This window comes from Triticum aestivum, chromosome 2B (assembly GCF_018294505.1).
Source record: "Triticum aestivum cultivar Chinese Spring chromosome 2B, IWGSC CS RefSeq v2.1, whole genome shotgun sequence".
Classification (NCBI taxonomy): domain Eukaryota; kingdom Viridiplantae; phylum Streptophyta; class Magnoliopsida; order Poales; family Poaceae; genus Triticum; species Triticum aestivum.
Genome location: NC_057798.1, coordinates 388,461,336 through 388,533,424, shown reverse-complemented (window position 1 = coordinate 388,533,424; position 72,089 = coordinate 388,461,336). Strand labels below are relative to the sequence as shown.

Here is a 72,089-nt window from a genome sequence, read left to right as displayed (position 1 = left end):
TTTGTGTCTTAAGGTGTTATTCTAGTACGAACTCTTGAATAGATTGATCCGAAAGAATAACTTTGAGGTGGTTTCGTACCCTACCATAATCTCTTTGTTTGTTCTCCACTATTAGTGGCTTTGGAGTGACTCTTTGTTGCATGTTGAGGGATAGTTATATGATCCAATTATGTTATTATTGTTGAGAGAACTTGCACTAGTGAAAGTATGAACCTTAGGCCTTGTTTCCTACCATTGCAATACCGTTTACGCTCACTTTTATCATTAGTTACCTTGTTGTTTTTATAATTCGAGATTACAAAAACCTATATCTACCATCCATATTGCACTTGTATCACAATCTCTTCGCCGAACTAGTGCACCTATACAATTTACCATTCTATTGGGTGTGTTGGGGACACAAGAGACTCTTTGTTATTTGGTTGCAGGATTGCTTGAGAGAGACCATCTTCATCCTACGCCTCCCACGGATTGATAAACCTTAGGTCATCCACTTGAGGGAAATTTGCTAGTGTCCTACAAACCTCTGCACTTGGAGGCCCAACAACGTCTACAAGAAGAAGGTTGTGTATGTCACGCCCAATATGCGACCCTATCCAAAAAGGAACTCGAAGGTCCCACCAAGGATAGACCCGCATATTGAAACGCTTTTGCAAGGTGGATATCATACATCAACATTACATAATAGATGGGGATACATACAAGAGGCATACAATGCCACACGAATACAACAATACATCATACACAAGATCATCATCCGACTACAGATGAAGCACAAACAGAAACTCAAATGACATCCACCCTGCTAGCCCAGGCTGCCGACCTGGAACCTATCCCCTGATCGAAGAAGAAGCAGAAGAAGAACTCCAAGACAAACAAACATCGCTCTCGCGTCATGATCATCGCAAAACCTGTACCTGCAACTGTTGTTGTAGTAATCTGTGAGCCACGAGGACTCAGCAATCCTATTACCATGGGTATCAAGACTAGCAAAGCTTAATGGGAAAGGAAGGGGTAAAGTGGTCAGGTTGCAGCAGCGACTAAGCATATATGGTGGCTAACATACGCAAATATGAGCGAGAAGAGAGCAAGCAGAACGGTCGTGAAGCTAACAATGATCAAGAGGTGATCATGAACTCCTACTTATGTCAAACATAACCCATAAACCGTGCTCACTTCCCGGACTCCACCGAGAAGAGACCATCACGGCTACACACACGGTTGATGCGTTTTAATTCGGATCTGGTGTCAAGTTATCTACAACCGGACATTAACAAATTCCCATCTGCCTATAACCGCAGGCACGGCTTTCAAAAGATTAAACCCTGCAGGGGTGTCCCAACTTAGCCCATGATAAGCTCTCGCGATCAACGAAGGATATACCTTCTCCCCGGAAGACCCGATCAGACTCGGAATCCCGGTTTACAAGACATTTCGACAATGGTAAAACAAGACCAGCAAAGCCGATCGATGCGCCGACAATCCCGATAGGAGCTGCACATATCTCATTCTCAGGGCAACACCGGATGAGACATCCTACGAGTAAAGCCAAACCTCGAGTTTCCCCGAGGGGGCCCCGCAGTCTACTCAGTTCGGACCAACACTTAGACAAGCACTGGCCCGGGGGGGCTAAAATAAAGATGACCCTCGGGTTGGCCGACCAAGGGAAAGGTATAGGTGGTGGTGAGGCAAATGGTAAAACCAAGGTTGGGTCTTGCTGGAGGAGTTTTATTCAAAGCAAACTGTCAAGGGGGTCCCATAAATCACCCGACCGCGTAAGGAACACAAAATCCGGGAACATAACACCGGTATGACGGAAACTAGGGCGGCAAGAGTGGAACAAAACACCAGGCATAAGGCCGAGTCTTCCACCCTTTACCAAGTATATAGATGCATTAATAATATAAGAGATATTGTGATATCCCAACCAAAATCCTGTCCACCATGGAGAAATCTTCAACTTCACCTGCAACTAGCAACGCTATGAGAGGGGCTGAGCAAAAGCGGTAACATAGCCAAACAACGGTTTGCATAGGAAAGGTATCAAAGGTTAGAGGTTCATGGCAATTTGGGATGGCTTGATGAGAAAAATATAGTTAACACAGCAAAGCGATAGAACGAAGCAACTAGCATAGCAATGATAGTAGTGAGATCCAGGGTAGCATTCATCTTGCCTGAAATCCTGCAAGGAAGAAGAACGAGTCCATGAAGAAGATGAACGGATGAAGCCGAACCAAGCGTAGACGAACGAATCCTCACGATCGCAACGAAACGGGAACTATCGATAAGAAGCACACAACATGGTAAACACACCACACATAAACAAGACATGATGCACAACAAGCATGATGCATGACAAGGCTACATGAAGCTACTCATGGCAAGAGATGATGCAAACAAGAACAACACATCAAGGCAAGTTTAAATGAGGCCGGGAACAACATATAACAATTCCGGTAAGTCCTCATATGCAAATTTCGAAATTGGTCCAGATCTGAATAAACATTATGTTCAAGTTGTTAAATAGCAAGTTAAGATGCACCAAGATGATCTACACGAGATTCTAGTCAAGTTACATATAAAGTTCATTTAGTTCGGAGCTACGGCCTAGAAGATATGAGCAAAACAAGTTAAACATGGCATTGATGCAAAATGCATACAAACATCAAGCAAACACCTCAAAACAAGGATGCAAGATGATAATATGAAACTACATGCAAAACTAAGCAAGTTTCATATAGAGCACACTCAAAACGGAGCAACGGTTCAACACACACACACTACAAGTTATAGCAACAATCTGTCCAAAACAGCAACTAGGCATATTGCAAGCATCAAAACAGTATGCTACAGGACCTCAACAAGAAAACAAAAGGCATGGACATGATGTACAGGTAAATCATAACAAAACATGAACACTGAGCTATCTCCAGAAATCACTAGAACATGCTCAAACACACATGGCAAGATTGCAAATAATAACAATTCAGACTTTGCAGAAAATAACATCAGGTTGCAATGTTTAGAGCTATCAAACAACATGTTACAGGAACTTATCATGGCAAACAAAGGCATGGCATGAATCTACTAAATTCATAGATCAAAAGTCCTTTACTGACCATGAGCCAAAAAGGATCAGAAAATATAATGGCACCCACGTAAACATAGCAAGTTATATTACAGATTCATACATGGCAGGAACAAAATTATGAAGGCAAGTTGGTGAGCTTGTACCACTCACCATAGGGCAATACATGGCATGGCAAGGAAACCAACAGTAAGAAGGAATGTTTATGAAGCTAAGCATGGCAAGAGCAAGTTCATAGCATGCAAGGATCAACTATAACAACCTTGGCAAAATTGAATAACATGTAAACAATCTGCCAGGAAACATTTTGAAGCAAAAGTAGAGCATGAAAATGACATGCTAGACTACTCCATAATTGCAAACAAGGGCAGGAATGGATAGAGGACAACCATATGTTCAAAACATCTTTACTGAAGTATCTCAAAAATATGCATGGATCTCTCTGTAGCAACATGTTTACATGGCATCAAATAACAGCACAATAGGGACTAAAATCAGCTATCACGAAGCCTAGTTTGCATGCTTGTGCTAGTCACCACATTGATCACAAAAATACATGGTAAACACCTCTGTAAAGAAGACATAGCATAGATAAAAACACATGTAGACATCAACCTCATAGGATGCACACATCAATCATGGCAAAAATGACAAAAGAGCATGTTCTGTTAACAGACAGCAGACAACATCATGAAGCACTCTTGCAACGATGATTCAGGCATCTAGATGGCCTCAAATGAATATGATGCAATGGAACAAAATGAAGTACTCGTTGAGACGAATAATTTGACATATCACACGCACGAAACGGAGCTACGGATGCAGAGATATGATGCATTGAACATGGCATGATAATGCAAAATATTTCGGGACTTAGCAGAATTCGGGGTCAACCTCGGGTCCGCACGGATTTCGATGTTGGCCGGAGATCTCGCCGGAGTGAGCTCGGGGATGGCCGGAGAAGAGGGAGAACGGCGGCCGGAGGTCGGAGAGGGGGCGGAGGAGGCCGGGCGGAGCGAGATCCGGCCGGATCCCACCGGATCCGGTTCGGAGGGGACCGGCGCGAGGAGGAGGAGGCCGGGCGGCGCCGGAGCTCCGGGGCGGCGCGGAGATGCGCCACGGAGGCGGGGCACGCCGGCAGGGAGCGGGCGGCGGCGGGAGGCGGTAGGGCGAGGCCCCACGGGCTCGGGTCGACGGCAGGGCGAGGCGCGGGGCGGCACCCGCGGCGGCGGCCGGCGGCGGGCGGCCGGGCAGCGGGGACGCCTAGGCGGCGGCGGGGCAGGCTCGGGGAGCGGGGCGCCTGCGGGCACGCGGCGGCGGCGGCCGGGCCTGGCGGGCCCGCGATGGGCCGCGGCGGGCTTCGGCGGCGCGCGGAGGAGAGAGAGGGAGGCGCGGGCTGAGGGACACGTGGCGCGAAGCCAGTGGCTGCGGGGCGGCGGCGCGGACGTGTCCGGCCGGGGCGGACGCGTCCGGCGGCGGAGAGGGAAAAGCTAGGGTTTCGGGGGGAGAATTCATCCGCGAATTTCGGGGGGAGGGGCTTATTTATAGATTCTGGGAGCTAGGAGAGTCCAAATGGGGAGCGGTTTTCGCTCACACGATCGTGATCGAACGACCGAGAGCATGGAGGGGAGTTAGATGGGTTTTTGGGCCACTTTGGAGGGGTGTTGGGCTGCAAAGAGAAAGGGGGTTTAACGGTTACCCGGTTAACCGTTGGAGTATCAAACGACCTCCAAATGGCACGGAACTTGACAGGCGATCTACCAGTGCTATACCAAGGCCGCTTGGAAAACCTTGGGCCATTCCGAGAAAGTTTAATACCCGCTCACAACAGAAGACAAAAGGGGAACGCTGGATAACATAGGAGCGCCGGATCGTAGAACGGACAACGGGGAAAAGGCTCGGATGCATGAGACGAACACGTATGCAAAATGAAATGCACATGATGACACAATGCGAATGATGACATGGCAAAATACAACACGCAAGCAAATGACATGGCAACGACGGCGAAAAACTGGCAGACACCTGGCGCAACGAATCCGGGGTGTTACAGTGTAGTAGACATCAAGCACCAAATCACCTTCCTGAAAGGATCTGGACTTGACCCGGCGGCTGTGATAGCGGCACAGGTCTTGTTGTTAAATCGCCGATCGAGCTGCTGCCAGGTCTCGCTTTTCATCTAACAGGTCAAGTGCATCCTGACGCGCTTGTTCATTGTTAGCCTCAACATAAGTTGTCATGCAGGGCGAGTCATGACGGATGTCACTAGGGAGAACCGCCTCGGCTCTATAAACCATGAAGAAAGGCGTATAACCCGTCGACCTGTTAGGAGTAGTGTTGATGCTCCATATCACAGAGGGTAACTCCTCAACCCAACAACCCGGCGTCTGTTGCAAGGGGACCAAAAGTCAGGGCTTGATGCCTTTCTAGATTTCATGATTGGCTCTCTCAGCTTGACCATTGGACTAGGGATGAGCCAATGATGAAACATCAAGCTGAATATGCTCACGTTGACAAAACTCTTCCATGGCACCCTTAGACAGATTAGTGCCATTGTCACTTATAATGTTGTGCGGAAAACCAAAACGAAAAATCACCTTTTTCATGAATTGCACCGCCGTGGCTGCATCACACTTACTAACTGGCTCTGCCTCAACCCACTTTGTAAATTTGTCAACCGCCACCAAGAGGTGGGTCTTTTTATCTTTGGACCTTTTGAAAGGCCCAACTATGTCAAGCCCCCAGACTACAAACGTCCAAGTAATTGGAATCATCCTCAACTCTTGAGCTGGCACGTGAGCACGTCCCGAGAACTTCTGACAGCCGTCACATTTACTGACCAGATCCTCTGCATCAGCATGAGCCGTCAGCCAATAAAATCCATGAAAGCCTTGGCCACAAGGGATTTTGACCCGGCATGAGGGCCACAATCTCCTTCATGAATCTCACAAAGAATTTCTTGACCTTCCTCAGGAGAAACACAACGCTGGAACGCCCCAGAGACATTGCGATGATGTAACTCGTCATTGGCAATTGTTATTGACTTAGACCGTCGGGTTATCTGCCTGGCCAAGGTTTCATCCTCAGGCAACTCGCCCCGAGTCATGTAAGCCAAGTATGGCACTGTCCAATCTAGGATGACGTGAAGAGCCGCCACCAATTGTGCTTCCGGGTAAGGAACAGCCAAGTCTTCCTCTGTAGGCAACTTGACAGAAGGGTTATGCAGAATATCCAAGAAAGTAGTAGGCGGCACCGGCTTACATTGAGACCCCAACCGGCTTAAGGCATCAGTCGCCTCGTTCTTTCTGCGGTCGATGTGCTCCACTTGGTAACCCTTGAGATGTCCGGCAATGGCATCAACTTCACGGCAATAAGCCGCCATGAGAGGATCCTTGGAATCCCACTTGCCTGAGACTTGTTGAGCCACCAAATCTGAGTCGTCAAAGCACCTTACCCGGCTTAAATTCATCTCCTTAGCCATCCGAAGACCATGGAGCAAGGCCTCATACTCAGCTGCATTGTTAGTACAGGGAAACATCAAACATAGCACATAACAGAATTTGTCACCTCGAGGGGAAGCTAAAACAACTCCAGCCCTCGAGCCCTCCAGTTGCCTAGACCCATCAAAGTGAATAGTCCAATATGTATTGTATGGCTTCTCTTCAGGCATCTGCAGTTCTGTCCAGTCATTGATGAAGTCCACCAGTGCTTGAGACTTGATAGCAGTACATGGCACGTACTTTAAACCATGAGGCCCAAGCTCAATGGCCCACTTGGCGACTCGTCTTGTGGCTTCTCTGTTTTGAATGATATCTCCTAAAGGAGCAGAACTGACCACAATGATGGGATGACCCTGGAAATATTCCTTAAGCTTCCGGCTTGCCATGAACACCCCATAAACAAGCTTCAACCAATGTGGATACCTTTGCTTGGACTCAATAAGCACCTCACTGATGTAGTAAACTGGCCATTGAACCGGATGTTTCTTGCCAGCCTCCTTGCGTTACACCACGATGGCCACACTGACAGCCCGTGTGTTAGCAGCCACATATAACAATAACGGATCCTTATCAATGGAAGCAGCAAGGACCGGCGGCTTAGCTAGCTGTCTCTTCAAATCTTCAAAGGCAGTGTTGGCAGCATCACTCCAGACGAAGTCATCTGTCTTCTTCATCATTTGATAAAGTGGTATGGCCTTCTCACCTAACCGGCTTATGAACTGGCTTAAAGCAGTGATATGACCCGCCAAACGCTGAACATCATTGATGGATGCTGGCTTAGCCAGAGAGGTGATTGCCTTGATCTTCTCCGGGTTAGCCTCAATGCCTCTGTTGGAAACCAGAAAACCCAAAAGCTTGCCTGCTGGTACACCAAAAATGCACTTGGTCGGGTTAAGCATCATCTTGTAGACCCGGAGATTATCAAAGGTCTCTTTCAGATCATCTATCAAGGTCTCTTTCTCTCTGGATTTTACCACAATGTCGTCCACATAAGCATGAACATTGCGCCCAATCTGATTGTGAAGGCAATTCTGTACACACCGCTGATAAGTCGCCTGGGCACTCTTAAGCCCAAAAGGCATAGATACATAGCAGAAGGCTCTAGACAGAGTAACGAAAGCCGTCTTCTCCTAGTCCTTAACTGCCATCTTGATCTGATGATAACCAGAATAAGCATCCAAAAAGCTTAAATGCTCACAACCCGCCGTAGCATCAATGATTTGATCAATGCGAGGGAGGGCGAAGGGATCAGCCAGACAACCTTTGTTTAAATCCGTGTAATCCACACACATATGCCAAGTGCCATTCTTCTTAAGCACCAGCACCGGGTTAGCCAACCACTCTGGATGAAAAACTTCAATAATGAACCCGGCCATAAAGAGCTGGGCCACTTCCTCGCCAATGGCCTTGCGCCTCTCTTCATTGAATCACCGCAGAAACTGCTTGACCGGCTTAAACTTTGGATCAATATTAAGAGTGTGCTCAGCGAGTTCTCTCGGTACACCCGGCATGTCAGAAGGTTTCCATGCAGAGATGTCCCAGTTCTCACATATGAACTCGATGAGCGTGCTTTCCTATTTGGGATCCAGATTAGCACTGATACTAAACTGCTTAGATGAATCGCCTGGAACAAAATCAACAAGCTTGGTATCATCGGCCGACTTAAACTTCATTACCATCTCATGCTCTGTGGTCAGTTTCTTTAAAGATGGCATGTCTACCGTGCATCTTGAGATGCAAATAAACATAACATTGCCGTGCCATGAACTTAGCATAAGCCGGTCGTCCAAATAGGGCATGATACGGGCTCTTGATTTTGACCACCTCAAAGGTTAACTTCTCAGCCCTAGAATCAAGCTCATCTCCAAAGGCTACTGATGACCCACAAGTTTAGGGGATCTATCATAGTCCTTTCAATAAGTAAGAGTGTCGAACCCAACGAGGAGCAGAAGGAAATGACAAGCGGTTTTCATTAAGGTATTCTCTGCAAGCACTGAAGTTGTAGGTAACAGATAGTTTTGTGATAAGATAATTTGTAACGGGTAACAAGCAATGAAAGTAAATAAGGTGCAGCAAGGTGGCCCAATCCTTTTTGTAGCAAAGGACAAGCCTGGACAAATTCTTATAATGAAAAAAGCGCTCCCGAGGACACATGGGAATTGTCGTCAAGCTAGTTTTCATCACGCTCATATGATTCGCGTTCGTTACTTTGATAATTTGATATGTCGGTGGACCGGTGCTTGGGTACTGCCCTTTCTTGGACAAGCATCCCACTTATGATTAACCCCTATTGCAAGCATCCGCAACTACAAAAGAAGTATTAAGGTAAACCTAACCATAGCATGAAACAAGTGGATCCAAATCGGCCCCTTACGAAGCAACTCATAAACTAGGGTTTAAGCTTCTGTCACTCTAGCAACCCATCATCTACTTATTACTTCCCAATGCCTTCCTCTAGGCCCAAACAATGGTGAAGTGTCATGTAGTCGATGTTCACATAACACCACTAGAGGAGAGACAACATACATCTCATAAAAATATCGAACGAATACCAAATTCACATGACTACTAATAGCAAGACTTCACCCATGTCCTCAGGAACAAATGTAACTACTCACAAAGCATATTCATGTTCATAATCAAAGGGGTATTAATATGCATTAAGGATCTGAACATATGATCTTCCACCAAATAAACCAACTAGCATCAACTACAAGGAGTAAGCAACACTACTAGCAACCCACAGGTACCAATCTGAGGTTTTGGTACAAAGATTGGATACAAGAGATGAACTAGGGTTTGAGAGGAGATGGTGCTGGTGAAGATGTTGATGGAGATTGACCCCCTCCCGGTGAGAGGATCATTGATGACGATGATGGTGATGATTTCCCCCTCCCGGAGGGAAGTTTCCCCGGCAGAACAGCTCCGCCGGAGCCCTAGATTGGTTCCGCCAAGGTTCCGCCTCGTGGCTTCGTCTCGTAAGCTTGCTTATGATTTTTTTCCAGGGTAAAAGACTTCATATAGCGGAAGATGGGCACCAGAGGGCTGCCAGGTGGCCCACGAGGCAGGGGGCACGCCCAGGGGGTAGGGCGCGCCCCCACCCTCGTGGGTGGTGGGTGCCCCCCCCCCCCTCAGGTGTTTCTTCTGCTGGATATTTTTTATTAATTCCCAAAATGACTTTCATGGAGTTTCAGGACTTTTGGAGCTATGCAGAATAGGTCTCCAATATTTGCTCCTTTTCCAGCTCAGAATCCTAGCTGCCGGCATTCTCCCTCTTCATGTAAATCTTGTAAAATAAGATAGAATAGCTATAAGTATTGTGACATAACATGTAATAATAGCCCATAATGCAATAAATATCGATATAAAAGCATGATGCAAAATGGATGTATCAACTCCCCCAAGCTTAGACCTCGCTTGTCCTCAAGCAGAAGCCGATATTGAAAAATATGTCCACATGTTTAGAGATAGAGGTGTCGATAAAAATAAAATACGGACATGAGGGCATCATGATCATTCTTATAACAGCAACATATATATATATATATATATTGTCATATGATTTCTTATGCTCAAGTAACAATCTATTCACAATGTCAAGTATGAATCAGAAACTTCATTGAGAACTAACAAACTATAATCTCAGTCATTGAAGCAATTGCAATTTATCGTAACATAGGAAAGAGTCAACATAAGAGCTTTTTAGCAAGTCCACATACTCAACTATCATTTAGTCTTTCACAATTGCTAACACTCACGCAGTACTTAGGTTATGGAGTTTTAATCGGACACAGAGAAAGATAGAGGCTTATAGTGTTGGCTCCCAATGTTTTACCTCAAGGGTAATGTCAACAATAATAGTTCATGCTAACTCACATCCAATTGGATATATATATCAGGATCTTTCCAACACGAGGTGCTTGCCAAAGGATAAAATAAAAAGGGAAAGGTGAAGATCACCTTGACTCTTGCAAAAAGTAAAAGTAAAAGATAGGCCCTTCGCAGAGGGAAGCAGAGGTTGTCATGTGCTTTTAGGGTTGGATGCACGAAATCTTAATGCAAAAGAACGTCACTTTATATTGCCACTTGTGATATGAACCTTTATTATGCAGTCCGTCGCTTTTATTACTTCCATATCACAAGATCGTATAAAGCTTATTTTCTCCACATTAATAAGTCGTACATATTTAGAGAGAAATTTTTATTGCATGCAGCATGACAACTTACTTGAAGGATCTTACTCAATCCATAGGTAGATATGGTGGATTCTCATGTCAAAACTGGGTCTAAGGATGTTTGGAAGCACAAATAGTATCTCTACTTGGTGCAAGGAATTTGGCTAGCATGAGGGGGAAAGGCAAACTCAACATGTTTGGATGGTCCATGACAATATACTTTAAGTGAGATGTGAGAAAACATAACCCATTACGTTGTCTTCCTTGTCCAACATCAACTCTTTAGCATGTCATACTTTAATGAGTGCTCACAATCATAAAAGATGTCCAAGATAGTATATTTATATGTGAGAACCTCTCTTTCTTTATTACTTCCTATTAATTGCAATGATGACCAAAACTATGTTTGCCAACTCTCAACAACTTTTATGCCTCATACTCTTTATGTGTGAAGTCATTACTATCCATAAGATCAATATGGTCTCTCTTATTTCTTTTTGTTCTTTCTATTTTCTCAAGATCATAGCAAAATAGCAAAGCCCTTGACTCAACACTAATCTTTATTATATATAGCTCATGGACTCAATTACATAGATGGATCACAAAGCAAAACTCAAAAATAAGTCATACCAAAACTTTATTCTACTAGATCAAGATATTACCAAAAGGATCAAGTAAAACGGTAAAGATAGGAGTGTGATGGTGATACGATACCAGGGCACCTCCCCCAAGCTTGGCAATTGCCATGGGGAGTGCCCATACCCATGCAATTATGTCCTTGGAGGTGATGAAGGTGGTGATGATGATGGTGGATAGTCGCACATCGAGCGTAAAAGCTCCTCCAATTTGCGGATAATGCCCTTGAGTGCGACGATATGATCCTTCAACAAAATATTTTCCTGTGTGAGATACTTGTTTTGTATGCGAGCTAACTCAATCATCTTGAAAGCCTCAATCTCAGTTGGGGTAAAGAGGTTAGGAAGAGGTTGAAGGATGTTTTCTTCTTCTGCCGCCGGAGCTTGATCCACCATGGCCTTCTTGATCCCATCATCCTTGTTGATCTCCCCGGGTTCTTCTCTCTTCAGCTCTATCTTCAATAGCCAAGCATCCTTGTATTCATTGTTGGAGGAGGGTGACGTCATGATGCTCTAGATCTGTCAGAAAAATAGCTCAAAACAAAGACAGAGGATTTTTGCGTGATACTGTGGTCAAAACTTTCGGGAGATTATATAATGAATTTTTACCAACCAAAAGAAGTATCGTGCAAGAAAACGGAGTCCGGAGAGCACACGAGGTGCCCACGAGGCAGGGGGCGTGCCCAGTGGGGTAGGGCGCGCCCTCCACCCTCGTGGACGCCTCGTGTCCTTCCTGGACTACTTCTTATTTTCCTATTTCCTTAAATATTCCAAAACAGAGAAAAATTGCTATTAGAACTGCTTTGGAGTCGGTTTACTTACCGTACCACATACTATTCCTTTTCGGAGTCTAAAACATTCTAGAAAGTGTCCCTTATGCATTCCTCCGGGGTTATTGTTTCAATAACATTAGTTTCAACATTTCTAGGATTACCTGAGATACAATGTTTGATTCTTTGATCGTTCACCACCTTCGGATTTGTGCCTTCGAAGTTGTTGATTTTTATGGCATCGAAACAATAGACCTCCTCGATAACGTAAGGACCTTTCCATTTAGAGAGAAGTTTTCCTGCAAAAAATCTTAAACAAGAGTTGAATAGCAACACATAATCACCTACGTTAAACTCACGCTTTTGTATCCTTTTGTCATGCCATCTTTTAACGTCCTCTTTAAACAGCTTGGCATTCTCGTAGGCTTGGGTTCTCCATTCATCAAGTGAGCTAATGTCAAATAACCTCTTCTCACCGGCAAGTTTGAAATCATAATTGAGCTCTTTCATAGCCCAATATGCCTTATGTTCAAGTTCGAGAGGTAAGTGACATGCTTTTCCATAAACCATTTTATATGGAGACATACCTATAGGATTCTTATATGCAGTTCTATAAGCCCATAATGCATCATCAAGTTTCTTGGACCAATTCTTTCTAGATCTACTAACAGTCTTTTGCAAAATTAATTTAAGCTCTCTGTTACTCAATTCTACTTGACCACTAGACTGTGGGTGGTATGGAGATGCAATTCTATAATTAACATCATACTTAGCAAGCATTTTACGGAAAGCACCATGAATAAAATGTGAACCACCATCAGTCATTAAGTATCTAGGGACTCCAAACCTCGGAAAAATAACTTCTTTAAGCATCTTAATAGAGGTGTTATGATCAGCACTACTAGTTGGAATAGCTTCTACCCACTTAGTAACGTAATCAACAGCAACTAAAATATGTGTATATCCATTAGAGGCAGGAAAAGGTCCCATATAATCAAAGCCCCAAACATCACATGGTTCAATAACAAGAGAATAGTTCATAGGCATTTCTTGACGTCTACTAATATTACCAATTCTTTGACATTCATCACAAGACAAGACAAACTTACGGGCATCCTTGAAGAGAGTAGGCCAATAAAAACCGGATTGCAATACCTTATGTGCAGTTCTGTCTCCAGCGTGGTGTCCTCCATATGCCTCGGAGTGACACTCACGTAGGATCTGTTCCTGTTCATGCTCAGGTACACAACGTCTAATAACACCATCTACTCCTTCTTTATAAAGGTGTGGGTCATCCCAAAAGTAATGTATTAAATCATAAAAGAACTTTTTCTTTTGCTGGTATGTGAAACTAGGTGGTATAAACTTAGCAACAATGTAATTAGCATAATCAGCATACCATGGAGCAGTACGAGAAGCATTTATGACCGTTAATTGTTCATCAGGGAAGCTATCATCAATAGGTAGTGGGTCATCAAGAACATTATCTAACCTAGACAAGTTGTCTGCAACGGGGTTCTCAGCTCCCATTCTATCAATAATATGCAAATCGAATTCTTGTAGCAAGAGAACCCATCTAATAAGTCTAGGTTTAGCATCTTTATTTTCCATAAGATATTTAATAGCAGCATGATCAGTGTGAATAGTTACTTTAGAATCAACAATATAAGTTCTGAACTTATCACAAGCAAATACAACTGCTAAGAACTCTTTTTCAGTGGTAGCATAATTTCTCTGAGCAGTGTCTAGAGTTTTACTAGCATATTGAATAACATTTAGTTGCTTATCGACTCTTTGTCCTAGAACAACACCTACAGCATAATCACTAGCATCACGCATAATTTCAAAGGGTAAATTCCAATCAGGTGGCTGAACAATAGGTGCAGAAACCAAAGCCTTCTTAAGTATTTCAAATGCTTCTACACAATCATCATCGAAGACAAAAGGATTATCTTTTTGCAATAAATTAGTCAGAGGCCTAGATATTTTAGAAAATTCCTTAATGAACCTTCTATAAAAACTGGCATGACCAAGGAAACTTCATATACCTTTAATGTCCTTGGGACACGACATCTTTTCAATTGCATCAACTTTAGCTTTATCGACTTCAATACCTCTTTCAGAAATCTTATGCCCCAAGACAATGCCTTCATTAACCATAAAATGGCACTTCTCCCAATTCAAAACAAGACTAGTATCTTCGCATCTCTGCAAAACTCGTTCAAGGTTGCTCAAACAATCATCAAAGGAGGATCCATAAACGGAAAAATCATCCATGAATACCTCACAAATCTTTTCACAAAAGTGAGAGAATATAGCCATCATGCATCTTTGAAAGGTAGCAGGTGCATTACATAAACCAAAAGGCATACGTCTATAAGCAAAAGTACCGAAAGGGCAAGTAAAAGTAGTCTTTGCTTGATCATCCGTTGACACAGGTATTTGAGAGAAACCAGAGTAACCATCTAGAAAGCAAAAATGTGTATGTTTGGATAGTCTTTCTAGCATTTAATCAATAAAAGGTAAAGGGTAATGATCTTTTTTAGTAGCTTTATTTAATTTATAGAAATCAATTACCATCCTATAACCTATAATAATTCTTTGCGGGATCAATTCATCTTTATCATTAGGAACGACTGTAATACCTCCCTTCTTAGGGACACAATGGACAGGACTTACCCACTGACTATCAGCAACGGGATAAATTATACCTGCCTCGAGGAGCTTTAGTATTTCCTTTCTTACCACTTCTTTCATCTTAGGATTTAAACGCCGTTGGTGATCAATAACTGGTTTGGCGTCTTCTTCCAAATTTATTTTGTGTTGGCATAAAGTGGGACTAATGCCCTTAAGATCATCAAGAGTATATCCAATAGCAGCATGGTGCTTCTTCAGAGTTTTCAATAATCTTTCCTCTTCCTGCTCTGAAAGGTTAGCACTAATAATAACATGATATATCTTTTTTTCATCAAGATAAGCATATTTAAGAGTATCAAGTAATGGTTTAAGCTCAAACACGAGATCACCCTTGGGTGAAGGAGGATCCCCTAGGATTTCAACAGGTAAGTTGTGTTTCAAAATAGGACCCTGTTTAAAGAATACTTCATCTATCTCCCTTCTTTCATTCATAAACATATCATTTTCATGGTCTAGCAAATATTGTTCTAAAGGATCAGTAGGAGGCACGGCAATAGAAGCAAGACCAATAATCTCATCCTTACTAGGCAATTCTTTATCATGGGGTTGTCTACGAAACTTAGCAAAATTAAACTCATGAGACATATACCCTAAGCCAATTGTAACAACATCCTTTTCACAATCAATCTTAGCATTAACAGTATTCAAGAAGGGTCTACCAAATATAATGGGACAGAAGCTATCTTGTGGGGAACCAAGAACAAGAAAATTAGCAGGATATTTAACTTTCCCACACAGGACTTCAACATCTCTAACAATCCCAATTGCTGAAATAGTATCTCTATTGGCAAGCTTAATTGTGGCATCAATATCTTCTATTTTAGCAGGTGCGATATCATGCATAATTTCTTCATATAAGGAATGAGGTATTGCACTAGCACTAGCACCCATATCACATAAGCCATGATAACAATGATCTCCTATTTTAACAGAAATAACAGGCATGCCTACAACAGGTCTATGTTTCTTAGCATCGGGTCTAGCAATTCTAGCAGCTTCATCACAGAAATAAATAACATGCCCATCAGTATTATCAGCCAAGAGATCTTTAACCATAGCAATACTAGGTTCAACTTTAATTTGCTCAGGAGGTGTATATGTTCTAGTATTACTCTTACAAACCACAGTTGAAGCTTTAGCATGATCCTTTATCCTAACAGGGAAAGGTGGTTTCTCAACATAAGTAGTAGGAACAATAGGATCATTATAAGTGATAATCTTTTCTTCAACTGTAACAGGTGCAACTACTTTTACTTCAGTGGCAGGATTATATTTAAACCACTTCTCCTTAGGGAGATCAACATGAGTAGCAAATGATTCACAGAAAGAAGCTACTATCTCAGAGTCAAGTCCATATTTAGTGCTAAATCCACGAAAAGCATCGGTATCCATAAAAGATTTAACACAATCGAACTTAGGTGTCATACCTGACTCCTTACCATCATCAGAATCCCAATCTTCAGAGTTGCATTTAATTCTTTTCAATAAATCCCACTTGAATTCAATAGTCTTCATCATATATGAACCAACACAAGAAGTATCGAGCATGGTGCAATTGTTGAGAGAAAGTCGAGCATAAAAATTTTGAATAATCATTTCTCTTGAGAGCTCATGGCTGGGGCATGAATATAACATTGACTTAAGCCTCCCCCAAGCTTGAGCGATGCTTTCTCCTTCGCGAGGCCAACAATTATATATATAACTGCAATCATGATGAACAAGATGCATAGGATAAAACTTCTGGTGAAATTCCAATTGATCCCGTATCATCATATAGCCTATACCATGTCAATGCGTCCCCCTTCAAAGATAAAGGGAAGACCTTCTTCTTAACAACATCATCGGGCATACCTGCAAGCTTAAATAATCCACAAACTTCATCCACATAGATAAGGTGTAAATCGGGATGCAATGTTCCATTTCCTACAAAGGGATTAGCTAGCAGTTTCTCTACTATACCCGAAGGGATTTCAAAGTAAACATTTTCAGTAGGTTCAGTAGGTTGAGGAGCAACTATTTGCTCTACTGGTCGGGGTGAAGATACCCCGAACAAGCCCCTCAAAGGATTAGTTTCCATAGTAACAAGTGACAGTAAATTTCAGCACACTATATAAATGTTTCCTTACCAAGTTCCACTCACAAAAGGCACTTCACTCCCCGGAAACGGCGCTAGAAAAGAGTCTTGATGACCCACAAGTGTAGGGGATCTATCATAGTCCTTTCGATAAGTAAGAGTGTCGAACCCAACAGGGAGCAGAAAGAAATGACAAGCGATTTTCAGTGAGGTATTCTCTGCAAGCACTGAAATTGTAGGTAACAGATAGTTTTGTGATAAAATAATTTGTAACGGGCAACAAGCAATGAAAGTAAATAAAGTGCAGCAAGGTGTCCCAATCCTTTTTGTAGCAAAGGACAAGCCTGGACAAATTCTTATAATGAGAAAAGCGCTCCCGAGGACACATGGGAATTATCGTCAAGCTAGTTTTCATCACGCTCATATGATTCGCGTTCGTTACTTTGATAATTTGATATGTGGGTGGGCCGGTGCTTGGGTAATGCCCTTTCTTGGATAAGCATCCCACTTATGATTAACCCCTATTGCAAGCATCCGCAACTACAAAAGAAGTATTAAGGTAAACCTAACCATAGCATGAAACAAGTGGATCCAAATCAGCCCCTTACGAAGCAACTCATAAACTAGGGTTTAAGCTTCTGTCACTCTAGCAACCCATCATCTACTTATTACTTCCCAATGCCTTCCTCTAGGCCCAAACAATGGTGAAGTGTCATGTAGTCGATGTTCACATAACACCACTAGAGGAGAGACAACATACATCTCATAAAAATATCGAACGAATACCAAATTCACATGACTACTAATAGCAAGACTTCACCCATGTCCTCAGGAACAAATGTAACTACTCACAAAGCATATTCATGTTCATAATCATAGGGGTATTAATATGCATTAAGGATCTGAACATATGATCTTCCACCAAATAAACCAACTAGCATCAACTGCAAGGAGTAATCAACACTACTGGCAACCCACAGGTACCAATCTGAGGTTTTGGTACAAAGATTGGATACAAGAGATGAACTAGGGTTTGAGAGGAGATGGTGTTGGTGAAGATGTTGATGGAGATTAACCTCCTCCCGATGATAGGATCATTGGTGACAACGATGGTGATGATTTCCCCCTCCCGGAGGGAAGTTTCCCCGGCAGAACAGCTCCCCCGGAGCCCTAGATTGGTTCCGAAGGTTCCGCCTCATGGTGGCGGAGTTTCGTACCGTAAGCTTGCTTATGATTTTTTCCAGGGTAAAAGACTTCATATAGCAGAAGATGGGCACCGGAGGGCTGCCAGGTGGCCCGCGAGGCAGGGGGCGCTCCCAGGGGGTAGGGCGCGCCCCCACCCTCGTGGGTGGTAGGTGCCTCCCCCCTCAGGTGTTTCTTCCGCTGGATATTTTTTATTAATTCCCAAAATGACTTTCATGGAGTTTCAGGACTTTTGGAGCTATGCAGAATAGGTCTCCAATATTTGCTCCTTTTCCAGCTCAGAATCCCAGCTGCCGGCATTCTCCCTCTTCAAGTAAATCTTGTAAAATAAGGGAGAATAGCCATAAGTATTGTGACATAACGTGTAATAACAGCCCATAATGCAATAAATATCGATATAAAAGCATGATGCAAAATGAACGTATCAGCTACCTCCAGCGCAATCTTACCCACTGGGTACGCCAACTTACCAGGGACCACTCCATGAAAAACATTGTTGGAAGTCTTGAGATTTTTATCAGTCAAACCCATTCGGCGAAAAGTCTCATAATACAGGATATTAATGCTACTGCCTCCATCCATGAGCACCTTAGTGAATTTGTATCCACCAACCTGAGGTGCCACAACAAAGGCCAAGTGACCCGGATTGTCAACCCGGGGAGGGTGATCTTCCCTACTCCATAGAATAGGCTGCTTAGACCATCTCAAATAACGAGGAACTGCCGGCTCAACAGCGTTCACAACCCTCTTATGAAGCTTTTGGTCCCGTTTGCACAAACTAGTGGTAAACACATGATATTGTCCACTATTCAGCTGCTTTGGATTACTCTGATATCCACCCTGCTGCTCCTGCTGACCTCCCTGGCCAGATTGTTGATTATAACCACCTTGATTACCCTGAGAGTTTTGAAAATTGGAATTTGAACCGCCGCTCGGGCCATGAAAACCGCCGCCACCTAAGTCGCCGCCCTGCCCATGATTACCGCCAAACATGTTGGAATTCTTGAAAGCCTTCATGATCATACAGTCCTTCCATAGGTGAGTGGCCGGCTTCTGCTGAGTGCCATGCCTTGGACAGGGCTCATTCAGTAACTGCTCAAGCGTGGGGCTTGACCCGCCGGACCAAGGAGGTGGTCTCCCCTTATGCCGCTGATTGTTGTCATGCGCATTGGTGTTAGCCACAAACTCCATGCTACCATCAGCCTTACGTTTATTATTACCTCCTTGATTTGCCGAGTTATGCTGAGGACCCTTGGCATTGTCGTTCTTCTTTCCCTTCCCTGTCTTCTCATCATCAGACTCGGTATCCTTGGTACTATCGGAATCGGCGTATTTGACTAGAGCCGCCATCAGCTGGCCCATGTCATTGCAATCGCGCTTGAGCCGCCCCAGCTTCATCTTTAGAGGCGCTGTCGGTGTCAAAACCGGCGAATCTCGGGTAGGGGGTCCCGAACTGTGCGTCTAGGCGGATGGTAACAGGAGACAAGGGACACGATGTTTTTACCCAGGTTCGGGCCCTCTCGATGGAGGTAAAACCCTACTCCTGCTTGATTAATATTGATGATATGGGTAGTACAAGAGTAGATCTACCACGAGATCAGAGAGGCTAAACCCTAGAAGCTAACCTATGGTATGATTGTTGTTCGTCCTACGGACTAAAACCCTCTGGTTTATATAGGCACCGAAGAGGGTTAGGGTTACACAGAGTCGGTTACAATGGTAGGAGATCTACATATCCGTATCGCCAAGCTTGCCTTCCACGCCAAGGAAAGTCCCATCCAGACACGGGACGAAGTCTTCAATCTTGTATCTTCATAGTCCAGGAGTCCGGCCAATGGTCATAGTCCGGCTATCCGGACACCCCCTAATCCGGAACTCCCTCAGTAGCCCCTGAACCAGGCTTCAATGACGACGAGTCTGGCGCGCATATTGTCTTCGGCATTGCAAGGCGGGTTCCTCCTCCGAATACTTCATAGAAGATTTTGAACACAAGGATAGTGTCTGACTCTGCAAAATAAGTTCCACATACCACCGTAGAGAGAATAATATTTACACAAATTCAATCTGCTGACGTATTCTGTGACATGACACCACACCATGGCCAAGCCTTTATTTGAATCATTTTTACTGTCCTACCTCAGCGCGTTTAGCGAGGCGGTTTCCTAGGCACGTCTTGTCGAAGCAGAGATCGTGTCCCCTGATTCCGGGATTCTCATCAATACGGGCGTGGGTAACCCAACCGCGCCTTTGATTATGGCGCTTGGGAGATAAGCGAGTTTTACCAGGCTGGTGGGGACGCATAGCTTCGTCCGTCCATATAAGGGGATAAGGATCCACTTTTTCACACATGCCTTCTTCCTCCTTTGCTCATCCATTTCCATGCACTTGAGCTCCAGCGCCCAAGTCTGCACATCTCGCCTCAACCTTCCCCAGCCATGTCCGGAGGGGGAGGCAAGTGGATGGTCTCCTCCGTCACGGAGGGGCACATCAAAAAGCTGCGGAAGGCCGGATACTTGTCCAGCGACATTGCGCATCGGCTCCCCGACAAGGGGCAGCTTATCCCCACCCCAGGCCCCATGAGAGGGTGGTGTTCCTCACCCACTTCCTCCACGGACTAGGTTTTCCACTTCACCCATTTGTCCGGGGGCTCATGTTCTACTACGGCCTAGATTTCCACGATTTGGCCCCGAATTTCATCCTCAACATCTCGGCGTTCATCGTCATGTGCGAGGCCTTCCTCTGCATCCAGCCCCACTTCTGCTTATGGCTGAAGACCTTCAATGTCAAGCCGAAGGTAGTGGGAGGCCGCCAGGCGGAGTGCGGAGGTGCCATGGTGAGAAGGATGCCCAACGTCTTATGGCTCGAGGGATCCTTCGTGGAGACCATAAAGGGGTGGCAATCGGGGTGGTTCTACATCACTGAGCCGCGTGACCGTAAATGGGTGGCGGCCCCCGAATTCCGATCTGGCTTCCCTACATGGCTCACCTCTTGGAAAGAGACGGGCCTGACATGGGGTAATTCGGAAGAGATGACCGGACTCCAAACCTGCATCCAAAACCTGGTGAACAAGAAGCTCAAGCTTGTCAACGTAGTCCAGGTCATGCTCATCCGCCGGATCCTCCTGTGCCAACAACGGGCCTTCAACTTGTGGGAGTTTGATCTGGCACAGCACCAAACCTTGAGCAGGCTCTTCGACACTATGTACGAAGATGCCTGGAAGGTGCTGTTCAAGGGCGCCGAGGCTCCAGCATCCGCTACCGAAGATCGCGGATTCAGCTCGCAGCGTCAAGCCAGCGAGGTAAGCTATTTTACCCTTTACAAGACACTTGTTTTTCATAGTTTGACTCTATGCGGGATCTAAACTCCCTTACCTTTGACAGGCCTGGCGGAAGACGTCTGGGCAGGTTGACTGTCCGGCTCCCTTGCCAGAAGACCCAGCGGACGCCCGATTGACGGGGCTGCTGGTTCCGGCACCTCACATGGTGCCGGAGAAGAAGGCCAAGAAGAAGGCCACAGGAACTCGAAGGAGTTCCCGGCACCAGGTGTTGTCGGACTCATCGTCCGATGACTCCGAGGCGGACTCCTCCCACGAAGACGAGGAGGAGGAAAAAGAGGCCTCTCCCCCAGTGGGGGGAGAGAATAAAAGGAAGGCCGCCCCAACTGGGGAGGCCGGAGGGTCCAAGAAGGGAAGGACCCTTCCTCCGGACTACTCCACCAACGCCGACGACGGCAAAGAGGAGTGGCCACCGAGGGCTAAGCCCCCGGCGACATCGTAAGTATCCGAATACCAGAATAACTCATGGCATTTCGTTTGTCGTATAGAATCTCCTAACGCCGAATATAACCCTGCAACCCGCCCAAGGACGGGCTCGATGTTTCAACGAGTGGCTCCTTGGCTTCGTCGGACATGAGTAGCACTTCACTTCCGGCTGCCTCCTCTCCTCGCGTTGCGGATGATGCCAAGGTGGGGTCCCAAAAGGGGCCCAGCCAGGAGGAGGAGGTCCAGGAGGCGCCGCAAGGCAACCTCCCGGACTCCAGGCACAAGGGGGATCAAACCCCAAAGGGCTCTAAGTCTGTCCCTGGGCCGGACTCCGTACCGGAACCTTCAGTGGTTCCGGAGTCCGGCAGGCGGCCCCTTCGTAAGAAGGGCGAGACTGCGACACCGGTGACCTCCATCCAACCGGAGGCACCGGATAATTTGCTGGAGGCGCTTAATGGCGCCTCCATCGACGAGGAGCACCACACTGTTATGAGTGTGGTGATCCAGAAAGTTCAGTCCGCCAAGAGCGGGCTAACTGAAGCCTGTGCCAGCCTTCTAACAGGCTTTGAGGTATGTATTTAAGATATGTAAAAATATTACCGCATAGACAGTAGCCCCTGATGCTCAGTTTGGTGTTCGGAAAGAAAAGCCGAACCGAGGATCTAAAAAGATGTACGCAGGAGTCTAACATAAGTATGTCAATATGGGGAATGCAGGCTGCGCTGCTGACCTCTGCCACACTGACTGCGGAGGTTAATGCATTGAAGCAGAGCCTCGAGCGGTCCGAGAACGAGCTCGGCCTTGCCAAAAAGCAGCTCGAGGACAAGGAAGGTAAGTAAGACCTTATGGAAGTATATAAAAGATGTGGTTGCAAAAAATAACAGGAATAACGTGAGAATTGCAGGGGCCATGAACGAGGTGGCGACCCTGAAGGAAGCGGTGTCCAAGGCCGAAAGCAATGCAGCCACGGAGCACACCGAGCGAGAGAAGCAGGAGACGCGGGTGGCGGAGGTGCGGCAAGAGCTCCAGGCTCTCGTGGAAAAACACGAGAGTTTGGAGCATGACTCAAAGACTCGAGAGTCCGAGCTTGCCTCGGCTCTTGAGAGCGCCAAAGCCGCTAAGGCCGAAGCCCAAAAAGCCCTCCAGGAAATTGAGGCAATGAAGAAGATAGTGGCGGGTAAGGCATTCTTCATGCAAAGCAAGCACATGAAAGTGAATTACTTGTTACTTACCCAAATCCGGAGCTCTCCAGGAGCATTCGCAGATCTGCCCTGCAGTGTGTCCGACGCTGCCGCATTCTACCGGGCCGAGGAGGGGAGCTCGACGGAGAAGGTGTTCTGGTCTCAGTATGCTGAGGCCGGACACCCGGTGCCCTTGAGCGACCAGCTGAAGCAGCTGGTCGAGCTCCATAAGGTGTCCGAACAGGCCATGAAGGGCCTCATAGTTCGGCCGTGGCCTAAGGAAGCCATGTCTAGGAGCTACGTCGGGCGGGTGAGGAGGCTGGTGGACGCTTGTCCATGGATTGAAGTCGTCAAGCGCTCCGTCTGTATCGAAGGTGCCCGTAGGGCCCTTGCCCATGCTAAAGTACACTGGGGCAAGATGGACGCTGAGAAGCTTGTGACGGACGCTCCACCGCCGGGCAGGGAGTACCGCAAGCCCGAGATGTATTATGAGGGCGTCCTGAAGGGTGCCCGCCTTATAGAGGGTGAATGCTCCAAAGATGTAATTTTTGAGTAAACTCGCATTTGTTATCCTGTACGCTTGAAAACTTGTTCATATGCGCTAAGCAACGCTTGTGAATTTAAAATATTACCTTCTGTGCGGCCGTTTATTAAATTTGAGAGATGGCGAGTCATTGGCTTCTGCCCCCATGCCACGAGTGCTGGGGTGTTCGGGATAAACTTGAGCGCTCTTTTCCCATTCTTGGGTCCTTCGAGGGAGGCGCTCAACGCAACGAACAAGGCAACCGGACTATAATGCTTGAACACTCTCACTTAGCCATAGAATTCTATAATTTTAAATTTCGGCGAAGCCCCTAGTATTCGGAAGACCGAATTCAGGGCGCTATCCACGCCTGGGCCGGACAAAGCCGACTCCTCGCTCTAAGCGGCATAAGTCTTTAGGGACTCGAAAACCTCTCGAACAGCGACCGGCTCTCGCCCTATCACGACGGTCAGTTTTAGCTTTCTCCACTGAGGTGCTTAACCCAGCTCAACCGGGGCACAATCGCAGTGGTTCTCCCAGCGCTACCTTAGCCGATATAACGGAACGTAAGGTACCAAAACATGGGAGTCAGGCAAACCCAACTATTGACCCAAGACATGATTCGGAGCCGATGCATATAATGCTATAAGTTCAGGGTGCCGCACTTGTGAAAGTGTTCGGACTTATCACGCCATATTTTGGGGTACTTAAGCCCCTGGTGTATTTGGCCATACCAAAGCGTACGGATGCAACATGTCATAAGTGAACATATATAGATAAAAAAGGAATGCAATGATAGGCAAAAGCTATGCATTGTTTATTCAAAAAAGCTGCGGTAAAAGCAGAACGATACAAATAGTGCGATAAGCAAGGGACGGGACTATTTGACATGTCCCCCTCCAGAAGTGAGCTGCGGGATGATGTATAAAACAAGTATACTGCTCGTTATAGAGACCACCTGGACACTCGACGTAGCTTTCTGCTTCCCTGGCTGTTGCATCGTGTGTTCCGCGATTCTACTGCCGGACAGGGCTTCTTGAGAAAGGAGTCCTAAAAGTAAGAGAGAGAAAAAAAGAATGACACAATTGGGAGCCCCTGGTGCGGTTGAGCCGCATTCTGGGCCTGCCGTGGTCGTGCCCCTCCCCCATTGCCCATGGTATTTCCAAAGCGTAATTATGTACGCGTAGTACTGGTTTCGCAATTTCACGAGGGCTGGGGTTGCGGGCCGCATTGCTACACGTGCTCGGGACGTGCCAGGCGGTCTTGTTGTAGGTTACTCTGGGCGCGCTTGACGGTGTTCGGAAGTTTATTAGCCGGACTCGAGAATTGCCTTGAGAGGCTGCTTTGTATTTCCGCCGCGAGGGCCGCCGTATGCTCCTCCATTCGGAGAGAGCGTTCGGTGTTTCCGTTGACCATAATGACTCCTCGAGGGCCTGGTATCTTAAGCTTGAGGTATGCGTAGTGCGGCACTGCATTGAACTTTGCAAATGCGGTACGTCCGAGCAGTGCATGATAGCCGCTGCGGAACGGGACTATGTCGAAGATTAACTCCTCGCTTCGGAAGTTATCCGGGGATCCGAAGACCACTTCAAGTGTAACTGAGCCTGTAGAGTTGGCCTCTACACCTGGTATGACGCCTTTAAAGGTCGTCTTTGTGGGTTTAATCCTTGAGGGGTCTATGCCCATTTTGCGCACTGTATCCTAATAAAGCAGGTTCAGGCTGCTGCCGCCGTCCATCAGGACTCTATTGAGGTGAAATCCGTCAACGATTGGGTCTAGAACTAATGCGGCGAATCCGCCATGGCGGATGCTAGTGGGGTGGTCCCTTCGATCAAAAGTGATCGGGCAGGAGGACCACGGATTGAACTTTGGGGCGACTGGCTCCATCGCATATACGTCCCTTAGTGCACGCTTCCGCTCCCTTTTGGGTATGTGGGTTGCGTATATCATGTTCACCGTCCGCACTTGTAGGGGGAAGCCCTTCAGTCCTCTATTGTTCGGCGGCCGGGGCTCCTCCTCGTCGTCGCTATGCAGCCCCTTGTCATTGTTTTCGACATTTAACTTGTCTGCCTGCTTGAACACCCAACAATCCCTGTTGGTGTGGTTGGCTAGTTTTTCGAGGGTGTCGTGTATCTGGCACGAGCGATCGAGTATTCGGTCCAAATTGGATGGGCCCGGAGTATTTCTTTTTAATGGCTTTTTCCGCTGACCGGGTTTAGAGCCTCTGAATCCGGCATTGACTGCCGTATCCTCAGCATTATCGCCATTAATGCGGCGCTTGTGCTTGTTGCGACGCGACCTGTCGTTGCTGTCCTTGGTATCCGAATTACCCGGGCTCTTGGTCATGTTGTTACTACGAGCTAGCCAGCTGTCGTCTCCTGTGCAAAAGTGGGTCATGAGTGTTGTGAGGGCTGCCATGGATTTCGGCTTTTCCTGTCCTAGGTTCCGGGCAAGCCACTCATCGCGGATGTTATGTTTGAAGGCTGCAAGGGCCTCGGCATCCGGACAGTCGACGATTTGATTTTTCTTGGTTAGGAACCATGTCCAGAATTGTCTGGCCGATTCCTCTGGCTGCTGAATTATGTGGCTTAGGTCATCGGCGTCTGGTGGTCGCACATAGGTGCCCTGGAAGTTGTCGAGGAATGCGGCTTCCAGGTCTTCCCAACAACCAATTGACTCCGCTGGCAAGCTGTTAAGCCAATGCCGAGTTGGTCCTTTAAGCTTGAGTGGGAGGTATTTGATGGCGTGTAGATCATCACCGCGGGCCATGTGGATATGAAGGAGATAGTCCTCGATCCAGACCGCGGGATCTGTTGTGCCATTGTATGATTCAATGTTTACGGGTTTGAAACCCTCAGGGATTTGATGATCCATCACTTCGTCTGTGAAGCATAGTGGGGCGCCCACGCGATCCGTAGATCGATCTTGTTTGCCTTGCCTTGTCCTCCAGTATATCCCGCAGGTCTGGCGCATTTTCCTGCGCCTTGGTATTTTTTGAGCGGCGCCGGGGTGCGGCTTGAGTGGAGGGCCGAGAGGCCTCTCTGTCGCGGCCACGAGGTGGCCGGTCGGCCGTATCATGCTCTGGTGATGTAGGTTTAGGTGCTTCCTCCTCTAATCGGGGTAGCAGCCTGCGTTTTGGGTAGCTCTTGGAGGGGCGTTTGAGTTCATACTCTTCGGCCGCAAGGACTTCAGTCCATCTGTCGGCTAGCAAGTCTTGGTCAGCTCTAAGATGCTCCTGCTTTTTCTTGAGGCTGCTTGCCATGGCCATAAGCCTGCGTTTGAAACGCTCTTGTTCGACGGGATCCTTAGGCACGACAAATTCGTCGTCGTCGAGGCTTGCCTCGTCTTCGGAGGGAGGCATGTAATTATCGTCCTCTACCTCTCTGCCTGCCGCTCTCTCATGAGGGTTGGCTTCTCCATCCTCCTGCACTGAATCCTGCTGGAGGGGGTTGTCTTCGGCACTGTTCGTGGGTGTTATTGTCTCCCGTGCCGGAATCACCGTTTTTGCTGTGGTGGGATTTAGAGCGGTGCCACTGACGCCGGCGCTTAGGCTGTTTCTTGGAGGGGTCATCCTCCATTGTTCCATCGACATTCCCATCTTTTGGGATGTCCACCATGTAAATGTCGTATGACGAGGTGGCCTTCCAGTGCCCTGTAGGCGCTGGTTGTTGGTCGTCTCCTGCATCGTCGTCCATACCGTCGATGTCTTCGGAGTCGAAGTTGAGCATGTCGGTTAAATCATTGACAGTGGCTACGAAGTGGGTGGTGGGTGGGCTTTGAATTTCTTCGTCGTCCGCATCCCAACCTTCCTGACCATAGTCCGGCCTGGGCTCTCCTGATAAAGAGAGAGACTTTAGTGAATTCAGGATGTCGCCAAAGGGCGAGTGCTGAAAGATGTCCGCGGCGGTGAACTCCATGACCGGCGCCCAATCGGATTCGATTGGCAGGGGCACGGAAGGTTCGGAGTCCGGAGAGGAGTCCGGCACCTTGGAGTTACGGGCCTTGCGAAGGACAGGGATGGTGTTCGGCTCAATCGTCGTAGAGATTGCAGCCCCCGAGGCGGTGTCCAGCCACCCGTCCTCGATCGGCGCAGTCGGCTCCGAGCTAAGGGTCGGAGCGGACACTGGTGCGGCCTCCAGGGCACTGTTCAGCGGCAGAGCTAGATCATGCCCATCGTGACAGTGCGGCGCGCTTGGCTGTGGCTCGAACCCGTCGAAGATCAAGTCTTCACGGACGTCAGCCGTGTAGTTCAAACTTCCAAATCTGACCTGATGGCCAGGGGCGTAGCTTTCAATCTGCTCCAGATGGCCAAGCGAATTGGCCCGCAATGCAAAGCCGTCGAATACGAAGATCTGTCTGGGGAGAAAAGTCTCACCCTGGACCGCATCATTGTTGATGATCGGAGGAGCCATCGGGCCTAAAGATGACGACACATAGGAACTCTCAATGAAAGCACCAATGTCGGTGTCAAAACCGGCAGATCTCGGGTAGGGGGTCCCGAACTGTGCGTCTAGGCAGATGGTAACAGGAGACAAGGGACACGATGTTTTTACCCAGGTTCGGGCCCTCTTGATGGAGGTAAAACCCTACTCCTGCTTGATTAATATTGATGATATGGGTAGTACAAGAGTAGATCTACCATGAGATTAGAGAGGCTAAACCCTAGAAGCTAACCTATGGTATGATTGTTGTTCGTCCTACGGACTAAAACCCTCCGGTTTATATAGGCACCAAAGAGGGTTAGGGTTACACAGAGTCTGTTACAATGGTAGGAGATCTACATATCCGTATCGCCAAGCTTGCCTTCCACGCCAAGGAAAGTCCCATCCGGACACGGTACAAAGTCTTCAATCTTGTATCTTCATAGTCCAGGAGTCCGACCAATGGTCATAGTCCGGCTATCCGGACACCCCCTAATCCGGGACTCCCTCAGGCGCAAAATGGCAATTTTTCTCCAATATTAAGACCACAGAGCCGACATCCATCTTATCAGATGAATGTATTATGGCCTTGACCCAGCGCACCCAATGGGTTGTGGACTCACCCTCCTCTTGCTTGCAATTAGTCAAATCCACAATTGACATGGGCTGCTTGCAAGTATCTTTGAAGTTCTGAATGAACCGGGCTTTTAACTCTACCCATGAACTGATGGAATTAGGCGGTAGCCCCTTCAACCAAGTGCGGGCAGTCCCATCCAACATCATGGTGAAGTACTTGGCCATCGCAGCATCACTGACTTCCAGTAGTTCCATAGCCATCTCATAGCTTTCAATCCATGCCCCGGGCTATAAGTCGGCCATGTAGTTTGGCACCTTTCGAGGCCCCTTAAAATCCTTGGGCAAACGCTCATTACGCACAGCCGGCACCAGACAAGGGACACCTTTGGTCCTAGTGGTCAGCCTGCCTCAATAGAAGTTGTCAGGTAAACCGGAAAAGACTGGTAAGCCGCTCGCTGAGCCGCCTGCTCAGCCGCCTGCTGAGCCACCAACTCAGCCTCTTGACGTATTCTGTCCTGATCAACCAAGTTAAGAGCTCCATCACGCGCCGGGTCATGCCCGCCCGGCTGGTTACGGCATCGGGCGTTGCTTGAAACGGCCGCTGAATCCATGTGCCTGCTATAACTCAGGCTCCGGCTTGGACGAGGGGTCGAATTAATCCTGTCTCGGCTATACGAGTACGCCTCCTGTTGTGCCAGAGCTGTTTGAAGAAGCTCTCTGATCCTTCGAGTTTCAACCGCCGTCGGAGAGTCGCCCTCCACCGGGAGAGTCGCCAATCGTGCCGCCGCAGCAATCATGTTCTCCAACGGGTTAGAGTAATGACCCGATGGTGTTGGTACATACTGAGGCGGAGCAGTATTCATCCGGGGAGGTTCCATCATACGTGGCTGAACCGGCATTCCAGCCCCGGGTGCTGCAACCCGGTCTATCTTCGGCGGGTTACTGGGCCCTGCACCGGGTGTATCGAAGAGGTTTCGAGGATCGTAAACCGGAGGCAGCCAAGACTGAGTCTTCTGGTATCTTCTTCTCATGATCTCATTGGATGAATTCTGATCCATCGTGAGCCGAAAAGTCTGCGCCTGAATCCGCTGGGTCTGAGCATCCAGAGCCTCCCGCTCTGCGGTCATCCTGACATCTTCCGCTGCCAGGTCTTTCTTAGCCTGCACTATATCTTGTTTTAACTGTGCCACTTCCGCATCATGTCGAGCTTGATCCGCCGGGTTGACCGCGGCGGCTAACAGAGCGGTCATCTTATCCATGAGATCCATCAGCACCTGAGCCGGCGTGCGCACAGGGCCTCCTGCCCCGGCTGCTGCTGACCCGGAGGTTATCGCTGCCGCAGTCGTAGAATTTTGAACATGTTGCGTGCCAGCCATGAAGATCCCAACTCTACTCGGCGGCTCAAGGAGGTCCGGAATACTACTGCCATCGGAACATCCCCCAAGCCCGCCGTCTTGCAATTGATACAACGAATCCGTCTCACCTGAGGACGACTCGCCATCAGAGTAGATGGTCGTCTCACCGGCTGATGCAGATCCTTCAGAAAGTCCTCCTCCGTGGATGCATCCCACGAAGGCACGCTTCACGGCAGGATGAGCCCGGGCGGGTCTCACACGCTGAGCCGTCTCGACGAGGTCGGTGCAGATGTCCGGCTCAGGGCCCGGCTCGTCGATCCTGCCGATGAAGACGTGGATTCCGCCGAAGGGGACCCGATACCCATACTCAATTGAGCCGGTGTCGGGGCCCCATCCTGCATCGTCGATGTAGAGCTTGTCGCGACGACTCTTGGTCATCCGGCCCATAGCGTATCCCTTGAGCCCTTCGAAGCTGCCATTCAAGAACTCAAATCCACCGTGCACTGGCCCCACGGTGGGCGCCAACTGTCGTGGAATTGTCACGTCAGATGTCCTAGTGGAAAGACTTAGTCGTGGAGCCATCACAACTAGGAAACTTAAAGGGGTTAATCGGGACAAAGGACACGGGGTTTATACTGGTCCGGCCCCTTGCGGTGGAGGTAAAAGCCCACGATCCAGTTTTGAGTGGGATTGCTTATGTCTCGATTACCAGGGAGCGAAATCGCTTGATCTAGCTCTCGATCTGATGTTACTTGCCCTGAACCGCCGTCGGGTCGTCCCTTTATATACAGAGGTCGACGCCCAACGGCTCAAAGAGTCTCGGCCGGCTCATAAACATTGTCCGGCTCGGTCTCTAACTACCCTTGCCTTACAATTCAAGTCATGTACATATGGCGGTTTATCTCTTACGGGCCTTAAGTCGCCTCTGGGCTTCGGTCCCTTAACTGAATCGCCATCTTCAGGCCTTGTCTTGGGCTTTAAGAGTCTTCATAGGTATAACCCGGCCCCTCCTGGGCGGGCCAGTCCGTTTAGCTTTTTTATTTTTCCTATTAAAACTGCAAAAAAGCGCCTGCATGGAGAGTCAAACCCGGGATCTCCTTGCACTCAATAAACTGCCCTAACAACCCGGACCAAAATGCATGTTTTGATCACTTCTCCATTTCCTTCTTTTTCTTCTTCCTTTTCTTTTACTTTTACTTTAGTTATCCTTTTTTTTTCCTTTTTTTTCTTTTTTTCTTTCTTAAATTCCTGATTTTCCCCAAAACTCATGAACTGTCCTTAAAAATCGGTGACTATTTTTCAGTTTTGTGAACCTTTTTAGAATTGATGAACATTTCTTTCAAAATTGATAAACTTTTCCTCAAATTTGTAAAGTTTAAAAAAATATCAATGACCTTTTATCAAATTTGTGAACTTTTGAAAAAATCTATGAACCTTTTTCAAATGGATAAAAAAATTCCAAAAATAGATGACTATTTTCAAATGGATGAACTTTTTTTATAAAATTGGCAAAACTTTTTTGATTTCACAAATTTTTTCATAAGTAGTAAAAACCGGCTGATTTTTCTTTACCATATCAACAACACCAAAAACGAAAAAAGTAGGCAAGTGAAGCGAGCAGGGGGAGGGGCGGGTGAGCGAACTATGTTAGGTCATGGCCTGCTTGGGGCGCGCGTGCGCGCCAGCTCGCTTTCTGGCGCCTAATAGGAGCACCCTACTTGTCACAGGTGCTCAGTTTGACGTTTAGCATGGCTTGCCAGCATGGAGTGGGGGCTGCTGTAAGCGACAACAACTTCGGAGAGAGACGCGTGTCAGCGCGGCCACTGCTGCGAAAAAATCTCATTTTTACTTTTTTGCATGAAAAGGCCCCTCGCTTGGTATGAGAGGCGAGGCCAGTCGTTACTGCTCATACCCCACCCCTCCCTTTCCCAAATCTATCAAATCAGTACACACCGTTTTGTCTGCCTCGTTCTCTCGTCTCAATTGGTGGAAGGTGGAGCCACGATGGATCGTAACAATGACGGCAATAATGACGGAGCCTCGTTGTCGAGCTCGCCGAGAGCCAGCTCATAAATATAGTGAGAAACTCCTCGATTGCTCCCTACACAATCAATTCATCCCCAGTTTCTGGTAGGGTTAGACGAATTCACTCAGACGAAAAAGTGAGCCTTCCGTGTGATTTTGTCCTCCGATGTTGGTTAGAGGTGAATCGCCCCCTTCGCATTGACCCATACTGCTAATCGTATATAGGGCTTACTTCGGGTTTAAAGGGGTTGTACTTTAGCGATCTGAACTGTTCGGTGGCGAGATTCATCTCCCCATTGGGTAGTCGTAGGAAAAGTATATTTAGTTGAATATATTCCTAGATAATTGTAAATATGACAATGTATGAAGAAAATGTAATGCAATTATGTGCTCATATATTGAGTGCAAAATGGGGCTGCATTGCTATCAATTTTACATTACCAACAGATTATCATCGCTAACGGGGCGTATGCAAATGGTCAGTCAGTAAAGAACTTTACGGAAGATCCTTTTCAAAGTTATCACTGACCGGCATGTTCGTCTACGATGAAATGCATCACCGACAGGCCTACATGCCTATCTGTTATGACAATGTCATCACTGACCCTAGGGCACTGACGGGCCTGATACTCTTCCATGATGATACAATTTGTCCGGTCAGTGCTATTTGAATCTGTAGTAATGTATGGCCAGATGTTGAACGCATATTTTGTGTTAGGCATCTTCCCCGGCCAACTTCCCTGATGTCCGCAACCTGGTTGATGGAATGCCGCCCCTGACACCCGACAACTTGAGGTACTATGATGGTGTCATGGCAGACATGATCAATGAGGGTGGCCATGGGGATGGTGGTCAAGACACTCAAGACCATGAGACCGAAGGCCAAGAGAGTGTCGACATTGAGGAGAGCCATTGTTTAGGGAGGAGCTATCTCATCAATCCTGGTCACAAAAGAGGCTGCAAAGTGTGAGGACCGGAGCATACACGAAGGATGAGGACAATTTTCTTTGTGAGGCTTGGATGGAAACTGGAAAAGATCCCCACACGGGTGCCAAGCAAAAAGGATCAACATTTTGGAAGAGGGTCCATGCTTTCTTCCATGAACATAGGCTATTTGAGCCCTACAAATTTGAGAGCGACCAGGGTGATTTGTCACTTCAGAAGAGGTGGAGCTTCATCCAATTGGAGTGCAACAATTTTTGTGGCTCGTACGAACATATATGTGGTTGGACGCTCGTGAGTGGCATTGGTGTCAAGGACTCCAAGGAAGTGGAGATCATGGCGGCCGACTTAAGCAAGATGAACCAAAAAAAAAGGCTTGGTTTGAGGGAAAATAAACGTTCATGATGGAGCGAAATGCGTGATCGTCTTGTATTTGTTTGTTTTCATGAACTATGGGCACGTGTGATTCTTTTGGTGCAACGTTGTATGCCGGTATGATATATGGTACTATGCAAAAAGTGCTATGTTAAACATATTTGCTATGTTTGATGAAAATATGTCAAATCTTGATTATATTAGGAAAAAAACAGACATAACAGATCAAATGGGTCGTCCTGTTGGGTGCTACGGCCACTGAAGGGCGAACATGGGCTGGGCACCTGTCCATTTGGCCACCTGAACAGACAAATCTTCTGTCCATTTTGGTCGGCCATTTGGAGTTGCCTTAATCAAATGACGTTTCAATTGCTAGAATGATTAGAACCAATTTAGGCTAACTTTCATCCTTGTCAGCTTCTTCTGAAATATTCGTGTGCATTCTATAGTTTTGACACCATCAAACAGACCGACCAAGCTCCAAACCTGGTTGTCATCCATGAACTTTATCTCGTATTTCATGGCCTCAACCCATTCCAGAGTTCGAGCCTTACATTGCTTCTGCACAAGTCACAGGCTTATTTGCCCAACAACAATACATCACGCAACCTCTTCAACCTTCGTGGTGCTAAACTGCTAATGCTTCTTCAACCACGGGCTTTCCGACTTGTTCCGCATCATTTGTCGAGTCATCCCGGAGTGGCTTCTCTTGAATTTCTTCAGGTTGCACCGCCCTCCTACAGTCCTACTAACCTTGAGTGAGAATTGAGAAATTCGTTCAATTAAGAAAGACACTGTTCCAAGCAACAAACATCCACAAAGATAATATAGCTAACTCCCACGGTCCCACCTCATTAAAAAAATTGAAGCTCACATTTGGGTTGATAACTGCGTCTTCTCCATAACTTTAGCAATCATGCATATGGAACAATAGATAGAATTGCTTCATTTTTTGGAGGATGATACAATGATATGCATAGAGAACAGGAGCTACACAGGTTGTTTAAACTTGTATAAAAACAGAGAACTAGAATAGTTGACAAGCCAGTAAACTCGCTCATTTTGTAAATGCGCCATCAGAATCCGTTGTCCTGTCAGCAAGAGCAAAACTTTTCTACGCACTAAACACGTTGTCTCCATCAGCTTGTCTTGAACCATAGTTAACTCAATTAGAAAAACATAGTTAACCGGCCCAATAGTTAACTCAATTAAAAAAAACATAGTTAACCGGCCAGCTAGAGGATCAGAGCCCATAACAAAGGGCCATTTCATGCTACGTACTAAATCAATAAGGTACAAAATAGAAGGGATTTTTGGACATATTTTATCTTTGTGTCAAACGCCAAGATGCAAGTCCCGCCTCATGAGTTTGCTCAGCAACTTCCATTTTGCCTTTCTAATTTTATTGCTTCGTAAGAATCCATGACCTCTTTGAATTTTTCCTCAGCAACCGCTGCCAAACAAAAGGGACAGATCATGACATCAGCACACATACAGTGGACATATCCTAGCTTCATAGAAAAGGGAACTGCATTTACCTTTGTTGTTTTGGTTTTGGTCTGGATGGTATTCCATTGCTTTTCTCCTAAACGCATTCTGGAACGAATGCATATCATTAAGTAAGCAAAACATATATGGCTCCCTAAAAGCTTTACCCATCTTATAGGAAAGGAGAAAAAAAAATGTAAAACACACATTCAGAGTTGCACAGCGGAGAAAATGTGTGATGAAAGTTTACATGAAATCATATTGTCTTGCAGCCTGGCTCATTTGTCTAGCTTGGTTATCAACCACTTCAGGTGTGCTTGGTAGAGTGCACTAGATATTCCCTCCCCAACCCACTTTTCTACTGTTTGATAGTGTGTGAGGTCCCTCAGCCATGCCCCACCTCACCCCTCAAACCCCTGAATCTGTATCGAGGTGATGTATATTTTCTTGAGATTTTTGTACATTGTCTTACGTTCAGATGATTTTTCTGAGAAGATGATACATATTTTGTAGACTTCCATATGTTCAAATGATTTTGCTGCACGATCATATGTTCATATGATTCTGCTACACTTTCTCATGATCAGACTTCTGCTTCATAGCAAAGTACATACAAGGTGTGTCATTGTGTTATTTAGAGTGGCAACTAGCACAAAATACTCCCTCCGTCCCACAATATAAGATCATTTTCCAAGCTATGTTAGCTTGAAAAACGACCTTATATTTTGGGACGGAGGGAGTAATAAATTAATTTGTGCTAAGCTGGCACTCATGCATAAATTGTTTGTTATTGTGTAGTTTGGGCAACTAACGTTCCCCTCAGCACACGTCTATGCGTCCAGTGCCATGTCGTGTGCCATGATGATGTCTGTGCCACCGACCCACACATGCATGTGTAACTTGTCGGCTCTGATACCATTTTATAACACCCCGGCCTCTCATCCAGACCGACAAACTTGGCCCGCAGACCGACACTAGTCTTTTCTGCACACTTTGTCCTCACTCATGCGCATCGGGGACGAACTTCCCGGTTGGTTACCCATCCTCAAATTACATCCAGAACTTCTTTGTGGATATGCTTCCAGAAAGAAGATGCGCCTTGTTGATATGAGTAGTCTATCATTTCTTTTAAGCTAGGATGTCACAAGGGTCTCTTTGAAGATTTGGCTAGGGCGGATGGCTAAGGCGTAGGCGACATAGCCCTCATCCCATGCCTCCTTCACAGTGAAGTGGCAAGGAGCCGGACATGGGGCCTAGCGTTTCAGCACTGTCGGCGATGAGGGCGGAATCCTACCGTAGCCATGCTGGGGATTCCAATCCAGCCCGTGTAGGGAATCCCACTGACCCACTCCTTGTCAGCGAGGAAGGCGGGATCCTCCAGTCTCCACCGCGCCATAGTGATCCCACTCCTCTCTCCTCGTCCAGCATCCATTCCTCCTCCAACAGCGGCACCTAGTCCAGCTGCAGGGGAAGCGACATGGTAAAGCGAGGAAAGTTGAGTGGAGCTGTCGGCGGTGGGGAGATGAGCTAGGACGGGAAAGCGCCGGCCTTTTTATAGCCGTGGGTGGCTGATGGTGAGAAATAGCACGCGCGGTGGCAAACATGGTGGGCAACAAGAAAGGCCGCATAAGAGGACGAGGAGAGAGGTAACCCCCCCCCCCCCCCGCGCGCGCGCCCGCTCACACGCTCAATTTGGAGCGGCCTCCAAAACATATGGTGGTCGAGCACAGGATGGCGGCTCTGCTAGGCCACCCATTTCGGCCAAAATCATTGCCATATGGCAGTAATTATGGCGATCGGCCACTTATGGCGACTCTACTAGAGTTGCTCTCAACTCAGCATGTCTCAGCACATACAAGCTATCAAACACAGTGTAGTTCTATGCACTCAACATGTGTCAGGAGAACAACGATGCTAGGGTGAGACTGGCTACCAAACACGCCCTTCGGCAGTAAACTATGTCTCCATTAACTAGTGGCCACCGATGCACATAAGAGATGCATTAAGTAAATGTCAGTTCTTAGGGCGTGTTTGGGCCCCCTTCAGCTTCACAAAACTCTACGATCCAGCTTCTCTTCGTGGCTTCTAGCTTCAGGTTAAGGGACTAATGCGTTTGTGAGTATACACAGGTCTATAAGTCTATGAGGAGTTTGATACTTACAGAGAAAGTCGACCCCTAAAAATGAAGTTCTTCAACTGAAGACTTTGGATCTCTGAAGACTTTCTGAAGACTTTGAAAGTGAAGAAATTGGTGTGACCTTGAAGACTAGGCAATCATTCGAGGAACATGAAGCGTGAAGACTTTTGTTTTCGTAGTTTCATTTTCTCTTTCTTGAATCATAGGAAACACCTACTGTTAAAGGGGGTCGAGGAAATACTAAGGAAAAATTTCCATGTGATGCTCAACTCAAAATCCTACACCTACCAATCCCTTCGAGTGAAGCCATTGGAAATCTCATACAGTTCAGTCATATTCTTCAGTGACAGAGACAAAGTTCTTCTGGTCTCTAAGGAATTTGTTCTGACTGAGTTAGGAATTCACCAGTGTGAATTGCCTACACAGTGAGGAACATGATAGCCCTGAGGATTTTGATAGTCAAAATTCCGACCGTTGCTGTGCTATGCGCCAGCGGTTCCAAAATATCTACCCACCTAACAGTCATATCAGACAAGGACATTTATGTCTTATCATGTCGGGCTGCTCCCTAGGCTATAAATAGCCGACCCCTTCAACCACTAGCTGGTTGGCTGCTCCGAGAGAAACTGACACTTGTCAATTGTGAGCATCCCATCCTCCGAGGACTTTGAGCGAAAATCATTGTCTTCACCAAGCCTACTGGTTCTATTTCCTCAACTCTTTCATTTCTTCTTGTCTGTTGTTGCGTGCCTGTTCATATCTGTTTGAAGACTTTGACTGAAGACTTTCTCAATTTCCTCAGTTCAATTTCTTCAGTCTATTCGTCTTCTTTCTTGTGTTATCCTGTGTTTACGCTTTCTGTACTCTGTGCCTGTCTTCATCTCGCCATGATAACTATACTTGTATTCTGTTATGTTTACTTTTGAGTACTTATTCCGCTGCTAGTAGTTCTTCATTTAGGAATTTCCTCACCAGCAAATTCCTCAGTGAAGAATTCATAAAAATCGCCTATTCACCCCCCCCCCCTCTAGTCGATATAACGCACTTTCAATTGGTATCAGAGCAAGGTACTCCCTTGTTCTGTGTGATTTTGGTTTAACCACCTGGAGTTTTAGTTATGTCGACCGCAGGTATGATCAAGGTCTCTGCTGTGTGTCCTACCTTCGATGGAACGGACTACCCCTACTGGAAGAACAAGATGGGAATGCATCTTGAGGCAATTGACAACGATCTCTAGTATGTTGTGGAAAATGGTGTTCCCTCAGTCACACCTTCTCTGAACGCTACTGATGTGAAGAGATTCAAGCAACTCGATTCTCAAGCGAAGAATATCATATGTGGTCATCTGAGCAAAGGACAGTATGTTAGACCTTTCAGCCTGAGCATTGATAGTTGTGGATGACACTAGGAGAGTTGGGACAATTTTCGTTGGTTTATTTCTCACACAATGCCATACCAACCCGAGGGGTTGGGGATACATATTTATAGGCTGCTAGCCAGCCAAGGCATATGCTAAGATGCTGCCAAGATGCCAGTCTAAGATGCTAGTCTAAGATGCTAGTCTAAGATGCTAACTGACAGTCCTTGATGGTCAAGAACAGAACTCTATCCTAACAGCCAGTCCTTGATGGTCCAGGACTTTATCCTCCTAACTGCCACAAGGACCATGTGCTGCAGCCCCACAAGGACCCTAGTACACAGACTTATCCATCATTCTCCCCCTAAGTCTTGTACGTCGTCTTGTGGGAGAGTTGAATCATCCCAATCCTGGAGCAAAGTTCGAGGAACTTGACCCTCCCAAGGGGCTTGGTGAGCAGGTCTGCGAGCTGATCCTTGGTGTTGATGTAGCTCGCCTCGATGCTCCCTTCTTCCACACAGCTGCGGATGAAGTGATACCTCAGTCGGATGTGCTTGCTCCGTTCGTGGAACACGGGGTTCTTTGCCAGGGCCAGGGCGGACTTGCTGTCCACCAGGAGCTGCACCGTTCTGGTGTCTTGAACGAGAAGATCACCAAGCAGTCGAGCAAGCCAGAGCGCCTGAGTACAGGCGGTGGAGGCCGCTATGTACTCAGCCTCACAGCTGGACAGGGCCACCACCTGCTGCTTGACTGATTGCCAGCTCACGAGACACTTGCCGAGGAAGAGGAGGATCCCGCTCGTGCTCTTGCTGGTGTCGATGTCGCCGGCGTGGTCGCTGTCGCTGTACCCGACGAAGTGTGCCGCCCCAGAGCACCTAGGGTAATGGAGGCCGTGGTCGAGGGTCCCTGCTATGTAGCGGACGATCCTCTTCACTGCCTGCTGGTGTTCCGACGTTGGTCGCTCCATGAACCGACTGACATAGCCGACGGAGAATGCCAAGTCCGGCCGTGTGTGAGTGAGGTAGCGAAGGCTCCCCACAAGGCGTCGGTACTGCGTAGCATCCACTTCCTCCGTCGTGCTGTCGCGACTTAGTTTCAGCCTCTCCTCCATCGGAGTGAGAGCTGGATGGCAGTCGGTGAGCCCAGCTAGCTCAACGATGCGCTTGGCGTAGGCGGACTGTCGAAGCGCGATCCCGGAGTGGTCCTGGTGCACCTCAATCCCTAGATAGAAGGAGAGGAGCCCCAGGTCACTCATCTGGAACGTGGCCTTCATGTCTTCCTTGAACGCCGCCACCTCTGCATCTTTGGTGCCGGTGATCACCAGGTCGTCAACGTAGACGCCCACCAGCAGGGCATTTCCTCCACTCCCCCGTCGGTAGACGGCAGCCTCATGCGGGCTCTGCTCGAAACCCATCTTCTTCAGCGTGGAGTCCAGCTTGGTGTTCCACGCCCTGGGTGCCTGCCGCAGGCCATAGAGAGCCTTGCGCAGGCGGAGCACCTTGCCCTCCTGGCCGGGAATCGTAAACCCCGGTGGCTGATGCACGTAGACTTCCTCCTTCAAGTCGCCATTGAGGAATGCCGACTTAACGTCCATGTGGTGGACACGCCAGCCCTCCTGGGCAGCCAGCGCAAGGAGAAGTCGCACGGACTCCATCCGTGCCACGGGAGCGAAAGCGTCGTCGAAGTCGACTCCTTCCTGCTGCAAGAAGCCTCGGGCCACCAAACGAGCCTTGTGCTTGATGATGGCGCCGGCTCCATCCCTCTTCAGCTTGAACACCCACTTAAGGGTGATTGCGCGGTGACCTCGAGGGAGATCAGCAAGCTCCCAGGTGCGGTTTTGCTCGACCGCATCCATCTCCAACTTCATCGCGGCGCGCCATGCCGCGTCTCTCTCGGCCTCTGCAAAGGACCGTGGTTCGCCGTCTTCACACACGAGCTGTAGCTGCGCCTCCAGGTCACGTGGCACCAGTCCTGGCACCGGCTAGTCGCCGAGCACATTATCCATCGTACGGTACCGCAGCGGTTCGCCTCCATACCATGCGTCGACCCGCTCCTCGTCGTGAGTGAGCGGGGAAGCGAACTTCATCGGGTTGTGCTCTGCGTGAGCTGGTGCTGATGAAGACGAGCCCGGAGTGGCGACCGCCGGGGCTGGAGTATGCGGCGTCGCCGGTTGTGGTGTCGTCGGTGTAGCAGGCGCCAGAGTCGATGTAGTTTTGGGGGCCGGGGTAGACGTGCCCGGTGAAGAGGAGCTGCTTGCTCCCCCAGCTTCCTTGAAGTGAGCGTACTCGACAATGAAGTCGTCATACGCCGGCGTCGAGCCGTCGTCCACCGCCTTGTCCCATTGCCACCCTCGCCCTTCGTTGAACACGACGTCTCGCGCTGTGCGCACACGTTGTGTCTTTGGGTCGAGGATGCGGTAGGCCTTTGAGCCCTCCGCGTAGCCGATGAAGACTCCCGGAGTGCTCCTGTCGTCGAGCTTGCCGATGTGGCCGAGCTCCTTGGCGAACGCAAGGCAGCCAAAGACCCGCAAATGAGAGACCGCCGGCTTCCGCCCATGCCAGGCCTCGTACGGAGTTCTGCCGTCGAGTGCCTTAGTAGGAGAGCGGTTGAGGATGTAGACGGCCGTTAGCACCGCCTCTCCCCAGAAGACAGACGGCATCCCTCTCTGCTTGAGGAGAGCCCGAGCCATCCCCACAACCGTCTGGTTGCACCGCTCGACGACGCCGTTTTGCTGCGGGCTGTACGGCGCGGAGTAGTGGCGCTGGATGCCCTCATCGGCGCAGTACGACGCGAATTCAGCCGCCGTGAACTCGCCGCCGTTGTCAGTGCGCAACACGCGCAATTTGCGGCCGCTCTCCGCCTCCACACCAACCTGCGCGCGCCTGATGGCGTCCGCCGCTTCTCCCTTACTGCCGAGGATCATCACCCACATGTAGCGGGAGAGATCGTCGACGAGCAGCAGGAAGTAGCGTCGACCTCCTGGTGTGGCTGGCGTCACCGGGCCGCACAGGTCTCCGTGCACGAGCTCCAGCTTCTCCTTAGCCCGAAAACTCGCTTGTTGGGGAAAGGGGAGTCGTCTCTGCTTTGTCAGTACGCAGATGTCGCAGAACTGCTCCACATGGTCGAGGCATGGCAGGCCTCGCACCATCTCCTTGGCACTTAGACGCTTCAGGGCCTCAAAGTGAAGGTGCCCAAAGCGCTCATGCCACTGCCACGCCTCGTCGTCTCGACGGACAGCGAGACAGACCGGTTGTGCCACCTGCACATCAAGGACGTAGAGTCGATTTTCACCTCTGGGCACCTTGGCGAGAAGGCGACGCTGGCGATCCCAGATGCGTAGGACCCCATGCTTAATCAGCACGCATGAGCCGTTCTCATCCAGCTGTCCCAAGCTGATGATGGAATTCCTTAGCGCGGGGATGTAGTAGACACCGGTGAGCAGCCGGTGCTCTCCCATCTTGGTGGTGAAGATGACGGAGCCGACGCCCTTTATCTCCACAGCGGAGGCATCCCCGAACTTGACGGAGCCTCGCGCATCGGAGTCGAGCTCGGCGAAGAATTCCCTTCGACCGGTCATGTGGTGGGTGGCGCCGGTGTCGAGGCACCACCCCGTAGCCTTGTCCTTACCGGAGCCATCGCCGAGAAGAGCATGTGCTTTTGGCTCATCGAGGTGGATGAAAGCCTTTGCGACTGGAGTCGCCGAGGGTAGCTCAATGCTTGCATGCGCCATGAACAGAGCCGTCTCCTCCTCCTTCGCCTGTGCGACGTGAGCCTGGCCTTGTCGTGGTTGCCGACACTCATTGGCCCAATGGCCAAACCGGCCACAGTTGTGGCAACTGTTGTCTTGTGCCGGCCTGGGCTTGCCAGCGGCGCCGTCCTTGGCGCCTCCGCGGGCGTCACCTTCGGCACGTCCTTGTGCCCTGCCCGGGGGGCCTCTTCGCGCCTTACGCTGCTTGCCACGCTTGCGGCCGCCCGTCGAGGAGGAAGGCTCCCCCTTCTTCTTGTCACCAAGGCTGGGATCCCACTGCTCCCGAGTTAGGAGCAGCTTCCCGCCGGTGGTGACGGGCCCCGAGGGGGGCTGTGGCTCGTCGGTGTCGACGACCTTGAGTCGACCTATCGCCTCCTCGATCGTCATCGTGGAGAGGTCCAGCAACGACTCGATCGAGCGAGCCATCTGCTTGTACTTCTCGGGAATGCACCGAAAAAGCTTCTCGACAGCTCTCTCCTCGGTGTAGGTGGCATCGCCAAACTTCACCATCTTCTGCAACAGAGTGTTGAGACGGAGAGCAAAGTCATCAACGTCCTCACCTGGCTTGAAGCCCAGGTTCTCCCACTCCTTACGAAGTGCCTGCAGGGTGGACTTGCGAGCACGGTCGCTGCCGATGCGTGCTGCGGCGATGGCGTCCCAAGCCTCCTTGGCAGTCCGCTTGTTGGAAAGCGAGAACTGCATCTCGGGCGGGACTGCGGCGATGAGGGCGTCCAGCGCCCGTCGATCCTCTAGGTGGTCGACGTTGCTGTCCTGGACTGCCTCCCACATGCGCCGCACCTGGAGCCTGACCTTCATGATCCCGGCCCACTCGACGTAGTTGGTTTTAGTGAGGGTAGGCCACCCAACACTGGAACCAACATCCCTGACCACAGTCCGGACCTCGTAGAGGCCCGGTCCTGGTCGTTGCAGCCGCCGTCGCGGTGCGCGCCTCCACCTGGAGCGCGGGCGTGCTCGGCTGCCCACTGCGCCGTCCGCTCCTGCGCCACTTTGGCGCGATCTGCGTCGGCGCCGTCGTCCGCAGGCGCGGAGCTGCTGGAGCTGCCGGGGCTGCCGCGGAGTGCCTTGGCATCCGCCGTAGCCTCACGGGCTGCTTCTGCTGCTGCTGCTGCTTCTACCTCCGCCCTGGCTGCTTCTACCTCCGCTCTGGCTGCTGCCAGCTCCGCTGCAGCCAGCCTCGACACTCTTGCCGCCGCAGCAGCCGCTGCTACAGCCGCTCGCTCACGCTCCTCTGCCACGGCGCGCTCGGCCACTTGCCGGCGCCGCATGCTCGAGGTAGCCGTGTGCTGAGAGCGACCTGCAGACATGGCTCGCTGCAGGGGGGCTGTTGCGTGAAGAGGAGGCTGATGAAGACGAGCTGTTGCTCGACAGTCCGGAGGGAGAAAGGTAACCAGAGGCAGACGGAGCAGCTGCTGCTACCGACTTGGGCTGCTCACAGGAAATGCTCAGGGTGCGGGTTAACGAGGCTCTGATACCACTTGTTAGACCTTTCAGCCTGAGCATTGATAGTTGTGGATGACACTAGGAGAGTTGGAACAATTTTCGTTGGTTTATTTCTCACACAATGCCATACCAACCCGAGGGGTTGGGGATACATATTTATAGGCTGCTAGCCAGCCAAGGCATATGCTAAGATGCTGCCAAGATGCCAGTCTAAGATGCTAGTCTAAGATGCTAGTCTAAGATGCTAACTGACAGTCCTTGATGGTCAAGAACAGAACTCTATCCTAACAGCTAGTCCTTGATGGTCCAGGACTTTATCCTCCTAACTGCCACAAGGACCATGTGCTGCAGCCCCACAAGGACCCTAGTACACAGACTTATCCATCACAGTATGGAAGAATGAGTGCTTTGGAAACTGCCAAGCTTATCTGGGATAGGCTGTCCAAAGTGAATGAAAGAGTCTCAACTCAACGTGACTCTCGTGTTGACGTTCTTCGCAATCTCTTCAACCGCTTCAAAAGACTCGACAATGAAAATGTTCAGCAAACCTTCGATTGCCTCACTGACATCTCAAATGAGCTTCAAGCGCTTGGCGCCACTGACATCACCGACGATGAGGTGGTGAAGAAATTGTTGAGATCGCTAGATTCTTCATTTGATACTCTGGCTCTGATGATTCAAGAGCGTGCTGACTACAAGTCACTTGATCCCACTGATATCCTCGAGAGGCTAAATACTCATGAGTTCTAACTTGCTGAGAAGAGAGATCTCTACGGTTCGAGCTATGGCAGATCACGTGCTTTGAAGGCCAAGGCAGTCTCTGAGTCTGAAGATGAAGACTCTGCTAGCAGTCTTGGTGATCCTGAAGAACTGAGCCAGGAACTTGCACTGCTCGTGAAGAAATTTCAGAAGTTCTCTAGACGTGGTCGCTTTAAAAAACCCTCAAGAAGCAATGATTCTTCATCCAGTAACTACAAGAAGAGGCTGTGTCACAAATGCAAGAAACCTGGTCACTACATCCAAGATTGTCCTCAGTGGGATAAGGAATCAAAGAAGAAGAAATACAAGGATTACAGTTCTGATGACGCAAAGAAGAAGAAGAAATCCTCAAAGTCTTCATCATCAAAATCCTCGAGGTCTTCATCTCACAAGAAGAGCAGCTCCAAGAAGGCTCGGGCATTCATTGGCAAGGAAATGGACTCTGAGGCTGAATCTGAGGAACATGAGGACGAGGAGGCATCTGAGGAGTCTGAGTCTGATGAGGTGAGCCTAGCTCTCGCTACAGCATTCGTCAGCAAGTCTATCTTCAACTCTGAAGAAAATGACTCCACCAACAAGGCTGATGAAGGCAATAATGACTACGCTCCCACCTATTGCTTCATGGCAAAAGGTGCCAAGGATGATCAACCCAAAGCAAATGAGTGGGTCCTCGATAGTGGATGTACAAATCACATGACTGGTGACAAGAATCTATTGATGGATGCTCCCTTATCACCGTCACATCAGAAGCATATCATCTTCGCTGACAAAGGCAAAAGTCAGGTATTGGGTCTAGGTAAGGTTGCGATCTCTAAGGACATACACATGGACAAAGTCATGCTTGTCGAGTCCTTAGGATACAACCTCATGTCTGTCTCAATGCTTTGTGATCTTGATATGGTTGTTGTCTTTGACAAGTATCGTTGTGTTGTGATCTTGGAAGCTGACAATTCCAAAGTCTTCGAAGGCTTTAGAAGAGGAGCCTTGTACATTGTTGATTTCTCTACAGGACCATAGCCTGCCGTGTGCTTACTTGCAAAAGCTTCAGAAGGTTGCCTATGGCATCGACGACTTGGTCATGCTGGCATGAGAAATCTGCACACGCTCGCGAAGAAGAAGTATGTCATTGGCATTGAGAATGTCAAATTCCTCAAGGATCACTTATGCGGAGCCTGTGAAGCTGGGAAGATGACAAAGGCCAAGCATTCAGCGAAGACTATCATGACTACCACTCGACCATTTGAATTGCTTCACATGGATCTCTTCGGTCCTAATCATTATTCTGCTATGACAAATGATGCATCTCTATATGGCTTTGTTATTGTTGATGATTATTCTCGTTACACATTGGTACACATTGTCACTTACAAACATGAAGTGCAGGAAGTCTTCAAACAATTTTCCTCGAGGGCTTCAACCAACTTTGGTGTGAAGATCAAGTGCATCAGGAGTGACAATGGAACTGAGTTCAAGAATTCCGATCTTGATGACTATCTTGATAAACTTGGTATTACTAATGAGTTATCTGCTCCTTATACTCCTCAACAGAATGGCGTCGTGGAGCGTAAGAACAGAACTCTTGTTGAGATGGCTCGCACTATGCTTGATGAATACAAGACGCCTCGTCGTTTCTGGAGTGAGGCAATTGATACTGCTTGCCACATCATCAACAGAGTATATCTTCACAAATTCTTCAAGAAGACTGCCTATGAACTCCTCACTGACAAAAAACCCAATGTAAGTTACTTCAAAGTCTTCGGTGCTAAATGTTGGATTAGAGATCCTCATCACAATTCTAGGTTTGCACCGAAAGCACATGAGGGTTTCATGCTTGGTTACGGAAATGACTTGCACACCTACAAAGTCTTCAACAATGTTCTTCACAAGGTTGTTGAAACTGTGGATGTGCGGTTCGATGAAACTAATGTCTCGCAAAGAGAGCACCTATCTTCTGTGATAGATGAACCAGCACCTGGGGATTCTATCAAGTTCAAAGCCACTGAGGATGTCATTCCTACTGAAGAATCTGCTGAAGAGTTCATTCCAGAACGTGATGAACGTCGAGCTGGCGCACCTAAAGAAAATGGTGTTGAGGAAAATGCTCCTGAAGAAAATGCGGATCAAATTCCTCGAAGACAACCCGCTCATCCTCGTATTGCAAATGAAGTGCAAATCGAGAAGATCATCGATGACATTGAAGCACCAGGTCCTCTCACACGCTCAAAAGATTCACATTTATCTAACTTTTGTGGGCACTTTGCGTTTGTCTCTATCACAAAGCCCACTAAGGTAGATGAAGCATTTCTGGAGCCTGAGTGGATTCAAGCTATGCAAGAAGAATTACATCAGTTCGAGCTCAACAACGTCTGGGAACTGGTCAAACGTCCAGATCCTCGCAAGCACAACATTATTGGCACAAAGTGGATCTACCGCAACAAACAAGATGAAAATGGCCTTGTGGTGAGGAATAATGCACGGCTTGTAGCTCAAAGCTACACACATGTTGAAGGAATTGATTTCGATGAAACTTTTGCACCTGTTGCTAGACTTGAGGCTATTCGCATATTACTTGCCTATGCTAACCATCATGATATTATCTTACAACAAATGGATGTGAAAAGTGCATTCCTCAATGGTAAGCTTGAGAAAGAAGTATATGTTGCTCAACCCCCAGGTTTTGAAGATCCAAAGAATCCCGGCAAAGTCTTCAAGCTCAACAAGACCATGTATGGCCTCAAGCAAGCCCCTCGGGCGTGGTATGATACCTTGAAGGAATTCTTCATGAAGAAAGGCTTCAAACCCGGTTCACTCGACCCAACTCTTTTCACTAAGTCTTATGATGGTGAATTATTTGTGTGCCAAATATATGTTGATGATATCACTTTCGGCTGTACTGACCAACGATATAGTGATGAATTTGCCTATATGATGAGTGAAGAATATCAAATGTCTATGATGGGAGAGTTGAAATTCTTTTTAGGTCTTCAAATTCGTCAACAGCGCAATGGAATATTCATATCTCAGGAGAAATACCTCAAGGACGAATTGAGGAAAATCGACATGCAAGATTGCAAAGGGGTCAAAATTCCAATGCCCACAAATGGCCATCTATGCACTGATGAAAATGGTAAACACTTCGATCAAAAGGTATACCGCTCCATGATTGGCTCTTTATTTGTACCTATGTGCATCTAGGCCGGATATTATGCTTAGTGTTAGCATGTGTGCCCGATTTCAAGCTACACCGAAGGAATCACACCATAAGGCTGTGAAGCATATTCTTCGATACCTAGCTCACACACCAACACTTGGATTATGGTATCCCAAGGGCTCCACTTTTGATCTCATTGGATATTCAGACTCTGACTATGCTGGCGATCGCGTGGACCGCAAGTCAACATCTGATACATGTCATTTCCTCGGACGATCTTTGATCTGTTGGTCCTCGAAGAAACAGAACTGTGTATCTCTTTTCACTGCAGAAGCTGAGTACATTGCTGCTGGATCGTGCTGTGCTCAACTACTATGGATGAAGCAAACACTCAAGGACTATGGCGTTAATGTGAAGAATGTGCCTCTCTACTGTGACAATGAGAGTGCCATCAAGATTGCTCATAACCCAGTTCAGCACTCGAAGACTAAGCACATCCAAATTCGTCATCATTTTCTTCGTGATCATGTGTTGAAGGGCGACATCTCCATCGACCACGTCGGCACTGAAAATCAATTGGCCGATATCTTCACAAAGCCCTTGGATGAGAAGAGATTTAGCAAGTTGCGGTGTGAGCTAAATATCCTAGAATCTTCGAATGTTCTCTGAAATGGACACACCTCCTAACACTTATGCTGACTTGATGACTTAGATGCGCAACACACAAAGTAACGTTTTTCTTCAATCAATGAAGACTAACCCTCTAAGTGTGAATAAATTAATGAAGAAATTGATTCTCAGAGCCCTACGACAATTGTGCGTGCAGCTTTCTTACGGTGGGTTACGCCACCAACCAAAGTTGAAAATTTTCAATTTGAGTTTTTCTTCGTTTTTTGAAATTCCTCAGTTTTTCAAATTCTTCAACTTTGCATTGTCTTCACTCTTTCCAGTGTTGTTCTTCATTCGAATATATATATATATATATATATATATATATATATATATATATATATATATATATGAGTTTTATGTCCTCTACAGTATTCACTTATTGTTATTTCTTCAAGTTGATTTCTTCTGCTAAGTGAATGTGATCAGGCCCTTCCCCCTCTATGCTAAACTCAACCCAGTCTATTCACAAATTCCTCATATGCGTTCTATTTGAAACTCGTTCAAATTCTTCACTGTGTCCTTGACAGCTGAAGAAATTGCGAACGAAACTTTAAACTTATCTTATCTGAATTTTCGGCTTCGCCGCTCAAACCATTCCGCTTCTCACGACAATACTTATTATTCACCCACGATCCTACACGATCGCCACCTTTCAGTACGTGGGTGACATATGTCAAGCGAATGAGAAGAAGTCAGGGGCATGTTCGTCCGATTTCTTTGGTTGAATAGTTTTTCACTCCCTCTATAAACACCCCTGTCTCTTCCTCACTTCACTTTCATCTTGCTCGCGCTCTCTCTCCCGCTCGAGCTTCCCAAAACCCTAGCGCCGCCGCTACTTCATCGTCGCCGGTGAGGAAGAGCTTCACTGCCTCAACCTCGTCGCCGTCGTACTCGCGCCGGTTGTGGATTTCTTCACTCCGCCGCTGCCGTAGCCGTCTTCCTCTGCCGAGTTAGGGCGTGGAAGATCTGACCTGACGAACTTCACTTCTGTTCTTCCCAGTTCAACGTGTTCTTCACTTCGGGTAATTAAAAGTTACTTTTAACTGCTCGCTTTGATTCTCAAGTTTTCCTGAAAATCTTCAAAAGTGTTTATTCTTCAATTCTTTACACACATAAACACCTCACATGTCATTTGCTCTTGTTTTGTTTCTCTAAGCAATGATTTTCTTCAAGATTCCTCAATTGTGTGGATTTTCAATCTACACAACTCTGGAACCTAAGACAAAGAACGCTTAGTGAAATTCCTCAAGGCTCATCTAGTCAAATTCCTCAAAACCTATTCTTTTTTAAAAACCTTCTGAGAACGCATATGACCTCTTCAAATTCCTCGCAACTCTACTCTGTTCACAGGTACAAATGTCCGCTGCTGAATCACTAGGTTCTCATCAACTTAACTCATTTGCAACGTTCCTCGAAGAAAAGTTGCATACCTCTTCAGAAACTTCAGTTGTTCATATTCCTCAGCTGAAGAAAATGAGTGACAAAAGGCCACAGAAGGGAGGAAAGAGGCCTGAGGTCAATACTGCGTTTGAAATCCCTGAGGACATATATAAGGACTACTACACACCCGATGAAGCCAAAATTCGACAAAGAGAACAAGAATCAACGCAATGTGCGCATACAAAGGATAGAAAGAAGATGGGCACGAGAATGGAGGGAGTACAGATATGTCACTCCTAAGTATATGAAGAAATTCGCACTCAACCCTCCTTGCCCAAGACCTCCATTGGCACCAGGCCAGTTGGCAGATCCCACCAGCCTCAAGCGCGGTGAGGATTATCCTGATGAATGGGCAAAGCGCTAAGCCAAACTGTCTAAGCAAGCAAAGGAAGCAGTGAATATGTTCAACGCAGACTCTGCTGCTGTTGCTGCCTCTGCTGGGGCCTCTGCTAGTCAGTCAAAGAAGGCAATGCACAAGAAGCCTGCACATAAATTCAACGCTTCACCTTCAATACCCTCACGACCAAGCTCCTCTGCTATGCCATCAAGGCCAGATTCCTCAAGGCCCTCACGACAAATTCCTCTGACTGCTCCTTCAAAATCCTCAGCTCCTCCGTCAAAGTCTTCAGCTGCTCCGACAAAATCCTCGGCACCTGTGCATCTCGCCACGTGCCAAAGGACTCAAGGCTTCTCTATTGCCTCAGGAGCATCTGCAAGCTCCTCAGCTGCTCGAAATTCCTCAGCTGGTCCCTCTCTACTGAAGAAAAAGGCCACTGCTGGACGAGACACTCGCCCAAGTCCTCACAAGAAGCAGGTTGCCTTCCATGTACCCTCTGATGATGATGAGGCTGATGATGAAGAACTTGCCGAAATCATCAGAGACAGGCAAGCCAGGGCCGTTAGAGCCAAAGGCAGCACTATGCCGCTGATGCTGGATCCAAAGTTGATCCTTGACTATATTGACCTGTGGCACAAGGATCCTAACACACCTTTGCAGGAGATGAACCTCACTCCTAGTCAAAGTCATGTTCTTACTGCCTTCATTGATGAAGAAAAATGGAAATTTGATCAAGGCAGAAGTTTGAAGAAAGCGCAGTATAAGAAACAGCGCTACCTCAAGGACAATATCCTCACTCTCACTCCTGGTCAGCTCCTTGCCTTGCAAGTTGAAATCAAACAACTGAGTGATGAATTTGATCGCTACCATGCTGATTGGAAGGGCGCCAAGGTGCGTTTTGTCAATCTGACGAAGAAATTTACTTCAAGTGCTGCTCCACCTGTGCACGTTGAAGTTACTCAGGCTGAGGCATCTGCTCAGCCTACCGAAGAACATGCCAGCACCGCTGATGACAATAAGGCTGTTGAAGACCATGAGAGTGCCAGGGCTGATGACTCCATTCCAGCCGCTGAAGATATTGCCAGGGCATCCATTAGCGATGCGTCTGAGGGAAGTGAACAAATCAGGACAACTGCATCAGTTGTGCCTGAGGACAATGAACCAAATTCCTCTGCACCTCTTGCGTCTACACCAACTCCAATCCTTCCATCTGCATCAGATGCGAAGAAGACCAAGGCTGCAGAACGTGCAGCTGTGAAGAAACGGAAGGCATCAACTTCTTCAAATTCTTCAGCTCCGAAGAAGATGAAGACTCTGATCAGTTCAATTGACAATCCAATTGATGCCGTTCCAGTCTCATCAATGCCATCAAAGGATCTTGTTCCATTTGGTGAAGATTATGTGATTCCTGATGAATCTAATGAAGAATCTCCTTCTGCTGCTACGTCAGAGCAGTTGGACGAAGAAATTGAAGTGGATAAGATCTCTTCAACCCCAGTCATTTCCTCACATTTGCCTCAGTTTACTGCTGAAGAGGCAGGTGTCGAAGAAATTGAAGAGGAGGATGTGGACATTGGTTGTACCACTCCTGTGCTCAATGATGAATTTTGGGACACTCAACATCTCAACTCTCCAATGTTCACTCCCCTTCAAGCTATTCCTCAGTCCCCTGCCGCCACTGAAGTGCAAATGAGATCTGAAGAACCTCATGCAACCCCAAGTATTCATGAAGAAATTCCAGCCACTAGTGGTGAAAAAATTGTCAATGAAAAATTGACGACCCAGGCTGAAGCTGCAGAAGAGCCTGAAATTCCTCAGCCTGAGAAACCTGAGATTGTGATTCCTGAAGTAGTGCTGCAATTGACTGACACTCCTCAGCCCAAGCCAAAGGATCCTTTCTCCAGAAGCAAAAATTCAAGGCTGATGATTTCTTTGGCGAGCACGTATTCTTCACAGAATTCAACCACTATGACAATGCTCGTCTTAGAAGGAAGCGTTTCTACACTGCCAGCCAGGCCAACTTCTATTCTTCAGTGCTCTTCAACAAGGACAAAGTCTTCGATCATGAGCATATTCCTCATGTGGACATGGAATCCATGCTTTGCTTCTCTCAAGTCCTCAGCATGATTCATGACGCTGGCTTGCTCAATTTCTGCTCTGACATAGTTGATTGGAATGAAGAACTTATTCTTCAGTTCTACGCAACTTTGCATTTCTACGCAACTTTGCATATCACCAGCGATGCTGCTGACGTCAACTCATGGGTATTGGACTGGATGACTGAAAACACTCATTACAAGGCACCAGCCTCTGAATTGATTCGTGCCCTACCAATCAGTCCTCCACCTGACGGTGCTCGTTGTCTGTATGATGAGCCTGAACTCACTGATCACTATATGCAAGTGCTCATGAAGCCGCTGAAGCCGGGACAAGCTCCAAGGACCAAATTCCTCGTGAAGGAATTGCTCTATGTGCCAAGAACAATCTACCGCATTCTGACAAAGACCATGAGTCCCATCAAAGGCCATGACTCATCCGATGAAGAAATTATCGGAATGATGAAGAACATGCTTTTCAACATTATGCATGGCATTCCCATAAATTATCATGAGGACTCTGGCGAATGTTCACTTTCTCCATTTGAGCTGAAGCCTTACGCGTCGTGGATCATGAGATTCCTCAGAACAAGGTCTTCACTCAACTACAAGGCTGATTTTCAAAATCACTTCAGCTACTTGCCCCCTATTGAAGTCCTCAAGCGGACAATTTCCTCATCTGATGAGAAGGGCAAGTCACCAGCTGTTATCAATAAAGGCATTCGTCCATTGGATGGTCAGTTCCGCAAAGCTGCATCTTACTCCACCAATGATGACTGCCACTCATGATACTGCTACCAATGCTACCAAGACAAGTCCTCAAGCTACTGCTCCTCGTGTGCTGACTGATCGTGAACTGCTGATAAGTCTTCACCAGAAGGTGGATCGCAACCACAAGTGGGTTAATCGTCAGTTTGGTTCTATTCTTCACAACATGACTTCCACACATAATGCCGTGAAGAAAAACCACTACTACCTCCATGAAGTGTTTGATCGCACCTGGGCTATTCTGTCACATCTATATGGTGAAGAAGATCTGAAGCAAAAGGGCTTCAAGGAAGACTTTGACTGGTCTGCTCCTCCACCGAAGAGATTCAAGAGGGTCAAGGTTCCTTCCGTGGTGGCCAGCTCATATTCTTCATCACACGCCACGGACGAGCATGAAGACTTGGACGACACTGCAGCAGGCCCTACATCGACTCAAGACCCTGACAACGCTGGCGCTCCTCCATCTTCATGATATTCTTTAGGGGCGTTAGTCCTCAGTTTCAACCCTTTTGGTCATTCGATGACAAAGGGGGAGAAATTTGAGTTAGTCTTCAAGCGGGTCTATCTTATATGGGCGTTTTTTTTTGCGAAGTTACAACTCTCGTTCTTCTGATGACTTTGCTGGATCGAGTTGTAATCTTAAACTCTATGGTGACCTGATACTTTTGTTGTGTTCTTCTGCATGCTTATTCCTCATTAATGTTAATGCACGCATGCTGAATTACATCAGTCATCATATTTCATCATGCATTTCAAATTCTTCATATTATATATCAAATGTGTGTATGATTTACAAGATATAGGGGGAGATCTCCATGATTATACTCTTCAAGTGTGCATTGCTTCAAAAGCAAATTCATCACTATGCACATCTTCAGAGGGAGTTCTTCTATATCTTGCAATCAAATTCCTTAATATCAGTATTTACACTTCACATGTTTATCCCTGTTGAAAACTTAACCTATATTGTCATCAATCACCAAAAAGAGGGAGATTGTAAGTGCATCTAGTGCCCCTTAGTGATTTTGGTGTATTGAAGACTTATAAGTTAAGGGACTGATGCGTTTGTGAGTGTACACAGGTCTATAAGTCTATGAGGAGTTTGATATTTACAGAGAAAGTCGACCCCTAAAAATGAAGTTCTTCAACTGGAGACTTTGGATCTCTGAAGACTTTGAAAGTGAAGAAATTGATGTGACATTGAAGACTAGGCAATCATTCAAGGAACATGAAGCGTGAAGACTTTTGTTTTCGTAGTTCCATTTTCTCTTTCTTGAGTCATAGGAAACACCGTACTGTTAAAGGGGGTCGAGGAAATACTAAGGAAAAAATATCATGTGATGCTCAACTCAAAATCCTACACCTATCAATCCCTTCGAGTGAAGCCATTGAAAATCTCATACAGTTCAGTCATATTCTTCAGTGACAAAGACAAAGTTCTTCTGGTCTCTGAGGAATTTGTTCTGACTGAGGAGTTAGGAATTCACCAGTGTGAATTGCCTACACAGTGAGGAACATGATAGCCATGAGGATTTTGATAGTCAAAATTCCAACCGTTGCTGTGCCATGCGCCAGCGGTTCCAAAATATCTACCCACCTAACGGTCATATCAGACAAGGGCATTTATGTCTTATCATGTCGGGCTGCTCCCTAGGCTATAAATAGCCGCCCCCTTCAACCACTAGCTCGTTGGCTGCTCCGAGAGAAACTGACACTTGTCAATTATGAGCATCCCATCCTCCGAGGACTTTGAGCGAAAATCATTGTCTTCACCAAGCCTACTGGTTCTATTTCCTCAACTCTTTCATTTCTTCTTGTCTGTTGTTGCGTGCCTGTTCATATCTGTTTGAAGACTTTGACTGAAGACTTTTTCAATTTCCTCAGTTCAATTTCTTCAGTCTGTCCGTCTTCTTTCTTGTGTTATCCTGTGTTTACGCTTTCTGTACTCTGTGCTTGTCTTCATCTCGCCATGATGATTATGCTTGTATTCTGTTATGTTTACTTCTGAGTACTTATTCCGCTGCTAGTAGTTCTTCATTTAGGAATTTCCTCACCAGCAAATTCCTCAGTGAAGAATTCATAAAAATCGCCTATTCACCCCCCTCTAGTCGATATAACGCACTTTCAGTCTCAACATAGCCGGTCCCAAGCCCGGGTGGAGGATGCTTGTGATAAGCTTGGCGAGCCAACATCAAATTCAGCCACTCTTATGGAGATGAAACCCAGAAGAACATCGTTGGGCCGTAACCCTCTTAGCGACGCGCCATATCGGAGTGTGGTGTTAAATGGGCAAGGGTTGCGCCGTCACCCTCTTGGTGGCACGCCGTCACCCCCTTGGTGGCGCTCCGTATCTTGATCTAGATATGGTGATAAGTGAGCAAAGTTCGGGTCATTGCATCATTAGTGGCGTGCTACATTGACGCCCGAGTGTAGTGAAAAATGAGCAAGAGTCTTCACATTTGACTCGACGAGTGCGAAGGGTAAGGAAGCTAGCCGAGCCTAGTAGGACCCACATAGGTAGCTCAAACGTAGGGTCCCTGCCGATTAAGTTACGGGAGTTAGTTGATACAGTGGTGGGGAGAGGTGTTGATATCCTATGCGTCCAAGAAACCAAATGGAAGGACAAAAGGTGAAGAAGGTGGAGGATACCGGCTTCAAGCTGTGGTACTCGGGGACAGCTAAAAAAAGGAACGGAGTATGCATCTTGATCAACAATAGCCTCAAGTGGGGGTGATAGACGTCAAGAGGCAAGGGGACTGGATTATCCTAGTCAAGTTGGTCGTTGGGGACTTAGTTCTTAATGTTATCAGCGCGTATGCCCCACAAGTAAGCTACAATGAGAGCACCAAGAGGGAGTTCCGTGAAGGCCTAGAGGATATGGTTAGGAGTGTACCTATTGGTGAGAAACTCTTCATAGAAAGAGACCTCAATGGCCACGTGAGTACATCTAACACAGGTTTTGAAGGGGGCTTGGGGGCTTGGGTTATGGCAGCAGGAATCAAGAAGGAGCGGATGTCTTTAAGCTGCCCTTTAGCCTACGAGATGATCGTAACTAACGCCCTCTTTAGAAAGAGAGAACCCCATCTAGTGACTTTTAGTAGTGATCAACACTCCAGCCAGATTGATTTCGTCCTCTCGAGAAGAGAAGACATGCCTAGATTGTAAGGTAATACCCGGAGAAAGTGTTGTCCCTCAACATAAACTTGTGATGGTTGACTTCCGCTTTTGGATTCGTGTACAGTGAGATAAGCGCGCCAAGATCGAAGGGAGAGGCAGCCCGAGCTTTCAAGGAGAGGGTTATTAAGGAGGGCCCTTGGGAGGAATGAGGTGATGCAAAGAATATGTGGATGAAGATTGCGGCGTTCAGGGGGTGGCTTCAGAGGAGTTTGGGGCGGCCAGGGGAAGCAAAAGCGAAGCAAAGATACCTGGTGGTGGAAGGATGATGCCTAGAAGGCTATTAAGAAGAAGAAAGACTCTTTCTGACGCCTACACCTGGATAGGAGTGCAGACAACATAGTGAAGTACAAGGTGGCAAAGAAGACATCAAAGGAGCTATGAATGAAGCAAGGGGTCATGCGTATGAGGACGTCAACGTTTAAACACGAATGAGGGAGAAAGGGACATCTATAAGACGGCCAAGATCCAAGAGAGGAAGACAAGAGATGTCAACCAAGTCAAATGCATCAAGGACAGAGTAGATCGGCTTCCAATGAAGGACGAGGAGATCAAGTATAGATGGCGAGAGTATTTTGACAAGTTGTTCAATGGAGAGAATGAGAGCTCTACCATTGAGCTGGACGACTCTTTTGATGATACCAATAGACATTTTTGTGCGGTGTATCCAGGAATTTAAGGTCAGGGAGGTTTTAAAAGGATGGAAGGAGGCAAGGTGTTGGGCTCTGATTATATCCTCATTGAGGTGATGCCTTGGAGACATAACGATAGTATGGCTAACAAGCTTTTTAACCTCATTTTTTGGTCAAACAAGATGCCCAAAGAATACTGGCAGAGTATACAAGTGTCAACCTTCAAGAACAAGGGGGATGTCCAAAGTTGTACTAATTATTGTGGAATTAAGCTGGTGAGCCCTACAATGAAGCTATGGGTCGCTTAAGAAGAATGACAAGCATGACCAAAAACCAGTTTGGTTTCATGCCTGGGAGGTTGATCATGTAAGCGATTTTCTTGGTATAAAAACTTGTGGAGAGATACAGGGAGCAAAAGAAGGACCTGCATATGGTGTTCATTGAATTGGAGAAGGTCTATAATAAGATACCGCGGAAGGTCATGCGGTGGGCCTTGGAGAACTACAAAGTGTCAACAAAGTACATTACCCTCATGGAGGACATGTACGAGAATGTCGTGACAAGTGTTCGAACAAGTGATGGCAACACTGACGACTTTCCAATTAAAATAGGACTCATCAAGGGTCAGCTTTGAGCCCTTATCTTTTTGCTTTGGTAATGGATGAGATCACAAGGGATATACAAGGAGAAAACCCATGGTGTATGCTCTTTGTGGATGATGAGGTGCTAGTCGATGATAGTCAGACGGGTGTTAATAGATTAGAGCTGTGGAGACTGACTTTTGGAATCGAAAGGTTTTAGGCTTAGTACAACTGAAACTGAGTACATGAGGTGCAGTTTCAGTACTACTAGGCATGAGGAGGAGGCCTTGATGAGCAGATGGTACCTCACAAGGACAACTTTCGGTATTTGGGGAATGTTGCAGAAGGATGGTGATATCGATGAACCATCAACTCAAAACTGGATGGATGAAGTGGCGCCAAGCTTCTATCGTCCTCACTGACAAGAGTGCCACAAAAGTTGGATGGTGATCGACCTACGATGTTGTATGGCGTTGAATGTAAACCAACTAAAAGACGTCGTGTCAAACAGTTAGGTGTAGCAGAGATGTGCATGTTGAGATGGATATGTAACCACACAAGAAAGGATCGGGTCTGAAATGATGAGATACGTGGTCTCAATGGGGTAGCGCCGACTGAAGAGAAGCTTGCCCAATATCATCTGAGATGGTTTGGACATATACAACGTAGGCCTCTAGAAGCATCAGTGCATCGCAGATGGTTAAAGCGTGCTGATAATGTCAAGAGAGGTCAGGGTAGACCAAACTTGACATGGGAGGTGTCCATAAAAAAGATCTGAAGGACTGGAATCCTCTATTCTTAAATAGTTGCAGCCCACTACATATTTTTCCTTATCATGCAACAATGCCACATCATCAAGTCATGCATGTGGTCATAAGTTATAATTTGTGCACTAATCTATCCATGCAACCATGCCACCTCAACAATCATGCATGTCAATTTGTTTCACTATTTTTTGTGTGGGCAAAGACGGTGCATACGTTGGATGCTTGGAGCAATTATATGTAGGTCATGTTATACATTTTTGTTATGTCGGCACCCCGTTAACTTCAATCTAATAGTTTTCTCTTCTTATATAACATTTTATCACATGATTCACATGCTTTATTGTTTTTAAAATACAAACTGAGAGCAAAGTTAAAGAAGACTGCAATATTTTTTGTTTTTCGCATCTATTTATGCATATCAAAGTTCCTGCAGCAACGCGCGGGGCATCATCTAGTATCACCAAAGAACTAGTCATGGACATAGGTGCATGGAAGTTAGCTATCCTCATGCCAGAACCATGACTTGGTTTCGAGATCTTATGGGTTCCAACGCTAGCCTACCCCAACTTGTTGTTGTTGTTGTTGTTCAGAATTGTACCGAGTATAAAGGAAAGTGCAGTGCGATTGGTAAGAACGAAAACGTTTTTAGTTACTTTGTCTTCACCTACAAGACTAAAGTGCAAGTGCTACAGAATATATCAGAAAATAACGGCAATCTTTCAGCTGAGAATTCTATGTCACGAAATGACAAAGTAAAAGAAGACACACCTTAATCTCAGCATCTGAAAATGGTTCTGGTCTTGACCTATGTAACAAAAAGTAGAAAGTCTTACCGATGAGAAAATTATGAGTATAACATATGTCTGTATCAGTATATAAATTTCAAGGCAAGAAAAATTTATCCTAAATGTACGGCAATAATTCAGGATTCTATAAAGACAGATTCAGTATAAGAGAGTCAGATACCAGCTGGTAAACTAAACCTAAGGAGTATGGGACAATCTAAGAACAGCTGGTAGAACAAACCTAAGGAGAAGGGAGACAGTTACATGTAACCTATATCTGTAACATGTTGCACATCTAACGAGAAAACATGAGCTGAAGGACCAATGTAGTATGAAAGTGGCTCATACAAGCTCAACTATCATCATACACAACTAGAAAGTACATGACGAGCTTTTATGATATACCTGTTTAGGCCCAAGACAGAATAGTGATGTGACATACTGTACTGCATAGCTTCCCTGGGCCTTGATCTGAAATTTGTTCTTTGATTGGCATAAAATGTTTCTGCATCTTCATACCAGTCTTCTCTTCGACTATGCTGATTATAGGTTGGATTATGACCATTGCGAGTCCGATAATCCCGGCATTTACTTCTCTCCTTCTTGAACATATCTTGCATGTGCATGATGCTTTCCTACAGAAAGCACTAATGTTGGTTGATGATTAGTTGAAACATATCAGCACATAAATATGAGACTAACATAGTGCTAGAGTACGTAATGGGCTTAATGGCCTGGGCTGGCGGTATAGCCCGTTAGTCTTAGGGTTAATTAGAGATAAGGGTCGCTTGCTTAGGGGTCAAGTAAGCCTTGCTTGGGAGTCAAGTAAACCTCTCTATATAAAGAGAGGAGATGTATCAATCTAATCAAGCAAGAATTAAGAAGGAAATCCCTTCCATCTTGCCCGGCCGTGGGCAAAAGGCCTCCGGCCGGCCCTCTCGCGCCCTCCTTCCAGCAGCCACATAACACTGTTTTCCCCGCAGGCAGCGACCTCAAAGTCTGCGACATCGGCGGTTGGGGGGGCGCACCCCTCCTCGTCATTCTCCATCGCAAGCCCTCCACTCTTCTCTGCGCGGTGCAGACCAACAGCCGTCCGGCGGGAAGAAGGCAGGGTGTCACCGACAGGAGCGCACCGCATAGCACCACTGCATTCCGCCGGCCGCCGCGAGGGCGCCTCTGCTGGTCGCTCTTGCGACCACTTCCAAGTGGCCATACACATGCACTCCTTTTGTCCAGATGGTGTCCATGGGATCCAGGTGGCTGTATACGTGCACGCCCGACGTGCGGATGGTGTCCACTTTTTGTTAAGGGGTCCAAAATAAATCGTCCCAGTCCATTTCAGGTTGAGAGTAATAAAACAAGCCGAGATGTAAAAGGCTTGTTTTTAGGTGTTAGGTTTGTGCTGCGTCGAGTCATGGTTATAAGTTGGTTAGGCTGCAGCTCAAGGACAAAGCTGCATGTCCAGGTGGGGTGTAGTGTTAGAGTACGTAATGGGCCTAATGGCCTGGGCTGGCGGTATAGCCCGTTAGTCTTAGGGTTAATTAGAGACAAGGGTCGCTTGCTTAGGGGTCAAGTAAGCCTTGCTTGGGAGTCAAGTAAACCTCTCTATATAAAGAGAGAAGATGTATCAATCTAATCAAGCAAGAATTAAGAAGGAAATCCCTTCCATCTTGCCCGGCCGTGGGCAAAAGGCCCCCGGCCGGCCCTCTCGCACCCTCCTTCCAGCAGCCACATAACACATAGTAGCTCTATAATTAAGAAAATGGTGTGGTTGCTTCACTGAAATTTTCGTTAGATCAACAATTTCAACTTGAGGGTGTAAAAGTTTCAGCTGGTTTATAACAACATTATATTAACCTTTAAAGCCGTTCATGTTCTATGAAGTTAATCTTAATAATTCAGAAGCAAGTTTGAGGCATTCACAACACTACACTTTTTAGCACCTACAGTGAAATGAAAGCATAAGTTTTGAAATGTAAATATCCAGAAAAACATTAAACAATCCTAATCTCCTATATGCAAGTAAGGAACCGACCACTCTCTTCCTCTGATCCTCGTTCGTCTCACGCGTCCTCCGGTAATATCGCCACGCATCACCGCACCTATTCGGCCCACGGGGTATGTCTTCCCAGTAGACATATGGTTCTGATCTGCTAAGCTTCAGTGAAAGAAAACGATTTTAACTATCTCTCCCAGATGTTACTTACAATTTGGTTAATGTTGAATTTCAGAATCACAAGATGAGCATTTCATATACCTGAGTGTAGAACCAGCCAAAGGTGCGGCGCAGTTGACCAACCTGCAAACACTCCCAGAAAAAGATGCACAATCACATTACCTAAATGCATCGGTAACACACAAGTGGAGTAACTGTTAAGTGAATGATCATTTCATGAGTTTGCTTCAGTTCAACGTTGTCCATCTACGCTACAGCAACAATAAAGCAGCGTCGCACACCCTACAAATTACTGTCGCCGTCTCGAATTAGAGCTACAGAACGCGCGGCCAGGAGAGGGGGGGGGGGGGGGGGGGGGGAGACGGGGGGACGTACAGCGGCGGTGGTGACAGTGGCGCCGATGAGGGCAAAGAGGATGATGGCAGCCGGGGAGGAGGAGCCGGAGTCCCTCTCACGCGCCTCCTCAGGACCTGTATGCCACCGGTTCACCTCCCGCTCTCCTCTTCGGCGGCCGTCCATCAAGTCGGATGCGGCGAATTGGGGATCTGTTGTGCGCTCGAGACAATCGACTCGGTGGCGCGGCGGAGGCGATGGACGGCGATGTGGCTGCCGGTGGCCGGCCGCTCGCCAGGAGAGGGGATGCGCGGTGGAGAAGGACGTGCCGGGCTGAAGCCGTGTCCGTGTCCTACGACTACGAGCCAGAGGATGCGGACAGCAGCGGAGGAAGGGCAACTCCAACGCGCGGTTCACAAAACGGACAACACCAGATGTCCTCGCGGGGGAAATATCAGGTGATGCCACTCTTCAACCATGCTCTAACTTTTGAAAAATCGTATTTAGATGTTTCAAAAAATTCTGAATTTTTTATTGATGTTCACAAGACATATATCTATCACCCCTACAAATCCAGATCAAAATTCGAAACACGCATGGAGTAAAAAAAAGACAAATCCAGAATGAATAGTGTCAAATGAAGACAACATGAATAGTGTCAGAAATGACACTATTCACATATGGATTTGTCTTTTTTGTTTCTCAATGTATACTTATATTTTGTATCTGAAGTTTTTAGGAGATATTAAAATATATCTTGTGAACATCCATAATTTTTTTAGGATTTTTTGAAACATCTAAACGTGATTTTTTTAAATTTGGATCGTGAGAGCATGTGAAGGGTGTTATCACCTGATACCTGCCTGTCCGCACAAATAGGGGGTGGCCATCGAACCCAATGCGCGAATGTTCGACAATTTTAGTTATAGGGGACAACATTTTCTTAGATTACTATGATATTTCTTTCTTGATGAAGGCAAGTTTTTTTAAAATAATTGTCATCGTTTGATCTCAATCAGACGACTTCCCAATGAACGATCACCAGTTAGCATTACCAAATAAAAAAGCGGGCAGTGGTTGCCGACAAGGAATCCCGTTAATAACTGACTGTTTTGATTCTTTAGAACAACTCGATGAATTTAGTATATCCTTTTAGGAGGCCCTCAATGACCATAGATCGAACATGTCCCTTTTTTACAGTGCAATGGCTGGCTATTCATGAACTAGCTGTACCTATTGTTTTTTTCTTGGGATCAATATTAGCAATGCAGTTCATCCACGATAAACCAAATTCCAACTGTAGAACTATGACACAATCAAACCCGAATGAACAAAATGTTGAATTTTTTACATAGCAAAAGGATTTGGCCCGACTCTACTCTGTCATATGTGGGCACGTGTCCTATTCTTCGCCGGAGTTCGCCTGGCCTTGGACACCGCGGTTGAAGGTGAGGTCGACGATCGAGCTGTTGGAGGTGAGATCGATGATGGCCTCATGATCATTGTTGGCCAGCGCGAATGATGTGGAGCTAGCGATGTTGGCATTGGGCGTGTCAGCCACCACCTGCACCTCCTCCGCCTCCGCCTTCGTCACGATCTCGTCGAAGAGGCGGTTGCGCTCTAGATCCATGACACGAAGCTGCACCACTCACAGCGGATAGTGCGGGCGCAACGCATGGACTCGAGCGTCGCCTGTTGCTCATCCACGGTGACTAGATCCGAGCGTCGGGCTTCCCTATTGTGCACGGCTTCCCTATTGTGCACCTCGGCCACGACTTCGTGGCGACAAGCTCTTCCACCACACATAGCGAGTCTCGGCCATTGCTCGCGATGTTTGAAGAGGGAATGGGTGGTGTGTCAGCGTCTCGGACAGAGGAAGATAGCTCTTGGAGGTGGTAGGGTTTGTGCCGTGGCCGATGGGCTTTAAATAGTAGTGAACACCTGGACTGGTGGAGCGACGCCTTGAACGTGTTCTGCTAGAATTGGCTTCTCGTTTGCCGCGTCGGTGTGAATGTCGGACAGACGGACGGATGTTCATCCTATATGAATGCGGTAGGAAGCCGTACCATCCAATCATGTCCGCTCTAAGCCGGCATTAACGCAATGCAGAGACCAGGATGGAGCAAGTTTCTTGGCCGCTGCCCCATTGCGAATGTTGTACTGTTTGGCCGCCATGTGGTAGTGACCAATCATGTCTACTCTGGGTCGGCATCAATGCGGTGCCGAGAGCGGAGTGGGGGTTGGAGTGGGACGAGAGAGGTGGGGTTTTGTCACTCCCGGTGTTTTGCAACATGTCTTTTGCATCAATAAAGCATGAAAATTTGGACCAGCAAAATTTTTTGCATTATATTTGGCTTTCATTTTAATTGGATTTTTGTCTGTGGTTTCAAGTGCTCACGAAAGCCAAATTCTAGCTCCACCTTCTATACTTCATTTCTTTGCTCCAAACTTTTGCCCCGATGATTATGGCATGTGTATAGTACAATATAGAATTTTCTTACAAAAATAATTTGGCCAAAAAGTGTTTTCTAAATTTAGTTTTCGAAAAAACCCTGAATTGAGGTTTGCACTACAAGTACTTGGTTTGGGGTATGAAAAATATTTCAAAGAGTATGTTTGACTCCTAGTAGGTATAGGACTCCCAAAAACCACAAAAATATAATTTTAAAAGTTATTTTACTATTTTATTTAAAGGATTTTTCTTTAGGCCAGAAATGGCCTTTAATAGGTTAAAATTATTTTAATGCTTTAAAAATATTTGTGAAAATTTACGGAAACTCAGTGGACATATATTGTCCATATATAAGAGTTTCAACACATGGTCATGTTCAAACTATTGGTCAAACCCCTCAAAAACTCTTTCTGGATATTTCAAGCTTTTGAAATGTTTACAAAGGAAATATTCTCTAAAAATTCCAACACAATTCTAGCAAGTCACAGATGCCTATTGTGATGATCTTGCAAAGTTTCATCCCAATCCAAATAGTTTTGGTTCACAAAAGTGCCCCAAAACCCTCTCTGTCCAGAATCAAGTTTGAACAACTTTACATTGTCAACTGTCTCATTTTGCTCTCAAACTTTGTGGGCATGCTCTAAACCCTAAATGATGACACTACACCAAGTGGTGCATCAAGGAGAATAGTTTTGCATGTCTATATCTTGGAAAACTCATTTATGTTGATTTCTAGGGTTTACAAAACTTGCATTGGCAACTTTGCCCAAATGAACTAAATCTTGGTGGAACCTCTTATTTTCTCATGCCATTTGAACCTGTCATGCCTCATGCCAACAGGAGTTCATCTTCATGCCCAAACCAGCAAAAAAACACCTTCTGCCGTTTTTCTAAAAACACCACTTTGACCTCTTCCACTAATCTCCAGGAGTTCAACTTTTTACCACAGCCCCTCCTAGACCTGTTCTACCTCCAGTAGCTCTTCCCTGGCTTTTGCTCAATGATTGAAGGGTGAAACGCCCTCATTACCTCCCTGGACAATAGCTTCTCTCTCTTTCTCACCTCCCCCTCACCCCAGTGGTCATCCATGGCATCCAAAGCCCTCTCCACATTCTTTACTCCTCCCTAGGGCTACCAGACATGCTTGGCCGTGCCCATCTTGCCAAAAATATGTCCATGCCGGCCATACGCGCGCTCTGGAGCGTGCTACAGTGCGCTCCCGCACTGTAGCCGCCCCCTGCCAACCACCTCCGGCCACCTCAGTCCTCCCCAGTGCGCCAGACGATGTGCCTCAGCATGCGCAGCATGCTACGCCCTGGTCCCCCTCTTCCTTCTCCCTCCTGCTGCCTCCCTCAAATGCGTGACATGGCCGCCCGAGAGCTCCAATGAGCATGCTCACACGCGCAGCACCCCGGCACTCCCCCGCTCTCTCTCTCTCTCTCTTCCTTTCCCTGGTCGTAGACCACCTCCACAAACGCCCCGGACACGCCCATTTGAGCCCCCGTGACCCACAGCAATGGCAACAGCCTCGCTGGCGCACTGGTCCACGGTAAGCCACGGGCAGGCTATTTATAGGCCTCCTCATGCCATTCTCTCCTCACCCCCGCTCTCTACACCACCCAATCCACCCCCTGCAACCCCAGTTCGTCTCCAGGAGCCCCCGAGCTCGAGATCAAGCTTGAGCTTCGCCGCTTCTGCCCGCCGGAGTTCGCGAGGTACAGGCCTCCACTACCCCCGTTTGGCCTCGATCTGGAACCACCCCGGTCCACTGACCCTTTCCCCTCTCCTTCCTGTTTTGTTTGCAGCTGGAAACGGCCAGAGCCATCGACGCCTGAAGCTCTTCCGTCGGCTTCCTCATCGCCGGTGAGTCCCTGCACTCCGGCGGCCAACTCCGGCACCACCAGAACGGCAACACCCTCCCGAGCTCAACGGTACTGCTCCCACCTCCAGCCGTGCCCCACATCGTCACCGACGAGCTCGCCGCCGTTTTTGGACAAAGGAAGACGACGACGGCCGTAGGTCCCATCCGTCAGCCTCACGCCCTGATGGGTGGGACCCACCCGTAAGGTTTAAAACGCACGCACGCGCGTACCAGTTTGCTGCATCGGCTGAAGGCGTATTTCGCCTTTACGTCTTCGACGTGGCAGCCTCGCGTGGGATGTATCTTCTCTGGGCCTGCTTTACTGTGGCCTTTCTAGCCTAGTGGCACAGTGCCATTTTTCTTTTTCTTTTTCTGTCTGTTTTCTAAAAATTCCACAGGATGAAACATTTATCCAAATGCAATAATTCCAACTCCTAAAATCTTAGAATAATCCCACCTATTTATTGATGTGACTTTCATACACATCCATCACACTTTTCTGTACTGTTCAAATTTAAATTCAAATTTGGGCATTTAAATCCTTCTTTGAAAATCCATTTCCACTATTCCTTAACTCCAAATCCAAAACTAGGAATTTTACCCTTCTTAGTTTTCTCCCTAGTATTTAACAAAAATAAGTTGACATTTTTCTGAGCACTTTGGTTTTTCTATTTTACTATTGCCTTATTTTTCCTGTTGTTTCTTTTGTGACGAATAGATCCCATATTTGACGAAGTAGTTGGAGAAGAAGAAGGAGAAGGACTTGAAGACTTTGAAGACCAAGCCAACCAAGGCAAGCAGCCCTTTGACCATGATACACCTCTCTTGTTCATCGATAAAAAAATTATGTGTGCATAATGATGTTATGGATTATGATCTTAATATGATCATTGTATTGATGCATGCCCTTAGTATTTACATGTTCATATCTCTACCATGTGCTAGAGGTGCGATGAAAAGCACTTGGCAATGATGCACGGTGTTGCACGTATGCCATGATCCCCTCGAAGTTGCATTATTTCAAAAAACCCACCGGGTGCCCCTAATGCCCGTGGGTGATGTTGAACTAGGTCACCACTTGAGGAAGAAGTGGTGTACCAGAGCAAGCATTTGCGTGTGTAAAATGATGGATTAGATTTAAGATGTGATTACCGTCCCAACCAAACATGTGCAACCACTCTACCCCTTGTGGGACGGGGCATTATTAATTACCTAGACCGATACTAGCATGGTGCCCACATTACTAGTGATGGGGGTGACGTGAGGTCACCCTCGGGATGGGGTCGTGCTTGGATAGGCGGCCATGACTGTTTTCACAGGGCACCATACACACCGTTGGTCCCTGCGTGTATGTGTGATAATGAAAGGGTAGAGCCCCAAGATCTTGATGCTTATACACAAAGGCCGTGTACCAATGAGTGGACCCTATGTTAGTGTCGCCTAGGGAAAGATAGTGATCGGGTGCTTCCCCCGAGTACTTGAGGTACTGCGGGATCGTGGGTGACACGAAAGCTTCCCGGTTCTTGTGGGTAAAGTGCACAACCTTTGCAGAGTGTCAAACTATTCGAATAGCCGTGTCCGCGGTCAAGGACAGTTGGGTGGTGGTACTTAAACTATGTCTAGAACTTTACAAACTTGGTATATGTGAGTTGCATGGGTCAAGTAAAGACTTGACATATTGATAAAGCTAGTATTGTTCTAAATTCTATTTATGTTGATACCTGTAACCTGTTCACATGGTTACCGGAGATCATTGATGCATGTTTCACAAGTTGAAGAGGACATGTCGTTAACTTTCCACTAGCATGTTGCTAGGTTGCATACTCACTGTTACATCATGCATTGTTACCTTGATCCAAAAACATGGGTTGCTTGTGAGTACATTCAAAGTACTCATTGGTTTGCCACTGGTTATTTAATTGGCCAGGCATGGAAGAGCATGAGTTCGAGGAAGAGTTCCTTGGTGACGAACATGCGAACTAGGATGCTTCCCAGTCAGAATGCATGTAGGGTTAAGGCAGATGGCATGGGTTCTACTTATCAACGAAGATTCCTGCTGCTTATGTTTCATTTGATGTTCAGCCCTTAAGGCTTTATCAATGTAAGACTTGACCATAATGGTCTTAATTTTTGAAATACAGTATGCATGGATGTAAGACTCTTGTTATTCAGCTCCTACGTGTTCAGTGAGCATTGATCTTTGGGATCACCGTACACGTGCATTCGGTGATCTCGACTTATGAATCGGGGTCCCCACAGAGCTGGTATCAGAGTCATCCTAACTATAGGAAGCCTTAGTTAGCATGGGCGTTAGTTAGCTTGATTTCATTTTCATAAATCATCTAAACTTCTCTTCTTTTCTAAAGCTTACCCAACCCAAGATATATTTCCCTTATTGACCTCTCCTATTCAACCTTTGTAGATGCCTGCCATACCCGAAGACTTCCTGACCACCGGATTCCTTGTGCTTCTCGAGGATAGCCTCCAGAAGTGCCAGTTTCACTGAGCCCCCATTTTCACCTACCATGAGCACTGGATCAATGACACCGAGACGCAATACCATGTGGAAGTCATCGTGAAGGCTAATGACCCTCCAACAAGTTGGTTCTTTGAAGGGCCACATATGGCAACATTGGTCCTCGCCGTCAAGACTGCAACACTCAAGGCACTCACCCGTCTCCGAGACCTTCTTCCAGAGATGGCGGATGAGTTAGAAACCCGCTTCTTGCCTTATCGGAAGGAGGGTGAAGACGAGAGCAGCGCACCAGCTCCACCACTCGAGGAAGGACTTCCACTCCAATTCCAAACCTACTTCAGCCTTTGTGCCGACAGCTTGGCACAACACTTGGCCTCTGAGTTAATGGAACTCCAAAAGGAACTCCACGAGACCAAGGCACTTCTTCGCCCAGCACAAGGGAAGACAAATAGGATCAAGAACGAAGGCGCTCCCCTGGACAACCCACAGTCGCATATCGAGGCGGAAGACCCCTAGTAGATGCACCTGCTAAGGATGGAGAACCACCCTAGCAATGTCGTATGACGGCAAGGGACTACCGCAAGCTCTTCATCACACCACCGGCAAAAACAACACCGTGTTGAGCTCCTCCACTCCCCCACCCCTTCGAGCGATGAAGGGAGTCAGACTGATGACGACACGGAGGAAGACCCGGAAGAGCCAGAGTACGCGACCGAGCATTCCACCACATAGGCACCACTCTAGACTAGGGTGTGCTAATCCATAACCCTGAGGTAGGATAGGTCGTGTATCCCTTATGCGAAGTCGAGTCCATGTAATGGTTCAAATGAAACCATGTAGTGTTATGTTTGCTTTTGGATGTATTTGATGGAAGTCGTACTCTTCCTTCGGGAACATGTAAACAACTACATCACCTATTTGGATTTCTTAATGATTGTGTTTGGCCCTTGCATAGAAACAACTTGTGTCATACCAACCCCCTTACTAGGCACCCAATCTATCTTGCTTTCCCTTCATCTTTCCCAATTATGAGACCTTGACCGCTCCAACAGGATGCCTGTTGTAACCCATACTGGTAACTCTACCCAGCAGCAAGGAGCCGGAGGATCCACCCAAGGAGGCGCCAGCTAGGACCAAAACCAAGGACAAAGTCCACCACCACCTCCACCTCTGTACATGGACGTGGCTCAACTTCTCCAAGCCTTTCGAGAGGAACGCCAATCCAATACTGCTGCCCTCCAGATGATTGCTCAAGCTGTCACCAACAACCGCCAGCTGGCAGGGAACGGCAATGGACGTTCCATGTTGGCTGAGTTCAAGAAGCATTCACCATCCACCTTCATCGAGATTGCCGAACCCCTAGATGCAGACGATTGGGTCCGCACCATTGAGGATCTGTTGGAACTAGTCGGCTGCACTGAAGACCGTGAGAGGGTGGCTTATGCTGCCCACTGTCTCGGGGGAACTGCTAGAGCTTGGTGGGATGGATTCAAGGTCATGCATGCCGAGCAAGCCATCACTTGGAATGACTTCAAGGCAGAGTTTCGCAAGGCCCATATTCCTTCCGGAATCATGGCCATCAAGAAGCATGAGTTCCAAGCCCTGAAGCAAGGAAGTGGCACCGTCAAGGAGTACATGCAGAAGTTCAGTGTTCTGTCAAGGTATTCTCCTGAGGATGTTAGCATCGATGCTGCCAAAAGAGAGTGCCTCATGGAAGGCCTTAATCAAACTCTGTGGTACTCGCTTGTGGTGTGTGACTGCCCAACTTTTCCTGATCTGGTGAACAAGGCACTCATGCTTGAAGACAAGCGACGTGCTTTAGATGATACCTGTAAGCACAAGATGATCAACAAGGGTAGCTCCAGCAACCAGAAGCCTCGCCAGTGGAAGCCAACCCCAGTCAGGCCAACCTATCAGCAACCACGAGCTCCCGCACCCCGCACCAACTATCAGCCTCAGCAGTACTCCAACCCCAGGCCAGCTTACAACAACCCCAATAACATTAGTGGCAACAAGACCAACAACCCAAACCAAGTCACTTGCTTTGGATGTGGTTAGTCAGGACACATCTCAAGGGTGTGCCCTAACAAGAAGCCCGATGCTCCGTGCCCCAATGCGCAGAACCCAGGACAAGGCCGTGGAATGCCACCAAGAAACCAAGCTCCCCGCAACCCGCCCAAGAACGGCAAGGGGCGTGTGAAACACGTCGCTGCAGAAGAAGCTCAGGAAGACTCGGACATCGTGCTGGGTACGTTCCTTGTCAACTCAGCACCTGCAACTATCTTGTTTGATTCTGGAGCCACGCATTCATTTGTTACCCAAAGGTATGCATTAAAAAGTGGCATAACCCCTATACCCCTGAATAATCCCATGGTGGTACAAACCCCTGGAGCAGAGATGAGAGCCAAGATAGGATGTAAAGGAGTTGGGATCAACATTAACGGGGTAGAATTCCTAGCAGACCTTATCATCCTAAGATCACAAGGCTTGGACATGATCTTGGGAATGGATTAGCTCAGTAAGCACCAAGGCTTGTTAGATTGTGCCAATCGGACTGTCACAGTGACCAATGACCAAGGAGTTGAAGTTAAGTTTGCCTCCAATACCTCCTCTGCTCAAGTCGCCCAAGTCAACTGTCTAACAGAAGTTGGATTGGAACAAGTGCCAGTTGTATGTGAATACCCCGATGTCTTTCCTGATGAGTTACCGGGAATGCCTCCTGATCGTGACATCGAGTTCATTATTGAGCTCATGCATGGAGCAGGACCCATCTATAAGAAGCCTTATAGAATGGGATCGGAGGAGTTAGTAGAACTAAAGAAGCAACTGGCCGAGCAGTTGAGGAAAGGGTTCATCCGCCCTACTGCCTCACCTTGGGGATCACCTGTTCTGTTTGTGGAGAAGAGGGACGGAACCATCCGATTATGTGTTGACTATCGTTCCCTTAATGAAGTCACAATCAAGAACAAGTATCCACTCCCCAAGATTGAAGACTTGTTTGATCAGTTGAATGGTGCCAAGGTGTTTTCCAAGATCGATCTCAGGTCTGGGTACTATCAGCTGAAGATCAGACCCCCAAGACATTCCGAAGACGGCATTTGTAACCCGGTATGGCCTGTATGAGTACAGGGTCATGTCGTTTGGGTTAACCAATGCCCCTGCCTACTTCATGTACCTCATGAACAAAGTTTTCATGGAGTACCTGGACAAGTTTGTTGTCGTCTTCATTGATGACATACTCATCTTTTCCAAGTCTGAAGAAGAGCATGAGCAACACTTGAGGATGGTCCTAGATAAGCTTCGAGAGCACCGGCTTTATGCCAAGTCAGCAAGTGCGAATTTTGGCTCCATGAAGTTGGATTCTTGGGTCATGTATTGAATGCCGAAGGGTTGTTAGTAGATCCCACCAAGATTCAAGCCTTGACTGAAAGGAAAACCTCGAGCAATGTGAAGGAAGTCAGGAGCTTCCTCGGACTCGCAGGATATTGGCGCAAGTTCGTTGAAGGATTCTCAAGAATTGCCCGACCTACGACCCAGCTCTTGAAGAAAGGACAAAAAGTTTGAGTGGACACCAAAGTGTGAAGAGAGCTTCCAGGAGCTGAAGAAGAGATTAACCACCACCCCAGCTCTGGCCACACCTGATATTCACAAGGAATTTGTGATATATTGTGATGCATCAAGAACCGGGCTTAGAGGTGTCCTGATGCAAGAAGGCAGAGTCGTAGCATATCTATCCAGACAGCTACGTCCTCATGAAGAGAACTATGCTACTCATGATCTCAAGTTGGCAGTTGTAGTTCACGCCTTGAAGACCTCATGACATTACCTTCTAGGGAAGCGGTGTGAGATATACACCAACCACAAGAGTTTGAAGTAGCTGTCTGCCTTGCTCATCCTCTGAGAACCTTGGGGCTTTGCCTGCCTTGATCTTCCTCTTGATGCCTTCTATACTCCCGTGTCCCTTCTGAGCTTCCTTAACATCACCCATCAAGGTAGGCTTGACTTCGAGGTTGGCCAAGAATCCTAGTGCAACCAGTTCCAATCCGAAGCTTTCAAGTTCTTCATACAAGGCGGGTAGCCTTTCCTTAAGCATAACATTCAAGGAACAAGCCTTTCTGCTTAAGGCATCTGCTACTAC

General features: G+C 47.3%; 1 protein-coding gene across 1 annotated transcript; it reads right to left on the bottom strand.

The window, feature by feature from the left end:
- Positions 1 to 34,223: 34,223 nt before the first annotated feature.
- On the bottom strand, positions 34,224 to 61,584 carry LOC123045062 (dnaJ homolog subfamily C member 7). The gene is made up of 7 exons (XM_044467981.1): positions 61,205 to 61,584; positions 60,911 to 60,952; positions 60,689 to 60,811; positions 59,059 to 59,288; positions 58,637 to 58,673; positions 34,839 to 34,896; positions 34,224 to 34,753 (listed from the first exon to the last, which is right to left on the bottom strand). The coding sequence occupies exons 1-7, from the start codon at positions 61,346 to 61,348 to the stop codon at positions 34,674 to 34,676; spliced, it is 714 nt and encodes a 237-aa protein (XP_044323916.1). The 5' UTR covers positions 61,349 to 61,584; the 3' UTR covers positions 34,224 to 34,673.
- Positions 61,585 to 72,089: the final 10,505 nt, after the last annotated feature.

Excerpts from the sequence above, each read along its gene's own strand:
- LOC123045062 (XM_044467981.1), bottom strand. The coding sequence starts at position 61,348 with ATGGACGGCCGCCGAAGAGGAGAGCGGGAGGTGAACCGGTGGCATACA. Across the intron at positions 60,812-60,910 it reads TTGGCTGGTTCTACACTCAG|CTTAGCAGATCAGAACCATA; the intron begins GTATATGAAATG and ends CTTTCACTGAAG. Across the intron at positions 34,897-58,636 it reads TTTCAGATGCTGAGATTAAG|AATGCGTTTAGGAGAAAAGC; the intron begins GTGTGTCTTCTT and ends CATTCGTTCCAG.